Here is a 72,089-nt window from a genome sequence, read left to right on the forward strand (position 1 = left end):
AGAACTGTATGTGATTATTTGAGAGGTGGTGGGTTTGTACGGGTGAGATGAGAGTGCGGAGATATGAAAATGGAGGAAAAGAGGGAGTGTGGATGAGGCGGCGCCATGAATGGAGTAAAACAAATTGGTTTCATTCTTGATTTAAGTATTGCGAGAAAGGGGGAATGAAGTCATGAGCTGAGCTTTTTTTTTTTTAGATCTCAACCCATTTTTGTAATTTTCTCTTTTAATTTTGAATTGCTGGCACAATCACACTTCATGCCGAGGATAATTTATCTGTCTCTTGTGAACCAACCGGGTGATTAGGGGTAATTATATTGTCCATCACCCCTTATCAACCAGCCAAAAGAGGCCTAAGAATATATATCATATATGGAACACAATACATTAATATAAAGTAGTGTAATTCACCCTGCCTGCATATACTTTAATCACATTGATATATGTGATATTTCAGTATTGTTTACAAGAAGTCCTTATACAAATAGATACATACAAAACAAGTACTTTTTTTTTTTCAATAAAAAAACAAGTACTTAACTAGAATGAAAAGTCACATAGTACAATCTTCAACCTCTAGCTATACTAGTAATTAAGTAATAACCACCACAATTACTTGGATGAAACTAAGGAAACAAAAAACAAAAACCAAAAAAAAAAAAAAAGAAAAAAAAATTCAATTCTTGGTCGGAAGAAACTCGATAAACTCATGATTAGGTGTAAATCGGGTTGAAGTATCGCGAAATCTCACTTCCTCGCAGGTGCCGAAATCGGTGCTCCGAGTCGGAAACAGCTGCAAAAGAGTCCGAGTTTCTCTCGTCGTCTCCGTCAACGATGATGATTTCTCATCTTCAAGAAAATTGATGTCGTCAATCTTGGGGGACAGCAATATGCTGAGATTTAGTGATGAATTAGTAGTAGTAGTAGTAGTAGCAAAGGGTGGTTTGTTATTATTATTTTCTCTCTCTAGAGCTGGATTTTGGGCAGCAGTATGAAGAATTGTGTCTAATTTCCAGCAGGAGCTTTCATTCTTTGCTGTAGTAACATTAATCTTGTTCTGACGCAACTGTGTCCACTCATCTTTCTTACATTCTGCTATCGCTGTTCCATATTGCAATGCTGCGGAATCCTGTAACAAAATAAAATTAAATATATTGCAATAAATTAAATTAAATGAAATTAAATAAATAAAAGAGGTGAGAGAGTGCACGTTGCCCGAGAAATTCTAATTAACACTTTTCAAATAGCAACAGCCCCAACAGAAAGTAGATGAGAATTGGCAGCTTTTTAGCCTCAAACAATTCTCTTTTCCATCATACATACAAACACAAACACACCTTTTTCTTTTCTCTTATTTGCATTCAATTTTTTGACCTTCATATATATCATATTATTGGGCCATAATTTTTCGTATCGTTATATGTCTTATAAGTTGTGACTCGGATTCCGAGTTTTGTGCAAACAGCGAATATTCGGTTTCTTTTTTCAATTTCCACTTAATATAAATCATTACAAAATTATTGGTCAATCGACCTGCTTTTATTGGCCGATGATTTTTTCGACTAATACTTTTGTTGCCGGACATGTAATTTTAACCGACACATATATAAATGAGTCGGTCGATAGTTTTCAATTTACTCAAAAGTTCGTTGGTTGGGTAAGATAATATCGGTCAACCAATTTTTTTAATATTTTTTTATTATAAATATTTAATTGTAATTTTTATTTTTTTAACGTGAAATAATATATAAAAGAAGTTCAAACCCAAAAACTCGAAACACAAATTTATCGAACCTCTGCGTATTATTATTTTATAATTCTTATTTAATATTATTTATTATATATTTACTTCTTAAAGTTTAATAAAAAAACCTCTTAATTTTAAAGTTTAGATTTTTGCAATATAAGTTTTCTCAAAATTTAAATTCCTTCTAACTTTTTTAAAAAAAACATCTTACTATAATAATTTTTTTAATTTTTAAAATGAATAAATAAATGGCCGACAATACAATACCTCTAACAGACTCATAATAGAGTCGGACCGATAATAATTTTTAATATTCAACCAAACCGGATGGTTGGGTCGGGTAATAATTACCCGACCCATGCCCAATTACCAAGCCTACTTCATCCTATCGTCAAAGTTAAAAGTGGATTTTTTTATTTTAACTTGGACGTTTAAAATCTAAAATAACAAGTAATAAATGAAATAATTATATCGCTAAAGTAACAGTGCCAGCACAAATTTAATCTTTATTTATTATTTTACACAAAATTGGTATATATAAATAAATGTTACCTCTGAATTAGGTGCGCTGCAGTTTGAGAATGTAGACAATTTCTTATGATGTTCGATTTCGAAATATCTCCTGCTCATTAGTCCTGCTAAATCAAACCACAGGTTTTGAAATTATGAATAAAAAAAAAATTAAAAAATAAATGTAAGGTTCACTAGTAAAAAATTTGCTTATTACTACAAATTTTTTTGCTACGGTAAAAGACCATAATAAAAGGTACTTCTTACAATGGAACAATTTTGAAGTCATAGTAAATACTAAAATTTACCGTAGCAAAAAAGTATCTGGTACGGTCATTGACCGTGGCAAAACTTTTGTCACGCTCATATATGCTACGGGGCAAATTCGTAATAAATGCGTAGCAAAAGCTCTTTTGGTACGAGTTTCATACATTTTACTACGGCTAATAATCGTGGTAAAAAGCTATTTTTCTTCTACTAGTGGTTACAGTATAAAAAATTGTCTGTAAATCATGAAAGAAGACAAGACGTACAGTTTGTTTAAAAAAAAAAAAGACAAGACGTACAGTATTAAATATTAATTTATTAAAACATAAAAAAAAATTGATCCGTTAGATCCTGATCTAGTCTGCAGTAATTTTGACTTTTTTGTTCTTATAAGTATGCATAATACAAAATGAAAGTAATATATATATATATATATATATATATAAGAAAGAAAAATCATGAATTAATATGTATTATTTTTTATAATATGTGAATTAATTACCTGTTTGGTTTTTCCGGGCAGGGTGGAGTTGTAGGTCAAGCTGACGGCGTTTTTTCTGCCTCTCTCTAGCTTTGTGGTTCTGGAACCAGTAAAACACGTTTTTGCCTTCAATTTTACCAAACCTTCTTAGTTTGGCAGCTATTTGTTGAATTTGTTCGGCAGAAGGTGTTCTCGTTCCACGCTTATACATTTCTTCAAGTGCCTGCAGTTGTTCTGGTGTAGGGTTCCATCTCGTGCTCACCAACGGCATCGTCTGTATCTCTCTCTTCACTCCGTATTCACTCCCCCCACCTACAAAACAATATATCTATGTTATTTTATTTTTTTTTATTACAACCTCGTACAATTCAAATAATTAAAAAAAAATTGAAATATGTATATACTTATTTGATGGTTCCATGGGAGGATATTAGGGTTGTGAATGCAACAGCAAGAAGGATTTGATATTGTAGAAAAATGGCTGCAGCTACTAATCGGCCTCGGCATCAACGGCCGGAGCTTCCGATCGGCTTCCGCCATCCACATTTTCTCTGTGTGTGTTTTGAGTTGGGATAAATTGAAATTGAGTGTACTAGTAAGGTTATATATATATCAGATTAAAAAGATGTGCATGGTACAGGTAAAAAATGCATGGAAGTGCATATATGTATATATATATATATATATAAATATAAATATATATAGTTGTAAAAAAGCTATAATATAGCAATCAATAAAGTGAAATTTCTCCAATCTCAAGAAATTGTAGACAATAGGGTTTCTCAGTTTCAGAGAAAAAGACTTGACAATGAAAACAAAGGAGAAAAATACAGATTGTTGAGAGAGAAAGATTTACAAAAGAGAGAAATGAATAAAAGTAGAGAGAGAGTACTGGGATATATATATATATATATATTTATATCATAATGTTTGGTTTTACAACAACAAGGAACAATGCACTGATCAGTTATAGGTTGACCCATGCTATATATATATGTTAATTTTAATTGTTTTTATCTGGTTACGCTTATATGTATGTATGTATGTAATGAGAGACACATGATACACACACTAAAGCACACAAAACATACACACAGTCCACAGAGACGACAGAAAGGTGAAAAAAAGGACAAAAGGGGGACAAAGGATTAATTGCCAAAAAAAAAAAAGAAAGAAAAAAAAAAGAAAAAGAAGGGAGGCGTGAAATTCTGGGAGAAATAATTTAAGGGTGGATAGATAGATACATAAAAGCGACGTGACAATGATGATGAGATTATGAGAAGTGTGTCATTGGGAATTCAATGTCTTGTTGCCTACCTTTTTACACTTACCTTCTATGCCTACACATTCTCTTCCCTACTACTCCATTATATATATATATATATATATATATATATATATATATATATATATATATGCATGGTCGGCCCCCACCCCCACCCTCCTTGCCTCGTTCCTTTCATATTCTCTCTCTAGATCTCTCTCTTTCTATAAATATAAATGATCTTGATTTTCTAGTAGATCCGTTAGCAATTAATTATATATGTATTTACACGTCAATTTGAGCAACCACACCAATAACAGAATTATGACATGTTCATCCTAAAAGTTTATGAAATGTAAGGGGGTCATTTGCTTATTATGTTGAAAGTTTAAGGCATGATGTGCACAAAGTTTATGATTACTATCTCCATTTTCATATTAAGTGTCACTTTGAGTATATAACTTTTTCTCATATTGAGGGTCACTGTGCTTTATAATTTCAAGGTAGGATAGTTTTTTTTTTTTTTTTCTTTTCCACGTTACCATAACATTATGAAGCGAAAAACAGAAGACGAAAAGGTACAAATGGGTAAATTTGTGAAATTAATAAAGGCTAATGAGTAACATACTTAATTAGTGTCCAACAACCTTAAACGACACTTAATATAATATGAAATGGAGGTAGTAGTTTTTTGGCGTTCGAATATTAAAACCAACTTTTGTTTTTGTTTCTATAAAAGTAAATTGTTTTCAACTATAATCTTCAAAACATGTATGAGTTAGGTGGTGTTTTTAACCAGGGGCGGAACTAGGATTAGAATGTAGGGGGGGCGGAATAAAATTTCGGGGTTCGGGGCAGCGCCCCGAAAAAAATTTTAGGTTCACCAGACATTAAAAAAATAGGTTTATACTGCGAATTTTTAATTAAAATGATATATATATATATATATATATATATATATGTATATATATATATATATATATATATATATATATATATATATATATATATATATATATATATATATATATATATATATATATATATTTATATATATATATATATATATATATATATATATATATATATATATATATATATATATATATATATATATATATATATATATATAATTTTATCATATTTCAAGTATGACAAAAAAATCTAAATTATTCTAATAATATATTGCACTTAATGGGATTTATGGCACTTCTCGTATTATTTTTTAGAGACATTGATATAAAAAATTAAAGATCGATAAGTAAATATTCATAAATTTTATTTAAAATAGTACAAGTTTTAACCATTTTATTTTATATTTTTATATTAAATATAATATATATCTATAATTTATATAAAATTGTGGAGAATAAACAAAAAAATTAAGGGTTAAAATGCATATTTACAAAACCTTTGGGGGGGCCAAAGGTAATATTATAAAAATATTATGCCAAAACAGCAAAAAAATTTTTTTTTTTTTTTCTTGGGGGGTCAACTGCCCCCCCCCCCCCCCCCCCCGCCCCTATGTAGTACCGCCAGTGTTTTTAACAACTTTTAAAAAGTGATTATGAGTTAATTTTTGGTTCATAATCACTTTTGAAGTGTTTGCAATACCAACTTTTGCTTCTACTTTTCTTAAAATAAGTTGGTTTAAGTCCATATATCAAAGCACCAACTTCTCCAAAATAAGTTGATGGGAATTATTTTTTCATGAAATTTGCAAACACTCCTAACATTTTGAAATAAACACTTTTATCAACTTAACTTATAATCATCAACTTTTATTTTTTGAAAAAACTTTTGCAAACACGACTTTAGTTCCGATGGTCTGAAAGCACTTATAAAAGCAACTACCAGTAATATATTTGACACTTTGGCACCCTTATTTTGTTTCTATCTATTTTTTATAGGGATAATTAGCAAGACCCTCCTCATGTAGGAAATGTAGTCAAGGAAAACCCTCCTCCAAAAAATAATTAGAGAAACCCATTTACTATTAATATAAGCCTCATCACAATTTTAATTACCCAATATACCCTTCCATAAACCTAGTCTTGTTATTATTTTCTCTCTCCTTTTCAAGTGTCGACCGCATCGTGAGCAGATCCCATCCTCCCGTCGTTTTCTGCTCTCATTCATGCCGCTCTCACACACCTCCAAAACTAGAAAATCCTCGACCAAAATTCGACCGCAAAAAAAGATATTGCCGGAGAAGAAGATCGGACTCTTCACCGGCTCCGTTCGCATCTAGAAACATATTGACCATCCTAGATCTATCGTTGGATAATCTTTGTAGATCCATCGTCGTTAGTTTGTAGATTCATTCTCGGACAATCATCGTCAGACGTTCAACAGGTATGAAAAACTCTTGTGTTTTAGTGACAAGATTTTTTTCAGAGTGGATTGATTTTAATTATGTTTTTCGTTTTTTTTTTAATTATGTTTTTCGGTTGTGTGCGAGGCCATCATCAAGGAGGAGATTGTGAAGAATGTGCTCAAGATTGATTTTGCTTCATTAGTGGAGCTTTCATTGGTGGAGCTGAACATGCTCTAGAACCTAACGGGTTCGGCCATGGCTGGAACTCTGGATGGTGTTGTGACGATGGGGAGGCTGATTTTGAGTTTTTTTTTTGGAACGGACGGAGGACGGCACGTGTAGAGAATTCCGCGCAGGCTGAAACCTTAATCGACTATGTACATGTTCATAGTCGATTAAGCTATTCGACTATGTTCTGGTAGTCGATTAAGGTTGATTGACTCCAGTTTTTTTTTTTTTTTTTTTTGATTTTTTGTTTATTGATTTCAATTGTATAAATCATTTATAATTTTTGTATATTTTTTGTTTTTGTACTATGTAGTTGATTTTGCATTTTTTTGCTGTTGTGATTTGTTATTTTTAGTAGCAGATTCTTAATCGACTATGCTTCACATCATAGTCGATTAATATGCTTCATTGACTCCAATTTTTATTTATTTTTTTGGATTGTTTGTTTATTGATTCCAATTGATAAATCAATTATAATGTTTGTATATTGTTTGTTTTTGTAAAATATAGTTGAATTTGCATCTTTGTAGTTGTGATTTGTTATTTTTAGTAGTTTGTTCCTTAATCGACTATAGTTCATCATAGTCAATTTAATATGCTTCATAGTCGATTAACATCCCTGATAGAGAAAAAAATTTAAAAAATTAAAAAAAATTAATAATAATAATAATAATAATAATAATAATAATAATAATAATAATAATAATAATAATAATAATAATAATAATAATAATAATAATAATAATAATAATAATAATAATAATAATAATAATAATAATAATAATAATAATAATAATAATAATAATAATAATAATAATAATAATAATAATAATAATAATAATAATAATAATAAAGAGAGAGAGAGAGAGAGAAAGACACGGTCATGGGAATAGTGGGCTGATGGGTCATGGAGATGTGTAAGGTGGAGGGACATAAATGGAAAAATTGGTGGCTGAAATTTGGTGTGGGTTTTTCTCAACTGGTGCAAAAAAATTTGGGTATTTCTTTATAAAAAGAAATATTAAGAGGGTTATATCAAAGAGCCCCATTTTTATATGAATATTTTAGACATTTCATCAAATAAACAAAAAACTTAAATTGATTCCCAAACACTTAAAACTTATAAATTGCATGTTTAAAGTTGATTTTTTTAAGGATTAATCTGCAAACATCACAACTTTGGAAGTAATTAAGCATTTATTTTCAATTTTACTCACCATCACCAACTTTTATTTATCCAAAAACTTTTGCAAAAACCTCTTATAGTAAAATTAAGAGACCTGTTATAGGCCGCATGTGTATAACTTAACTGGTTCCCAAAAGATAAATTGGTACAAGTTCTAAAATCGAGTATTAACAACTGTAGCGTGAAAATTACAATTCTAATGAGAATTGGTTTCTTGTGGCCAACAGGCTAAAATCCGCTACTTTAATAGACTGGTAAGTAACCATGATTTATATTCATCCATCAAATTAGCCTATCAAGTTATAGCATGGGCCTGGGAGCGAGATATTTCGCCATTTTTAAAGCAAAAAAGACCTGCTTATAAACTGTAATATATATGGGCTACTTATTATTCATATAGAGGACCAGACCATATATCTTTTACAAAAAAATCCAGACAAAATTCAGAACTGTGCCAAAAACTAAAATACTCCATCACATTTTAATATGTTTCAGTTTCATCTCTTTAATCTAATTTAATCTCAATTGGACCCTAAATTTCTCCAATTATTCAATTTTGACCCCTAATCCAATTTTGACCGTCGCCGCTGGCCAGCCGCTGTTGACCGCCCTTAAATTTTTTTTCTTTTCTTTCTGCTACTGCCGCCGCTGACCGACAGTAAACACCGGTCTCCGTTGAAGTTGACTTTTTTTTTCCTTTTCCTGAACATTTTTTGGCCCTCGTAATAAACATTAATATTATTGTGGTTGAAAACATATTAACTATATTACTATTTAACACAGTCATATTGCTATATTACTATCTAGCATAATAATATTAACACAACAAAATCACTATGATACATAATAAATTATTCTATGATGCAATAATATTATTATGCTGGCCAATCAACAAAAACAAACATAATAAAAAATTCAAAAAAACTAATATTGTTGTAGTTAACAGTAGTATTAGTAATATTATTGTAACGACAGTAATATTATTTTTTAACAGTAATTTTACTGAACGACAGTAATATTGCTGTCATCGATTAGCGGCGGGCGAGATAAAACATTTTTTTTCTAAAAAAAAATAGTCGACGCCGGAGATCGACGCTGACCGCCGGCCAATGCCGTAAACCGCAAAAAAAAAACAGGAAAAGAAAAAAAAAATTCAACGCCGAAGATCGGCATTGACCGCCGGTCAACGTTGAAAATCCACGGCAGAAAAAAGAAAATAAAAATGAGAAGGTCAAAATTGAATTTTTTTTTTTTTATCAAAATTGATGAATTTAAAGTTAAATTGGAATTATGAATTATGTTTAAATTATTGATGATAATTTTGTCATATACCTTAAGTTTACCTCTATTTATAGGACACATTAAAAAGATAACTTATTCGCAAAAGATATATAAAACCTAAACCTAGAATAATAAAAATGATTTATCCGTGACCTCCTCACAAAACCCCAATATATATTGTCCCTCTTCTAACTGATTATAAGATGACAACCCAATTATTACCTATGTTGGATGAGGTGTTAACACACACACAACACACAACACACAACACGTACATTTATCATAATTTTCCAACCAACCAAAATTTAGTTATTCAATCAATCGTCTATCCAAAAACTTAAATTTCAAAATAACTCAATTTAAGGCCTTTAATTTTCAACACTCTTTTGACTCCATCTACTCCCTACTTATAAGCTTTTTAATTTGTGCTACATATATCACACTATACATCTCGAAGAATTATTGAAGAAATTATGGCGCCTCCCGGCCTTAAATTAAATAACACTTGTTCTTCATTCATAATTCGAACTCGTGCGTGCGTGCGTGCGTGCGTGCGAGTCAAATACATTATTCCTTGTGACACCTTTATTGCTACTGATATATTTTTCCAACTACTAACTAACTATATGCATTATTATTTGCTTCAATGCTGTTTCTATATTAGTTGCAGCAAAATTTACTTCTTCATCAACCCTTCCTCTCTAGTGTTTTCTTTGAAAACATTTATTGTTCAAGATCTAATTCATTATTTTTCCTATATTATTGTGGGATTATCGCTTACGAGCCACTCCATATCTAATATATGCATGTAGATATAAATCATTCATCTCATTAACAACTCAGACTTTTAGATTATAATTTGAATTCTACGTGTAAGCAGTGGCGAGTCCAGGAATGTGACACAGGTTGGGCTTAAATTTTTGGGGTACAGAGGCAGCGCCTCCGAAACAAATTTAGGATTTTTTTGTGACAAAATCAGAAAATAGAAACATAAAAAGAAAAAAAGAAAAAAAAATTGAGCTTTTTTGCATTAATTTGAATTTGAATTTTGTGTGGGCTAATTAATAATAAACTGTCTCTTTTTTTTTTCTTTTTTTCATTAATTTGAATTTTAGACGGGCTAATTTATAAAAACGGGAGGGAGGGTGGATATATAGGTATAATATTGGGGAAAATTGCAAATTAAGGGTTGGGCTTGAGTCCACCCTCCCAAATCTGCTGTGTAAGGCTTAAAAATAATATAACATGTGAAGGGATGCGCATCGGAAAATATGGATAAATTATGAAAATCTCTTATACTTAGACTTAATTATGAAAACACCCCTATCCTATTCGTAATTATCAGAAACCTCGATGTTTGTTTCCTTCTTACACCGACCCCCTTACGATGTGATTTTTCTCGGAATCTATTTTATTTCAGTGAATATTTGTCAAAAAATACCGATTCTACCTATAAGAACAATCTCTTAAGTATAGGTGACCTTGGTATACCATCTGCAGCAACCTCGTTTTCTGCAACATCACATTGCAATGCCATTGCACTTTCTGGATTGCTCGTATGAACCATCAATCAAACATAAACATTTTTTAAACATGTGTGCATGACTACTTCCATATGTTCTACGTTTTGTGTAAGGGTGCAATTGATATTTTTTTGCAGAATATTTTCTGGAATAAAAAAATTTCATATAAAATCACACCGTAGGGGGCCGGTGTAAGACGAAAATAAATATCGAGGGGATTTTGATAATTATGGATAGGTGGAGGCATTTTTTGTAATTCAGCCTAAATTGACAAATTGACAAATAATTCACCTCACAAGTACCAAAGCATAAGTTTTTAGATTGAATATACGATCACATGCTTCATCATTCACATGATTAGACTGATCATTCAATTGTTGGAAGAAGTTCATAAATGAAACAAAATACATTAAATCAATCTCAAACAATTATATATACAATTAATCATCGGTTCAATAGTTAAGACTTTAAATATTTTTTTGTGTGTTACTCATCATCTCATCAGTACACTTTTTTTTTTTAATTGTATATAGTAAACATAGACACGTATTTAATTTATAAGGTGTGTGACATTGCAAAGCATGAAACTGAAAACAAACCAGTGTACATTACATTACCCAAAGTGAAAGAGGGAACCCCAAAATGTTGTTATGACAATAGAATTATATGTTTATGATAAAGGAATGATTTGATTGATGAAGTGCACGCAAACCGATTCTAACTGTACTACGTACTGGGATGCCATGATATAAATGCACACTGCTCTTACGTACGTACGTGCATTTGCTACATTGTATATTAAAAAACCAACTGCTTATTAGAATGACCTATTATATATTGATCTCAATGTAGAGTAGGTTATTAGTTCATCGCATTGTCAATATTAAAATGCATCACAAAAATATAAATGAAACCTGATTTGAAAATTTGGATGTGGGGAAAAGAAATACTATTATCCTTTGGATTCAGAAGAATAATGTAATTATATATCAAACATAATGTTAGGCGCAATTAATTACTTCGGAAAAGATGTTGCAAGGTTATAATATATGGAAAATTAGCGAGACCACCCTCATCTAAGAAATGCAGTTAAGGAAAACCCCCTCCAAAATATAATTAGAGAAAATTCCCATAACTAATAGGGATTTTTGTGCATAAGTTCATAATCAAACATCTTTATTATTCTAGGTTTAGGGGTTATATCTCTTTCACCAATAAGTCCATCACTTTACTATTTATTATAAAATAAAGGAAAAATTCATGTAAATGACAAAATTACCCCCGACCCTTTACACCCAATTCCCAATTTAATCAATTTTGACAAAAATCCAATTTTGACCTTTTCTTTCAAAAACTTTTTATTTTCAAGAATTTTGTTTTTGCCGCCGGATTCCGGCGTTGACTTTTTCGATTTTTTTTTCTTCCTGATTTTTTCGACGGTTTCCGGCGTTGATTTTTTCGAATTTTTTTTCTTCCTGATTTTTCCGTCACTGGCATTGTCTTTTTTTAGAGTTTTTTTTTTTTTTTTTTACACCTGCCGCTAAATGTTGACCGTAATTGTGCTGTCATTACCGGTAATTATACTGTCAGTGACAGTAAATTAACGTAATTATACTGTCACTGACAGTACATTAACGTAATTGTACTGCCGTTGACAATACATTTATGTAATTGTACTGTCGTTGACAGTACAATTAGAGTCAATGACAATATTATTAATTTTTTTTTGTTATTTTTTTTTTAAATTTTGTTTGATTTCTTGAAAGTCAACGTAATTATACTACTGTCGTTGACAGTAAAATAACTGTAAACACAATAATATTACTGCCAACCACATCAATATTATTATTTTTTTTGGGTTTTTTTGTTTTGTTTGAGTTATTCACGGAGTAACGTAATAATATTACTGTCTATTATTGTAACATTACTGTAAACACAATAATATTACTGTGGTTGACGGTAATATTACTGTTGTTATTAGGGGTGGTTTCGGTACAGTTGCCAAATATTTTGATCAATACCGTATACCTACCGAATTATATGGTATTGAAAAATTCGATACCGTTACCGTACCCAAAATGTGCGGTATACCGTTACTTTCGGTACGGTATACCGGTACATGATACTCTACCATTAATTTTAATTTGTTAGACTTTGAAGACGATATTTATAAAAACACAACACTTTAAACAAGAACATTGGCTATTTATATGATCTTATTCAATTTTTCAGTGCTCCTCGAGTATTTATCAAACTTCAACTTCATTGATTTAGCCACACCTTGCAAAATAAGATTATTAGAGTCGTGATTTTTTTTAAATCTCAATTTGCAGCCCTATTTCAGTGAAAACCAAATGGGATGTACTTTTTTTTGTTGCACTAAGCTTCAATGTTGTCTTGTAAATTTTTAAGAATTGTATTTTAACTTTTTAAGTTTTGACCTATTTATTTTATGTAGTAATTTTAATTTTAGTTAATTACTAACCAATATAAAATAAATATATATTAATTAAATTATAAAATTCAAATTTGCGGTACGGTACGGTATATCCATGGTACTAAAAATTCAATACCGCTACCGTACCGTATTATAGTGGTGGTACCAATACCGTACCAAATGTAGTGGTAACTAAAGTTTCGGTAATTTTTCGATATTGTTTGGTAGGTAGTATTCGGTAGGCGGTAATTATTTTCCAGCCCTAGTTGTTTTAGTAAGCACATCAATATTATTATTTTTTTGAGTTTTTTTTTTGTTTTGTTTGAGTTATTCACGGAGTAACGTAATAATATTACTATCTATTATTGCAATATTACTGTGGTTGACGGTAATATTACTGTTGTTATAATAATATTATTGTCACTCACAGTAATATTAATTCTTTTGACTTTTTATTATGGTTACATTTGTTGAACGGTCAACATATTACTATTACTCTATCATACAATATTAATGAGTTTTATTGTGTTAATATTACTGTGCTAGAGATTAATATAGCAATATTACTGTGTTAAACTGTAGTATAGTTAATTTTACCGTGTTTAACAGTAATATAGTTAATATTACTGTCTTACAGAAAGAAAAAAAATTGAAAAAGTCAATGCCGGAAACCAGTGATGGAAAAATCAGAAAAAAAGGTCAACGCCTGAAACCGGCGGAAAAATCAGGAAGAAAAAGGAAAATAAAATAAAATAAATAAAAAATAAAAAATAAAATAAATCAACGCCGAAGACGAAATTGTCCACAAAAATGTGTTTTGGGTCAAAATTGAATAATTTGTGAAATTTGGGGTAAAATTGAGGTTATATTAAAGTAAATGATGAAATTTGAGCATATTAAAGTATGAGGGGCTATTTTAGTTTTTTACAAATCCCTGGACCATATGTGGACTTTTTTTGTAAAATAGTCTATTGTCTTGATCTATTTATGAATAAGTAAATACCCATTCATGGGCTTATTTGTAAATAGCTCTAACTAATATTCCACTAAAATACTATTTTTATAAATCCAAATCTACTCTTAATTGTCCAATATACTTTTTCAAAAGTCTAATTTTTTTTTACCTTAGTTCTGCCTTTTTCCCCCTCTTTTCTTGTCTTCCCAGTCTCTTGTCTTTATCTCTCTTCTTTTTTCCTTTTTACAAGATTCGATCTGAGTGTTTGGTGGTGGTCCGACGATGGGGCGATGGTAGAAGGCGGCGCCGAGGCAGCGTGGGCAAAGGTTAGCAACTAAGGCTTCGAGTGGAGGCAACGGGCCGGGGGCTGCAAAATACGCACTCAAGGTAGTTTTGCTTCATTCTACTTATTCGTTATTGATTTTTAATTTAATTTTTCAGCATATTTTTTGATATGGGTGGCTTTGTTTTGATGATTTTGAAGGTGGTGGTTTTGTTTTGATTGGTGGTTTGTGTTGTGATTTACTTTATTTGAATAGAAAATCGTTAGAATATAGAAGCGGAGTAGTGATGGTGTGGTGTGGCGGCGACGTGGTGACGATGAAGAGTAGATGTAGAGTTTTTTGGTAGATTGGGCGGAAGACGCCGCATAAAGGGAAATTAGCGCAGACTGCCCCGGCCTTAATCGACCACGTGTGATTTAATTGACTATGTTCAATAATCGATTAAGGCTTAATCGACTATATATGTTCAGTAGTTGATTAAGGTTAATCGACTCCAATTTTTTATTTTTTTTTGGATTTTTTGTTAATTGATTCCAATTGTATAAATAAATTATAATTTATGTATATTTTTTATTTTTGTAAAATATAGTTGATTTTCTTTTTTGTTTTTTTGTATTTTTTAATAATTGTGATTTGTTATTTTTAGCAGTCAGATTCTGAATCGACTAGCTTCATAGGCGATTAATATAACTGATAGAGAAAAAAAATAAAAAAAAATGATTTTTTTAAAAGAATTTCCTTGATCGACTATGTTACATAAGCATAGTCGATTAATAGAACTGATACATAAAAAAAAACGTAAAAAAAATAACGGCTGATGTAGCACGACGCAATGATGATGTGGCGGGCGGGGGTAAAATTGGAAAAGCTAATGGCTGGAAATGAGTGCGGGCTTTTTCCAAATGGAGCAACATATTTTGGGCCTCTGATATCATGTTGAATGACCACCTTAACCAAAAGCTTAAGTTTTTATTGAAATATATCATTTAACATTAATATCTCCAATGCGTGATGACAAAAGATATTAGAACTAAATAATAACACCAACTAAACATTTGCTTTACATATTTTATTAAATTCATTCCAAAATTGCTCTCGATAGAAAAACAAATGAAATTTCCACCAAGTAATAATTAAAGTGCAAATTTTATTTCTTATTCTGCATTTAATATTTTTTTCTTACATAGAACACTTTTTGTTGTTTATTTTAGAATAATTTTTCACTACTATAACCAATGTTCTAAAAATTGGCTGTGGCGGTCCTTAACTTTTACGATTTTGGTGTACAGATTAGAAAAATGGGTTTTTGGCATGTGAGGCGGTTTTAGGGCGGGCTGAGATGGTCCGAGGCGGTCAAACCTATGCCCCGAATGTTCAAGATAAATTTAAATTCAAAAAACATGTCTCTATATTTATATTTTATAAGGATTTTTATTGTATTATAGTCTTATTATTAATAAAATTTTACTAGTTATTAGGACATATTTATGATGGATATATAACTATGGTTAAATACATTATATAGATATATATGTTTTGAGTATTTATAAATAATATCTAGAAATATATTATATTAAATTTTAAAAATTGATTTATTTATGATTTTTCGTTGATTAATCACCGCAACACCGATTAATCACTACAACATAAAACGTCATCCAAGCCCTTGAAAAACGCTATCATAGGCTATCATAGCGTTTTTACAAACGCTATGTCTGTCGGGGCTATAATAGATATCCGATTTTTAATAGCGTTTTTGAAGCACTACGGTATAAAAACCTACAATAGCGTCTGCCTTGCACTATTGTAACTTCTATGTTAGCGTTCATTATACGCTGTCGTACATTATTTTATAGCTGTTTTGTTTCGCTATGATTAGTTTTATTATGGCAACTGTTAAACGCTATGCTTTATCATGTAGTGCTATTGTTTCATCTATTATTACATTTTCTTTGAGCTATGGTAAACCATTCATAGTAGTAGTTTTTACTCTCACTGCATCAATTAAACGTCGTGGTTGATATTTTTTTAATTCTTTGCAGATAATATATTTATCGCTATGATATTATTACTGAACCCTATAATATATCACAACAATAAACACACAATGTTATTTTGTAAAATTCACGAGTAATTAATAATACATGGTTTAGTAATTCAACAACTTTTACCTCATACATAGAACATCCGAAACATTGAATTAGATAGCTATTTAAAAAACAAATAGTAAGAGACATGTTTAATTTAGGGGAAACTACAGATAAATCCATAATCCAAAACACAAAATACAGATCACTCCCTAGGTAGTCTCCTCAAGCAAATCAGTCCCTACTCACGCGTCTGACATGCAAATCAGTCCCTAATGTGAATTTAATATATTTTATTATATTTTTTTTTCACTCTCACCATTTTCTCTCTATTCCTTTTCTCTCTCTTCATTTTCTCTCTCTTTATCTTCTCTTTCTTTCTTCTATTTCTTCCTTTCTATCTGCTCTCTTTCTTCTCTCTTACTCTCCTTGGGTTTCCTCTTTTTCCGACGAAAAAATCACTGTAAAACCCACCCACCCGACAATTCACCTTTATTTTTCGAACCATGGCCATAAAAGGAAGAAAAAGCGGCCACTAATCTCCCGTGACCATCTCGGATTATTCCTCCACCCGCACACAACCCCTCCTTAGACGACCCGTCCACATTCAACTTATAAAGACCTAACGGAGGCTTCTCCCACCGGAACCACCGGCGAACCGGTTCGCGCACAGGAGCACTCGGCAGCCTCAAACTTTGAAGAATGTTATCTTGGAGCGGGGAGTTGTTCTTTTTTGGTTTTAGCTGCATCGCCACCAATCCCAATTGATGCATAATTCTCCGAATAATCGATAAAGGATTTATAATTTCTTCGTCAAACCGAGCGCTACACCGGGCTTTCCATGATCCCATGCATAATTAATACGCACGTCGACGATTTAATTGCCGCAAACGAGTTATAGTCCTTCGTTTGGTAAGACCATAACAGCAAGCTGAGCACAATAGAGTTCTTGTTCCAAGGAGTGTGAAAAATATGCGAGAAGTGACTCCACACCTTAGTGGCACAATCTGAGGAAAGTAACAAATGTTGTATGGATTCCGAACGAGGCACTAGACAACAGTTACATTTCGAAGCAATGGGGATTCCTTTTTGAATTATGCGGTCATCCACTGGGAGAGCGTGGTGGGATCCTTTCCATAAGAAGGCCGACGAATTAAAAGGGATATATGGCTGCCACAACCTCTCTGCCCACTGGTGACGCCCTCTTGTAACTGCAAGAAGTTCCCAATAATCTTTCGCATAAAACTCCCCAGAACTGGAAAGAGTACAAATCAACTCGTCATCCTTGTCTGGGCGAAGAACCACATGTTGTACACCTATTTGAAGGCTCGGAGGAATGTACTGTAAGAGTTCCTCTAGCCGATCTAAGCCTTCTCGGACCGTTATCTCGTGGTTTAAAAATGTTGGACAGTTGAGCCGTTCCCCAAGCCAATTCTCCCGCCAGAATTTGATATTTCCTTTCCCTATAATCCACCGAGAAATATTCTCAATCAATGGGCCGTGAAGACTTATAGTTTTCCAAATCGCCGATGTAAAATATTTATGAACCCGCTCGCCATTTTGAAAATATTTTTCCTTTGCAAACTTCGACCTAGAGTGCCCCCCTTATAAACCATCCACATGAGTTTCCCGTGCATGCACCTCTGTACTTGGGCCAAATTTCGAATTCCCAATCCACCTTCTTCAACTGGTTTGCATATCTTGCCCCACTTGACCCAATGAAATCGCGCAGCTCCACGAGAGCTCCATAAGAACATGGCCATGAGCTGTTCAATACGGTTAAGAACGGATTTTGGAACGTAAGAGCATGCGAGTGTGTATACTGGAACACTAGCTAAGACGGATTTAATCAATGTAATTTTCCCGCCAAAAGAGAGTAATCGTGCTTTCCAACCCTCAAGTTTCATATGGATCTTACTAACTAAAAATTCATAATCAACCGCCTTGTTACGTCCCACCGAAACTGGAACTCCCAAATAGATGATCGGAAAATCCTTGGTTTTGATTCCCAAAACGCCTTCCACTTGAACTTTAAAAGCAGTCGCCCCTTTGCCCAGATAGAGTCCACTTTTTGTCGTATTTGTCTTCTGTCCTGATGACCGCTCATATTTATTGATAATCTCCTTAAGAGAGGTAACCGATTGTGGGTGCCCATTTGTAAAAATAAGCACATCGTCGGCATAAAAAAGATGCGAAATCCCAAGCTCATTCCTCCCCATCTTGTATGGACGAATCTGACCTCCCATGATTCCTTTCTTTAAGTTGGCAGTTAATATTTGTTGCCCCATAATAAAAAGCATGGGAGATAAAGGGTCCCCTTGCCGAACCCCTCGCGACGAGCGAAAATGCCCCACAATCTCTCCATTGATTCGAAAACCATATCCTATATTGCAAATATTACGATATATAAGATCACAAGCTTGGTGGGTAAATCCAAATGTCCTCATGGCTCGAAGTAAAAATCTCCATTCTAAGCGATCGTAAGCTTTGGCCATATCCAATTTAATCACCATATTACCTCCGTTCGAGGATCTATTTAAGTTACCCATTAGCTCTTGGGCAAGCACTGTATGAGTAGTTATGCTCCAGCCTTTAACAAAGCCATCTTGCTCCTCCTCAATTATACCAGGAAGAATTCCAGCCATTCTATTAGCCATAATTTTAGATATAATTTTTCCGGAAAAATTTCCAAGGCTGATAGGTCGATATTCGCCAATCTCTGCAACAGACGGAGTTTTTGGAATAAGCACTAATAGAGTTTTAGTGAACCCCGATGGAAGATAACCTCCGCTGTAGAAGTCTTTGATCACCGCCATTAGATCACCTTTGATAATGCTCCAACACGATCGATAAAAATAGCTCGTAAATCCATCCTCACCCGGAGAGCTATTCGGATTGAGTTAAATGCAAAAACCCCCCCTGTGTTAATCCTAAAGACCAAAAACCCCCCCGGGATAAAAAAAGTGACAAAAACCCCCCTGTAATCAATAGTCAAAGCCATACACCCCCCTAACTTTTGTGCGTGTCATTCACTCGCCCAATATGCGACTACTTGTGCGATTTTTATACATTTTGTGCGTGAAAAGACAAATTTACCCCTCTGATTCTACACTCATAAAACAATTAAACTATTTATGAATTTGTAATAATATTTAAATTCAAAAACAAAATGAAAAAATATAAATTAAAATATTTATATACCATGAACGGAGCCGGCGACGCCAGTGGTGGGGTGGGGTGAGGTGCCCGGAGAAATTAAAATCAATTCCGGCCGAGAAACTCTTCGTCTTCGTTAAATTTAATCGCCGATATGCGAAACAGCGACGTCAACTATTGGATCTCTCTCCGCAATTGCTATTGCATCACCGACGATCTCCTCAAACAGGTAACTGAACACACGCACTCTTCTATTTTTGTTTTGGTTAATGATATCGGAACGTGTATGATTCTTCCTGTTAATGCAAAAAAATCGTCGAAGGAGCAAATTGCTTAGGGTTTAATCTATGGGCTTCTGAGGTTTTTGTAATTTTATTTCACCAAATTATTTTGGTTGGGTGTTCGATCCACTTCAGTTCTCAATCTGTTTAAGCATTTTTTTGTATGCATTGGCTTAAAAAATTGCACTCTCTATGTATATGTGTGTATGTGTGTGCTTTTTCCCTCTTAATTTTAGATTTTAGACACCGGTGTTGAAATCTGTGGGTAGCCTTTTCTGACCGGAATTACCATGTAGCTGTGTTTGATGTTAGTGTTGAAGGGTTGTGGTTTTTGATATTCCATAACTTGGCATTAAACCTTTTATTTTCTGAGATATAATTGAGTCTTAAATCGTTTTATGTGCAGGCATATATTTATAGAGAAGAGAAAAAAAAATTTCATTTGGGGAAGATGGCTTAATTGAAACTATTAGGGACTGAATTGAAAATTTTATAAACTTCATTTGGGTCGTAAAATTTTAGATGTTGGACAGATTTATCTGAGGGTGTATTTGTCTTTTCACGAACAGTCAACGAATAAAAATAAAATGGGTCGAGTGTGCATGTTTGAACACTTATTAGGGGGGTTTTTGTCACTTTTTTTATCCCGGGGGGGTTTTTGGTCTTTAGGATTAACACAGGGGGGGTTTTTGCATTTAACTCTATTCGGATTAAGTCCTTCCATTGCCTCTTTAACCTCCAACTCCGTTGGTAAAACACAAAATCCAGCATTCATCTCCCTAGTCACAGTCGGAATAATATGAGCAAATAACTCCTCGTCAATACAATATGCAGAAGCCCGGAAAAGCTCTGAATAAAATTCCGCTGCCACCTCCGCCACTTCCTTGCCAGATTGGGTCCTAGTGCCATCACGCTTCGTTAATGTAATATGTTGTTTCCGGCGTCGATCTTTTATAGTTGCATGATAGAATTTCGTGTTTCTATCACCATCTTTAGACCAAGCAATCCTCGCTTTCTGGCAAAGAAGTTCCGCTTCCCATTCTTCTAGTTGGAGGAGCTCTCTTTTGGCCGCCAGGGAATTCTGAAATGTCTGCTCATCCCATGCTCCTTGCAGCTGATTTTCCAAACTTTGAACTTGATCTTGCAGAGCCTTAATCTTGAGTTGAAGATCTCCAAAATCCGACCAAGATCTCACACAAAGTAACTGTACATCCTATTTTCCACATTATCCAAATGTATCTATTGTCTTCCCCACCATGCAAAGACGATTGAAAACCAAGTTGCCATGCCAATCGTTGAAGCTTATTGTGACTAACCTTTGGTTCCAGCAAAACAAGCACCTGTGCATTATTATTTCTAACCATAAGTTTAAGATGATCAACCGTAGGTTTCTGACAAACCCCACGAACGTTCCATATAATGCAAGACATATCAACCGTTATGAGGGAAGTCGGTTATTCTGGCCAGAGATCGAGTTAAACGATCACTCGGGGCTACCACTTTTTTATTATACTTTCGCTTGGATTTTGCTGGGACCAAAGCCATACCTCCAGGGTCCGATTTAGGTGATAACGATAACTCTTCTCCGTTTTCATAGTGCCCGTCAGACTGTATGCCTTCGTTTTCCGATGCATTGTTTATATCAACTCGCTCATCTACGGCAAGCAGTTGGAATGTATTACTAGTGTGTAAAATCTCTGTGGTCTCCAAATTAGTTACCTTGTTTTCTAGTACGCCTCCTCCCTTTTTTGTCGACATAATCTGGTCAAGCAGAATTTCCGACGTGCATGCTATATTCTGATGCGTGTTAATATGCGGGAGGACCCTCCGACCAGTGACGTCCGCCTCCTGAGATAAGGCGTCCTCCGATACAATTTCCACAGGCAGATTTGAAGTTAAACCTGATTCACCACCAGTAGCTTCCACTTCATTTGTGTTGTTGCCATCGAAATTAAAGCCATCGGTTTTATCGATTGACGGTGGCTGCTGTTCCTTGTTATTGTTATTCTTGACTAAACCCATTTGTTGAAACCTTTGCCGATCCTCCTTTGTTTTATTTCTCTCCTCCCCAGTTCGTTTCAGAATAGTTGGGATTTTCTCCGGGTGTTTTTCCTTCGTACCTTGTAAATGGTTTTCTCTTTTCTTTCTACATAAACCAACCATATGCCCAAGTAGACCACAATGAGAGCAATACGCATGATTCCCTTCTGCCTGCAATGTCTGCCACCATCCCTTCTCTTTAGACGCCCCTATCCAAATGCGAGAAGGCAGCGGTTAAGAGACATCAACTTCCACACAAATCCGAGCAAACATCGGATGAGTGAGTGTGAGCGTTCTATCATCAATTCGAAGCATCGTACCGAAGGAAGATCCCAGCCGATGTAGTGCCGATTTATTAAATAATGGAAGAGGTAATTGCGGCATCCTAAACCATACCGCCATTAGCGCACAATCTTTTCCGATTTCAAAATTTGGGGTCCAGCGAAAGAGCCGGAAAAGGCTAGCCTAGATCATATTTGAACTGCGAGATAAAGGCCTATTAGTATCTTCCACAGACATGAGGTGAATAGTAACGTGACGAGGGTCAAGCAATCCCACTGCCGGAGGGTATTCCAGTCTCCATTCCGTCTCTATGTGGGAACGTATGTCAAACAAACTTGGGCGGCCCGCCGAAAATTTCATAATAAGTGTATTTTCGCATTGCTTATTTAACTGCTCCATCTCCACCGAGGAGAACAAAACTGCTGGCGCCTCATCAATAACTAAAGCTTGACGATTCGCCAAAGGGACCGTTTGCAACCTAGGTTTAATAGGCTCCGCTTGTTTGGACACCAATGCTGCAAATGACTGCTTCTGCGGCTGTGAGTTTGGTAAGGATTGCGAATCCGGCAAGGGCGGATCTCCCTTTGCCAGAAAACCGTCCGGCGGCATGCCAAATACTTGACCGGCGGTGATACTAACGATATTAGGGTTAGGGTTTTCTCTCTAATTGTTGAAACTCTTTCTACAAAATCCTAGATCTGATATTTACACATGGTATTAGATATGATATAGGATGATATGTCTGTTGTTGGTTGATGGTTTATCATTTTCAGTCTAATGGTACTATTTTTATTTAAACATGGTATCAGATATGCGATATGATGGTATGCCTATTGTTGCTTGATGGTTTATCATTTTCAGTATAAAGGTGCTGATTTTATTTACGCATGGTAATAAATAATGGGATATGATGGTATGTCTTATGTTGGTTGATGGTTTATCATTGTCGGTATAAATGTACTGATTTTATTTACCCATGGTATTATCTATGAGATAGGATGGTATGCCTTACTCAATTTATGACCGTTACAAAGTAATATAGCCGTTGCTTATTGTCAGAAGTAATCAAGTCGTAATATGAGCATAAATGACACATAGCCTCATTTGTTTCTCATTCATGGCTTCTTCGAGTAGCACCACTCAAATAAGTCGGTTAAAATACAAAAAAGGGAAATGCAAGCGTCTTGATTGTGGGAAGAAAACAATAATCATGGTTTCAGAAACTATTTTGAATCCCGGAAGGTTATTTTACTGTTGCCCTCACCATGGCTACTCCCATTGGTGTGAAACATTTGAAGTTGGGCAAACTTTTTCCCACAACAACTCAAATCGTGAAGAAAATGAAGCTACAAGTGCGTCGATGAACCAAGTCCATCAAGAAAGTGAAGTGAAGAATTGCAATTCTGAAGGTGGAGTAGTTTATAGTTTGATAGTGTTGAATCTAGTAATATTTGTAGTCTACATGTTATGTAAAACCTATGTACTGTTGTTTAATTAGTGAACATAAGAGTACGGTAAAGTTAGGGTTATTCGTGAATATAGTACCCTTAGTTCACCAAATAAGTACAATGTATAAGCTGGTAAAGTTCGGGTTATTCGTGAATATAGTACGCTTTGTTCACCAAATAAGTACAATGCATTGGCTGGTAAAGTTCGGGTTATTCGTGAATATAGTACGCTTTGTTCACCAAATAAGTACAATGTACAAGCTGGTAAAGTTCGGGTTATTCGTCAATATAGTACGCTTTGTTCACCAAATAAGTACAATGTATAAGCTGGTAAAGTTCGGGTTATTCGTCAATATAGTACACTTTGTTCATCAAATAAGTATAATGTAAAAATCGGTAAAGTTCGGGTTATTCCTGAATATAGTACGCTTTGTTCACCAAGTAAGTTTAATGTATATACTGGTAAAGTTCGGGTTGTTTGTGCGTATAGTACGCTTAGTTCATCAAGTAAGTAAAATATATAAACTGGTAAAGTTATGGTTATTCATGAATAACACGCTTTGTTCATCAAGTAAGTACAATGAATACACATGTGAAGTACAAGTTATTCGTGAATATAGTACACTTTGTTCATTGATAAAGTATATGTTTGCCATTCATATAGTATTGTTACACTTTATATATTGTTGTGGGGCCAATGCATCCATATAATCACATTTCAAGACACAATCCTTCATTTTAAGACTATTAGAAGTGAATAGAGACAATGTGGGAGTCGATCAATATCGATCATGGTAGCATTTGAGGAAAATATAAGCTTTACACTTGAGCATTGTACACTTATATGAGCATCTTGTATAGTATATGAGTATCATGTATGAAATTCAACATATTTATGGGATCTTGCATTCCAAACGCAACAATAATGTTCACCTACCTTAGAATAATCATCTAAACATAATTTATGCATCTCCCATACTTAATGATCATTAAAGTGTCAATGAAATTTGTACAATTCAATTCCTCACAAAATATGGTACGCTTTGTTCATCAAGTAAGTACGGTGAATACACATGTGAAGTACAAGTTATTTGAATATAGTACGCTTTGTTGACTGATAAAGTATATGTTTTCTATTTATATAGTATTGTTACACTCTATATATTATTGTGGAGCCAATCCATCCATATAATCGCATTTTAATACACAATTCTCCATTTTAAGACTATTAAAAATGAATAGAGACAATGCGAGAGTCGATCAATATCGATTATGGTAGCATTTGAGGAAAATATTAGTTTTACACTTGAGCATCGTACACTTATATGAGTATCTTGTATAGTATATGAGTATCATGTATGAAATTCAACATATTTATGGGATCTTGTATTCCAAACACAATAATAATGCTCACCTACCTTAGAATAATCATCTAAAACATAATTTATGCATCTCCCATACTTATTGATCATTAAAGTGTCAATGAAATTTGTACAATTCAATTCATCACAAAATATGGTACGCTTTGTTCATCAGGTAAGTACAGTGAATACACATGTGAAGTACAAGTTATTCGTGAATATAGTACGCTTTGTTCACTGATAAAGTATATGTTTGCCATTCATATAGTATTGTTACACTATATATTATTGTGGGGCCAATGCATCCATATAATCGTATTTTAAGACACAATTCTTCATTTTAAGACTATTAAAAATGAATAGAGACAATGTGGGAGTCGATCAACATCGATTATGGTAACATTTGAGGAAAATGTAAGTTTTTCGTGAATACACATTTGAAGTACATGTTATTCGTGAATATAGTACGCTTTGTTCATCAAGTAAGTACAAGTCTAGTCTTGACAAGGTATCTTCGAATAGACTAGAAAGTATTTGTTGCTCATTTTTATGGTACGTTTATATTCTTCATACAAACTCAATTCATCGCAAAATAAAGTACCATGTGTTCAAAAGGTAAGTACAATTCATCGAAACATATAGTACGATGTATACAATGGAAAAGTACGAGTAGAGCTAACCAATAGTATTATTAGCTTTACAACAAAATGACAGATTGTTTATGGCACAAAAACACATTCATCTGTTTATGAAAAAGAAAAAAACACAAAAACCCCAAAACACTTCCACTCCAGATTTTTCACAATAAAGCTACATCTCTTTCATCTTTAGCTTCCACTTCTACTCCCCGATGCCTCATAAAGATAATTGCTAGTTTAGGGCGAAGTATTTTGATATCGCAAGTTTTTGCCTTAAACCAAATATATGTATTGTCTACAACATGAAAATATGCCTACAAGCAGACAAAAAAGCCGTAATTCATACACATAAAAGTACAGTTATAACAAATACAACGTACTATAAAGTTCCACTACTAGTACTTCCAGTAATTTCGTTCAATACCATTGTTGCATATGACACATACTACATTACAATCAAACATTATACTTCCAGTACCCTTTGTCAATACCACTCAAATGCACTAGCAATACCATTCAAAGGCACTAGCAATACTATTGGGGCATATGACACATACTACAGAACCATCAAACATTATACTTCAAGTACAATGTGTCAATACCATCCAAAGTCACTAGCAATACCATTCAAAGGCACTAGCAATACTATTGTGGAAAATGACACATACTATAGAACCATCAAACATTATACTTCCAGTACCATGTGTCAATACCATCCAAAGTCATTAGCAATACCATTCAAAGCCACTAGCAATACTATTGTGGCATATGACATATACTACAGAACCATCAAACATTATACTTCCAGTACCTTGTGTTCATACCGTCCGAAGTCAAGAGCAATACCATTATTAGGACTAAATGCTTTTGGGACAGTACTTCGAGTACCCTGTGTCAATACCATCTAAATGCATTATTAATACCATTATTGCGCATGACACATACTATAGAACCAGTACGAAAAATACAGTAAGCCTCTTTTCCATATCCTATATGAAACCCTTGTTAGGACTCAAAATGCTTTGGGGACATGCTAATGTCACCGAAGAATAATACCCAGGAGAAAAGTGTTACAAAATCATGAAATTCGACAACAAACAAATCATCTTTGCAAACCCAAACAACAAAACAACAGATATTGGAACTAGGGTTGTTCATGGGTCGGGTCGGTTGAATATCGGCCGATTATCGGCCCGACCCAACCAACCGACTATTGCAAATACGCAAAACTATTATCGGCCCGACTATTGTGGGTCGGGTAACGGTTGGCAATCGACTTTGTCGGTTGCCGAAATAGTTCGGTTGCAAATTATCGGCCAATATCGGCCACATTAAAAAAAATATCAGATTTTCAATTTATGAGGAAAAAAAAGACTATACTCATTAAATAATTCTCGAGAAAAGCTTACAAAAAAAATTAATTCATAAATTAGTATTCTAACAAATATAAAGAATCCCACATATTTATGTTATAGATAAATTCTTCCTTGTTTCTCCTGGTTTGGCTTCTTTGATCTTTATTTAATGTGAGATATAAAAAAAAAAAACGCGAGTTCTTCGTGGAAAATTAATGAAATTCTAGTATTTGAAAAAAAAAGAGGTCCGATTCAACTACTTCAAATACCGAAACACATTATGAACAGTAGCATCTCCCAAAAACTCATACATTAGTGCCAAAAATTAAATGTAGGGTCAATGAGGCTGAAAAAAAATAATATTAAAATAAAAAGTCGGTTGGTCGGGTAATATCGGCCAACCGACTTTTCAATATTTCAGAAACCATAACCGACCTGACTACGCATGGGTCGGTTGATATTATCTGCCCGACCAGAACGGGTCGGTTGATGGGTAATTATCGGCCGCAATAGTCGGGCCGATAATGGGTTGGTTGTCGGGTAAAACCGACCCATGAACAACCCTAATTGGAACCGATTTAATGATTAGGGGAAACACCGAATAAAGTCGAGGCATAATACCCATGAGTGGATATGTTCAAAATCATGCAATTCTACAACAAATATTTTTTTTTGCAAGCTTAAGAAACACCCAAATGGGTCTGTTTCCAAGAAAATGAAAAAAAAAAAATCAAACCTTGTTGTTTACCCTTCTTTACCATTGTATAGAAATGGGTTTGTTTATTTTTATTTTTCCTTTCGCTTTATTAGTTTTCTGCGTCTTTCTTGATTCTTCATTCTTTGTTGTTTCTTCCTTCTTTGTTGTTTCTTTGTTCTTTGTTTCTTCTATGTTGCTTCTTTGTCTGGAAATGGGTATAAACTGATAATAGTGGTTTTTTCCGTGCCTTTTTAGCTTCCTTCTTGTTGTTTGATTTTTGAAATATAACGGGCAAAGAGCGTGTATCACAAACGGCGCGTTGGAGGTTGAAAATAAATTATGTAAAATTAGTATAAAGTAAATGGTATTTTAGTATTTGCACATTTCATTAGGGACTGATCTGCATGTTAGGCGCGTGAGTAGGGCTGATTTGCTTGAGTAAACTACCTAGGGACTGATCTGTATTTTGTGTTTTGGATTATGGATTTATTTGTAGTTTCCCCTTTAATTTAACACTTCAGCAGCCAAAACAAACTTCTGTTAGAATTCCACTTCCACGCTTCCTCCAATTTATTCCTATATTTTTTGTCAAGAAAAGTTAAGAAAAATTAATATAATGTACTTCAAAACTACAACAAAAAGATATAATGGTCTATTTGGATGGAGGGATTTGGAGGAGGGATTTGAAATCCATAATAACAAATCTTAGTTATAACATAACAATAAAAATTATGAAAAAAAATCATTTTTTTTTCTGTAGCTATCGATAAATACACATAGTAATACCTAGTCATCCATATTTATTCATAGTCAAACAATTTGAATATCCTAACTTCCCGTTTGAACCCTAGCAATCAGTCATCCTTAGACACTGAGAATAATCCATAGTCATCCTTAGACACTCAGAGTAATCCATGGTCATCTATGCTCATACGAAAATAGAACCCTAGATCTACATTCACATCTACCGCCATCATCACAACCATCACTTCCCCTAATATAACCACCTCCATCGTAACTGCGATCATGATCGCCCTAACCACTTCCATAACCACCCCCATACCCCCCGACTCCATAGCTACCGTCAGATCAACCACCCACCATATCCACCACCGCCATAACCGCATCCATACCCACCATAAAAGACTGTAAAAGCTTAATTGTATGAAACATGAGTGAAATTGAGTGAAGACCATATTTGAGTGATACACATGAGGGAGTGATGAGGAAAATCTTGTTTTATTTAACAATATTTTGCAGTTCGAACACCATGTCAAGGAAGGTGTAGTGGTGATGAAAGGGACATAGCAACGAAGCAACACTTCCTACGTCTACATATAACCCTTCGAAGGATTCAAAATCAAATCGATGAGTTGAATAGGGTAAGATCTGCACCGGCGCCACAAATGCGGCAACCTATTCGTCAACCCGTTGTACGCCAACGTGGCGAATTGGAGTTCGATGAAGAAGTCATCGATGAAGAATATGAGGCAGGGTCTAATACTTCTAGGCGATGGCGTAGAGGACGAGGAAACATAGGTGACAGATTTGACAGACTGAGGCGAGGTAATGTGGGACAAGAAAGAGACGAAGTTGATCGAAACCTCAGCTCGATCAAATTGAATATACCGTCTTTCCAAGGGAAGAGTGATCCCGATGCATACATAGAATGAGAAAGAAATGTTGAGCTCGTTTTCAATTGCCACAATTATTCTGAGGAAAAGAAGGTTAAGCTTGCAGCTGTAGAATTCACCGATTATGCTATCATTTGGTGGGATCAATTGGTAGTGACCTGACGAAGAACTGGCGAACCCCCAATTGTTGATTGGGAGTCTATGAAGGAACTTATGAGATGGAGGTTCGTGCCCTCACATTATTATAGAGACTTATGAAATTGCAAATCTTAAAGCAAGGTACTAAATCAGTCGACGAGTACCATAATGGCTCGTTTGGTTTGAGTGATGGGATTACATAGATTGATAATTAATCCAAGGATTATACTGTTCACAATAACTCCTAACCAGCTAATCCTATGTTTGGTATGGGTGATTGTATTGTTCAATTAAAAATACCATTTTGTTTCTTGTGGATGAAATTTATATCAAAAAATCCGAAAATACCCCTAATTTAAAGAAAAAAGATATTAAACATTTAAAAAAATAAACCCAAACATTTCAAAATTGACTCTCTCTCTCTCTCCCCTTATTTGGTCTAGGGTTCCGGCTCTTCAACTTCTACAACAGAGCTGCACGAATTTGAAGTTCCGAAGGTAAAGTAAAACTATTTTCGAATCACCCATTCAATTATCCTTTTGATTCATATACTTCGCACATTGCTCATGAGTTTTTTATTTATTAATTTTCCAGTATGAGATCGAATTCGAACTATATGCGAAATAGGGCAGTCGTTCCAGTGACAGTGGTGAGTCCAATACATATTGTTCTGGGTTACGTTTTCATTGTCATTGCGGTTTGGAAACGACAATTAAAACCTCGAGAACGGAAAGAAATCCAGGAAGACGATTTTATTGTTGTTCATTGAAAGAGGCAAGTAATTTATAATTTAAATTATCTAATTATTTCGTTAACTATTTTACTGATTTTGAGTTGTTCTTTCGGAAAAAAATCCACGAAGACGATATTATTGCTATGAAGTTATCTAATTATTTTTTATTTGAAAAAATATTTGTAGGAACATCGTTGTAATTTCTTTAGATGGTGTGGCGAGTCAACTCGCGAACCGTCGGTTGAGGTTATATCTGGGCTATTGACCAAGTTTAATCTTTACGAACAAGAGAATTCTAACTTAAAAGCCCAGGCATTATTGTATAAACGTAAAGTCCAAACGATGAAAGTACTTTGTTGGACTGCTATAATTGGTATGTTGTTCTTAATGTTAGTTGTTCATTATGTGTTACATGGTGTATGTCCAAATTAGAAGATTTTTTTTCAAATGTTGTTGTGTAGCCTTTAACTATTAATTCAGGTTTCGAAATTAATTATTGTATGATATCTGATTTTGAGTAGTATTGTTCTTTGCAAGATCTCCATATTCCATTGTGGTAATAAATTTACTCTGACTTGTCATGTCAAAGGGCAATTTTTTTTAATGCATTTATAAGTAATTAATGTTTTTATTGACATATTAATAGGTAATTAATGTAATGTAGTTGGCCAGAACTTATGCGTATGAACTTTTGGTGTGTATTAAATTTCTTGCTTTTCCAAGAAAAATACTAATCATTTCACTTATGCAAGCATTAAGTGAAAAATAACCTACCACCCCTTCCATCTGTTCTATAAATTGACCCCCGTTTATTCTTCAAAGGACACTAGTTACATTTAAATTTCCTCAATTGAAATAAAAACCTCAAAAAATGCCCCCTGTCCCAAGAATCAAACAAGATGCCTTCTTCTATGATGGAGAATGGACTTGGCGTGTTGATCGGCGTTTCATTGAAGTTGTGGTGGATGATGCAAAGAAATGTAAATTTTGGTGGGGTTCAAACAACAGCACTACGATTCTTCGCGGACTTGGAACCATCAACAAAGAGTTTGGAAATTCCTTTACCTACGAGCAGTGTGAAAACAAGCTGAAGTTAATGGAAATGAGGTATCACACGTTCAAAGCCATCATTTCGTCTACGGGTGTTCAGTATGATGAATAAACTAAGTTCGTGCATGCAAATGAGACCACATGGGATGCCATCTTCTATGTAAAGTCCACTGTTTTATTCAAAAATTTTATAACTTGTTTTGTAATTGTTAAGCTAACTTGCGGTTTTTGTTTTCTCATAGCGTTTCAAACTAGGCCGTGCATACAACCCGTGGGGTGAACCAGAATGGAAAAAGTTATCATTCATCTTCAGCAACAAACACACCTTCGGTTGGAAGAATACCGAGGTCATTGACATTGACTTCGCATCCTAGGACATATTTGAAGAAAAACCATCTGTTGAGCGCGATAATGCGCCACCACCAATGCCTCCTGATTACATTAACATTTCAAGCGATCACGATGATTCTATTGACAGTGAGATGTGGACCTATTTGCTTGAAGGGTACCAGCCTGCCGTGATGCAGATAGACGAGGAGCAAGAGGACAATGACGGTGAACAGTATGAGGAGCCACTGGAAGTTAGTGAGACCGAGTCTTCGGACATGGACGTTGGTGGTGGGGCAGTGAATGATGGTGACATTGGTTCACTGAATATGGAGTTTCGCAGCTCGTCTGGATCAAATTCACCGATTTACAAATGAATTTTCTTCATTGGGGTCTTGGTTTGTGGTTGTCTTTTGTTGGTTGTAGTCTTTTAAGTTTCAATGGTGTTGTTGTTTATTTCCTTGTTTGTTAAGTACTTTTAGTTGTGGTTTTTTTTAATTATGTTTTTTAAACTTTTTTTTTATGAACTGTGTGGGTAATGTGTAAGGACCAGATTTTCCCAATGACAATTTTATGGTTCTTCATGGATTAACTAAGTTTGGTCGTATTACTAATTACAAATACACATTCTAGTTACAACAATGTCATTTCGAATTTGACTTCCAAAATTTGGAAAAATTGTATAAAATACTAATTATATTTATATAAAATAAGTAAGTACAAGATTATATTTTAGTATATAATATAAGCTATATACGTATATGATGATGCTAAAAATAGATCACCTTAAGTAGTTGAGATCGAGGGAGATGGATAGCAAAGTGGATCATTGCTCACGTGCTAGATGGCCCTGAGATACATGCGAACAAAGAACACGTGAACTAGGCCGGGGGTTGATCCGGCGGAAACCCCTCCGACGCTCAAGTCAGACGTGCGGATAGTTGGTAATTGTAGAGAGAATTCGAATAGAAGAATTGATTGAACAATAATAGCGTACCTTCATTAAACGAACTTAAGTTGTATTTATACTTTATTGATTGGGCCGAGATCAATTTATCGGGCTCAACCTTATTCGGATGTGATTGGACTTCCGTAGAAATAGCTATTAAATTGGGCATGTGGCCCAATAAATATGGGTCTATTGGGCTGGGGCAATAGACATATCAGTATATAATTTATAAATTATAACCATAATAAATTAATTACATAGTAATAAAATAATTAATTGATATACCCTAATAAAAATTAATTATAAAAATCTTAAAAATATTATACATCGTAATAATTTTAGAATTCCAACAAATTTAAAATTTTACATTACACAAGTCTTCTAAAACTTTAATAAGTTCATAGTCTGGGAAAATAAAAGTTGTAAGCATAATTCAGAAACAAGCCTTAAAAACAAATTACAAGTTTACTAAACAACAAATTTTAAATTTCCTTCTCAGCAATCATGCGAGCATATATGCTTCTTTCTGCATCAGGTAAACTGAAGAACAAGTCTAGCTCTTCCGTGTTCTTTACAAGCAATTTCGCAACACGTATTTTTTCCTCAACCCCAAGAAAATTCATGTTTTTTAGTGCATCGTAAACTTCTTTGCGAGCTTTTGCCGTACGGTCCTGCTCGAAACCTATCATCTTCGCAATTTCCCCCAAACGCCCTTCGGTTTGTTCGGAGAAAGTAGACATTACTGCGAAGAATTTTTCATCAAAGCTGTCATATTCAAATTTGCGCTTGTTCGAGGACTTCGTTTTTGAGCCAGTGGAACTTTGACTCAAATTCTTGGATTCAAACTCGGTAGCTTCTTCTTGTAAATTTAATGGCATCTCTGGCACATAATCACCACCACCCTCGTTATCTATGCCCTCTTTATCTCCCATGGTTTGTACCATATCAACAAAATCTTCCGCGTTGTCTCTAGTTGCTCTGTCCTTACTAAAGATCTCGAGCCAATCCTTATAAAAAGGAAACGATTTGTGACGCATGGTACGAGCATTTGTGTCTGTCTGTAATAATTAAGAATACATATGAATCCAATATTATTGATCCCAACTCATTAAATTATATGCAACAACATGACAAAATAGTTCGAATTTACCTTGACATAGGTATCCCAAACATCATCACTCTCAACGTCGATGGTATTAGTAGCATCACACCATCCAAAGCCACTACGGGTCATCATAGTTGACAAAGAGCCATAGGTCTTCTTCCAAACGTGTATCTTGGAGTTAATATGAGTATCCGCTCTAATATCGGTGCCCGGAAATGCGCTCAACATATGATGTTGTAGAATCCCAAGAAACCCCGTCTTAATTCCATTGGCACACTTCCAACCCGTGAGAACCAGGTCTTTCAAACCGTTAATCAAAGCTTGTTCCTTGGCAACGGACCACGATCTTCTAGTTTTGTCGGTCTTCCGAACACCCAAAGTTTTTTTATTCCCACTTAGATTCATCTTAACTTGTACTAGAACCCCAAATATTACATTACATCAAAGAAATCCAATCAAGTAAAAAATAGACTCAGTAAATTATAATAAACATGGTAAGAAATATGAATACATTGCCAACAAATAACATTAAACTACAAATTAAGTTCAATAATAATTGAATACATAGTGATGCAAATAACAAAGTAACTAAAATTGTCGTCTGGTCCTGCACTCATCGTACATAGCTCTAGCTATATCGTCCCTCCACGACACCTATTGTTGTGAGGTTTCCACACTTTCAATAAACCTAAGTGCGGTTATGGATTGGCCAGAGACTTGCTTCCAATGGGTCTACGGGCATCTCTTTACGAATGAAATTTTGTAACAAGCAAGAAGCCATAATAATACGGTTGTGGACTTTGATAGGATAATGGGAACTAGTACGCAATATGCCCCAACGCGACTTCAATAACGCAAGAAGCCATAATAATACGGTTGTGGACTTGGCATGCTTCATATTGAAATATTATTTATAATCTTTAGGAGCATTATTACCATCCCATTCATCCAAGTGATACCTAACACCTCTATACGGGGCTAAAAACCCCTCTCCATTTGTGTAGCCATTATCGCAAATGTACTAATTTCCTCAAATCCACAAAATGACAAATATTTATAAATCGCATATATGTTCAACAATATTGAAAGAGGTTTGGAAATGATCAGTACCATCGGGAATTCTCAAACCATTAGGTCTACAAACGGCATCTCGAAGGACTCTACTATCAGCAGCGGAACCCTCCCATCCAGTTAAAATATAACTATAACACAAGGTTGCATCACATACACCTAGTACATTGACTGAGATATCTCCCTTGCGATTTCTATAGCGCGCATTTTCTAGTTGAGCAACCCTAACTTTTATATAAGTACCATCTAATGCTCCTAAACATCCCTACACATTGAAACCAACAAGTTTCACAACACTTTGTTTGCAGATTACTAAACATATATAAAGTTAAACTACATGTCTTTATTACCTTAAACGGTTTCCACCGAACGTCTGTACACCCCTCATCAATAGGTGTTGGCTTCACAATCAACAACGGGTATAGCTTAATTACAACATTTAGAACACTGTTGAAGTGCTTACTAACCGTATACCCGGATCTGTTGAAATTATACCCTACAATTTTATTTTTTGTATGATGTCCCAATATATGCAAGAAAATGGCCAATTGTTCATTAACTTTTTTATTCCGTGCATCAATTAAGCTAGGGGTGAGATCGGCTCGGATCGGCTCGGTTTTAGCCTCAAACCGAACCTGGAACCGAAATGGTCGGTTCACAAAGAACCAAAAACCAAACCGGTCGGTTCATGTCGGTTCGGTTCTAGTCGGTTTTTCGGGTTTTTTTTTTTCGGTTTCGGTTTTTTTTCGGTTCCTAAATTTTCGGTTCGGTTTCTTAACGGTTCCGGTTTTCGGGTCGGTTTTCAACCCTTTTTTCTCTAAAATAAATCTAAATAAGCCCAAAATATGCTAAAAATAATTCAGCCCATTTTGAACCAACAAAGCCCAAAAGATTAAAAAAAAACCCAAAACTTAGGACAAAATCAGCCCATACACAAAAAAATCACATCACAGCATTAAAAAAAAAATTAAAAAAAGAAACAACAATTAACAGTTCAGTAGCACAACATCACAACAGAAGAAGAAAAAAAAAAAAAAAGCAGCATTTCATCATCCAAAAAATAAAGAAAAAACGCGCAGAAAGTAACCAAATCACCAAAAGATTCATTACACCAAGAATTGAGTTTAAAACATAAATCCAAAGACCAAAGTTGTAATATTACTTAAGATCGTTTAGGACTTAGGAGAGTTAACAAAAACAGCAAAAAAACAAAGATATATTATCACCAAGACACCAACTCCCCCACGACTCCATCAAAGTTGAAAGATCTTCTGATTGTTTATACCAATCTGCAAAATACATAAATCTATATATATAATGTATGTATATTGTATTCTATAGAACAGAGAAATTATATTTAAATAAAAAAAGAACTTACCGTTGCAGACTTTGGAAGGAGAAGACTCTCAGACTCAAAGTATTTCTATGTGTGACGGCGGAAGACGGAAGTGAATCGATTGACAGAGGAGAAGCTAGGGTTTTATTTGGGAGTGGGAGATGTGCTAATTTCAGAGAGAAAAAGAAGCGGGCTGGGGCGGGTTATTGGGCTGGGGCGGGTGATTGGGCTCTAGGGCACTCCAAAATTCAGAGAAAAAAAATAATCAGGAATATATATTAGGCCCTATCAAAACGACGTCGTTTCGGGTCGGTTCGGTACATCGGCTCGGTTAACCACTTGAAAAACCGAGTGTGAACCGAAAATTTTGGTTCGGCGGAAATAAAAAACCGTATATGCGGTTCTTGCTTCGGGACGGCATATTTCGGGTCGGTTTTTCGGTTTTCGGCTCGGTTTTTCGGTTTTCGGATTTTTTTTCCTCACCCCTAAATTAAGCCACCAAATCTGAATTAGAAAACACTGTCGGACAAATGCATTTTTAGATATACGCAGATTATCAAAACAATGTACATCAGTACCGTGTATCAATCTATTAATTTTTTCTAATTGGTCGGGCACTCGAGCATTTAAACTATAAGACATATAAGAACGCACTAAATGATTACGAATTGCACGACGTTCTTTTAACTTACGATAAGCCCCATAACATGCCATAAGGAATAACTTGGAAATGTTAATTATTTCTTCCAAAATCAACAAGATCTCTTCATGCTCCTCTCTAATATCCATTTCAAACAAAAACTGTACGAAACTGCAATAACAAAATCAATAACAAGTTTTATACGTATAATATAATTTAAAATACCATACCCAACACATTAGAACCACAATATCATAATAATAAGTAAAAAATGTAGAAAAAATGTTAATTAAAAAGGAAGATTTACCTCACCGATCCTGCGTTTGAGTTACTAGGAGCACCGACGCCGGAACGAGCACCTTCCTGTGTTCGATTCTCGAATAAATTCAATAAAGATAATGAAGGCGGAATGAAGATGTAATAAATCCACGCACAAAAAGGTATACGATTTACCTCAGCGATTGTTCTTCTGAACACTTGTGACACGAAAATGAAAAAAAAGAAATGGATTTGAATTGAGGATCTGCTGTTTTTAATAAAAGTGTGTGCGTAGTAGTGGGTGGGAAAGTCAGATATTTAGATAAGTGAATTTATTGATGAGTGTATTTGTGTAAACTACACAATGCCACCTACTTTCTTTTGTTTGGGATTATGTAATCCACCCAATATTGGGTGGACAAGTTATCACCCAAGTGGGGGATTAAAAACCGGGCCTCCTATCACTCATGGGCTTTAGTCACTCTAACCAAATGTTTGATTCAGTTGGATTAATTAGTCAATCACCCATTATCACTCAAACCAAACGAGCCATAAGGAGATGGAGATTGCAATGATTCGATCCAATATTGAGTAGGATCGAGAGGCCATGATGACAAGATTTATTTGCGGGCCGAACCGGGAGATTGATAATGCAGTGGAGTTGCAGTACTACGTTGAGATTGAGAAGGTCGTTCATATGGCCTTGAAAGTTGAGAGGCAACTTAAGCAAGGAGGGAGAACTACAGCTCAGGCCGATGCATCAAGGTTCGAACCGCGATGGAATCCTACTTCGAAACCCGAGGAGAAATCGACAACGAAACCTTCCAATGAAAATCCAATCAACCGAGCACCACCTGAGAGAGGTAATACTTCGTCACAACCACAACGGACACGTGATATTAAATGCTATAGATGTCATGGATCAGTTTATATCGCCACGGAGTTCCCTAGCCGGTGAGCTATGATTTTATTAGAGAATGGCGAGCTAGAGTCCGAGGAGGAGGCAATGTCAAATTCGAAATTAGCACCTAAGGAAGGTAACGTGGTACAAGCTGTTCATGGACTCGCACTTGTTGTACTTCGAACTATCCACGTGCAAGCTGAAGAAGATGGTGACGTAATACAACGAGAGAACATCTTCTACACACAATCCCACGTTCAAAATCGAGTATGTGGATTGATAATTGATGGAGGAAGTTGCGTGAATGTGACAAGCAAGCTAATGGTAGACAAGCTAGGGCTGTAAGTCACCAAACATCCGGGACCAACAAGCTTCAGTGGTTGAATGAAAGTGGCGAGTTGAGAGTGACGAAACAAGTCTTGGTTTCCTTTAGTATTGGACAATACAGAGATGAGGTGAGGTTTGATGTTGTGCCCATGCAAGCAAGTCATATCTTACTTGGGCGACCTTTGCAGTTTAATCGACGAACAGTTCATGATGGTTACAAAAATCTCTACACTTTTACTAAGGATGGCATGCGAATCACACTTTACACCTTTACCACCTCGTCAGGTGTTTGATGAGCAAAATCAGATCAAGAAGTCCATTGCTGCAAATTCAAAACAAATTGAGTTTGAACGTGTTAGTTGTAGTGGAGAGGTAAAACAAGAGAGTTTAGCCGAAGTGAGAAAAGAAAAAGAAGAGAATGCAAACTTAATAAACAGAGATGAGAGAAAAATGAGTTTTTATGCAAAAGAAAGAGAGATTAAGAGTGCATGTAAGGGTGAGAGAACAATGATGTTGTTAGTGTTTAGGGAGTCCTATTTTGCTAATGATAACCTTAATTCTTCTTTGCCTAGTATTGTTATTTCTCTTTTGCATGAGTTCGATGATGTCTTTCCGAACGAGATGCCAACGGGGTGGCCACCAATACTAGGGATTGAGCACCAACTTGATTTTATTCCAGGGTTCCAAATTTTGAATAGACCTGATTACCGAAGTAGTCCCGAGGAGACGAAGGAGTTATAATGGCAAGTGGACGACCTGTTAGCTAAAGAACATGTTCGAGAAAGCATTTTTATGAGTGAGTCCTTGTGTAGTGCCTGTTTTACTAGTACCGAAGACGAATGGGAGTTGGATAATGTGTGTTGATTATCGAGCCATCAACAAAATTACGGTAAAATATCGACAATTTATTCCTCGATTACATGATATGCTTGACGAACTACATGGTTCCATTATCTTCTCTAAAATTGATTTGAAAAGTGGTTATCACCAAATTCGCATGAAAGAGGGAGATGAGTGGAAAACTGCATTTAAAACTAAGGATGGATTGTATGAATGATTAGTAATGCATTTTGGTTTGACTAATGCACCTAGTACGTTTATGCGTTTTATGAATCATGTTCTGCGAGCTTATATAGGAAAATTTTGTTGTTGTTTACTTTGATGATAAGGTATATAGAAAAAAATTGCATGACCATATTGAGCATTTAAGGTGTGTATTGGAGTCATTAAGGTGGGAACAACAATATGCCAATTCGAGGAAGTGTGATTTCTGCCTAGATAGGATTGTTTTCCTTGGTTTTGTAGTGAGTTCAAGGGGTGTTGAAGTGGATGAGGATAAGGTTAAAGTTGTTTGAGAATGTCCAATACCAAAGAACGCATCCGAGGCCCGAATCTTCCATGGCCTAGCTGGAATCTATAGGAGATTTGTGCCAACTTCAGCACAATTACAACGCCTTTAACTGAGATTTCCAGCCTAGATGGAAAGCATAAGGCTGAGTTAGTGAAGAAAATCCATGAAGAAGCACGCGAGAACATTGTGAAGAGGAATAAGCAAGTTGCGAACCGAGCTAATAAGGGGCGAAAACACCTTACATTTGAGCATGGCGATTGGATTTGTGCACACTTCCGCAAGGATATATTTCCTAACCACCGGAGTTTGAAAGTTAAGCCGCGAGGAGATGGACCATTCTAAGTGCTGGAAAATATCAACGACAATGCCTATTGATCGACCTTCCAAGTGAGTATTAAGTCAGTTCGACTTTTAATTTTTCAGCCCTATCTCCGTTTGATGTAGGTTCAGATTCGAGGACGAATCAGTTTCAAGAGGGGGAGAATGATACGAACCAGCCAAGTACGCAAGCTAGTACTGAGCTGGATAAAGGAGTTAATGTTTCAGACGAGTTGCATGTGCCAAGAGGACCGATTACACGAGCTCAGGCCAAGAGGATTGAAGCAGCTATGCTTAACTTAGTAAAAGACGAGCTCCGAAAGGAAGAATTAATGAATCCTAGTTTGATCCTAGCTGGACTTAATTGGAGTAGAATTATCGGAGCAGATCGTGAAGCAAAGCGAGCTCAAATACTTGAGCCCATTTAGTCATCCAGCCGAGAAGACGTGACTTGGAGAAGAAGAATTGTTAATTTTCATATTTAATTTTGAGACAGTTTGTTCTTGCGATTTAGAGTCCGTTCTAGACTCAATTTAGTTTATTTGGTTATTTTCTTATTATATATAAGTTAGGAGTTATTTTTCTTGCTAGATTAGGTCTTTTGAGACTTATAAGTAGGTTGTTTTAGGGTCGTTACTTTTTGGACGTTTTTAAGCATTATTTGAGAGATTTAAATTCTCCTTTGTTGTTCTTCAACAACTCTTCGGGATATTTTGCGAGTGGATTCTTGTGAATTATTCTTAGCAATATAGTATTGGATTATGATTCATTATAATCACGGGGTCAATACTTTCACCTTGATAATATTGGTTTCTAGCTCTCTATAGCTGCGGGGTCAATATTCCGAATTCCGCCAATCGAATCATTTGTTTTTGGACGTTCCGTTCTTGCTTCCGCATAAGATTATTGTGTCTTGTAACAAGTTTTACGGGATTCGTATAAGTTGGTAACCAGACCTAATTTCCAAAAAAAAGTTTCACCAATCTTTTTTTTCGTGTCTTTGTTTTGTTTTCATTCTTCGATTTGTTCGTATCTTTTCTTGTTGTGTCTTCTACTCTATCTCATATTTTCTTGAATTTTGTTGTCTATAGTGTTCGTAAAAAAATAAAGTTTCTGAAAAACCTTAGAAAAACCGGATACATAAAAAAGAAAAAAACAAAGAAAGAAAGAAAGAAAAAAGAAAAAAAAAAGTAAGAAAAAAAAAGAAGAAGCAGCAAAATTTAAAATTCAACCAATGAAAATTTCTTGTGAGGAGTTTTAATAGATTTGGGCAAAACAAATAATTTAATAGACTTGGGCAACTCCTTGAATATCTTGTTTCCTTGTCTACTTTTTTTCCAATTGAATTTCACGTTGTTTCTTTGTTTCCTATCTCTTTTGTTTCCTTTTACCATTAAATTCAAAATTCCTTCTATTTGCCTCCAAATAATTTCTGGATTGATAAAATACTATTTAGCTTTGAATAAAAAAAATGAAAAATTCACTTAATATTTTCTCAATTAGTTTCTTTAGAACTTTGAAGAGAATTTACGAGTGGAAAAAAGGCAAGTGAGTGTGAGATCAAAAGAGGGTAAAAGGCAAATTGTGTGAAACACTAGTGAAGAGCATATCGAGTGATACACATGAGGGATTGGTGAGAAAATCTTGTTTCCTTTAACAATATTTTGCGTTTGAACACCATGAAAGGGACGGAGCAACGAAGCAGCACTTCCAACTTCTGCATATAACATATAACCCTTTAAATGATGCAAAATCAAATTGATGAGTTGAATAGGCTAAGACCTGCACCAGTGCCACAAATGCGGCAACCTATTTGTCAACCCGTTGTATGCTAATGTGACGAATTGTAGTTCGATGAAGAATCTGTGTGACACCCCTTTTCTAATTACACTTACTTAGTAATTTAAAATATGCTAGCGGAAGACTTATAGAAAATAATGAGTGTGGAATGCTCGTTTTAAAAATCACCTTATACAAATAAAAAGTTACGCATAAATTTTTCTTTTAAAATCAGAGGAAGAGTGTCCACATATTACCGTATCATATATACTTAACCAACTATCACAAATGAGGCATGCATGACTAGATTATTTAAATTATCAAGAGTAAAGATTAGGAATTCCACACAGATTAGGTAGATCAACTTAGAAAATTAATTTGTCTTAAACCATTCTTGAAAAGACCTTGAAATTTTAACCACATACTCTAATATGGGTCTAAATTATTTATGTAAAACAATTTTCAAATATCATTAGCCAGTTAACAGAAATAATTAAATACATGCAACTGTACAGTTTGAAAATCCAGAACAGAAGAGGGAGCTTTGAGAATTATTTATAAATTCTCCACTGTTCTAAACACTACTAAATTTTATACCAAAACAGAAAATTGAGTTAGGAACATACTAAAATTTAAATAGATTGATTTGAGTAAGAAAAACTTCACATATTGATGCATGTCCTAAAATGACTATGCATGTGTACAGTTATGGAAATTAATTCATAATAAATTCATAGCTTATCGAAATGATGCAAAAGACCTACCAAAATAACCCTAACAGAAAGACCTATGACTCTGTAAAATTACATGCAATTCTAAATAGAAAGTATATTTAATACGGATTATCGAACAACAGAGCATAACACAACATATAATTAACCGATAAGCATTATATAGAAGTTTGGCAAAAAGAGGAAATCAAAATCCTAATTGTTATTAGATGCAATGTTCTTACTAATAAGATCCCCCGAGAGGTGGAAGAGTACGATAACAAATATCTAAGACGGTATTGAAAGTCTTTAAAATTAAACTATATAAGTAGAACAATATGGCTAAATTAAGAGCACACAAGATCCATACGCCAGCTTCCATATAAACACATCCCTCGATCCTCGAACTCGACTCCAACTTTACGACTCATGCTCGGGATTTAAAGTACCTTCAAGCATTTCAACACCTATATGAGTCTTTTGGACTCAATGATAATTTCCGAAGGAATACCGAATACACATAGGCAAACAAGCATATATTTATGATATGTATATATGTATATATCCCATCTCAAATCACACATATACACAATATAAACATTTCCATTTTACCTCAATCATCATTTCATTGAGGAACTTTACCAATTTACCTTTACCTTCTCGGTTTACCTCTTAGAACTTTTCGATTCACCTCGTAGACCTTCCTTTCATCATTTCATAAGGAATAAGAGGAAATCCCTCACAAGGGAGTCGTCATTCTTTTACACACACATTCATTCAAGTGCTCATATAATGTGTGAGAAAGAAAAAAAACATTTTTGTGCGGATATCCTTTGGAAAAATCAAGTAAAACCATGACAATAAGCCTTCATTTATTTGGAACCCGTTTCATAAGTGGAATCAAACCACACACTCTTCATCTAATTTTTGGGGTACCGGTCCCTCATACCCCGTGCTTATTCGATCTATGTTTTTCAAGACTTTCCAATTTTAAAAACGTGCAAGTGAGGTTACTACATACTTTCATTCATTTCAAGCAATTTGATTAGGTGTGTGAGAAAACATTTTCGTTCGGATATCCTTTGAAAAATCAAGTAAAACCATAGACAATAAGCCTTCATTTATTTGGAACCCGTTTCATAAGTGGAATCAAATCACACACTCTTTATCTCATTTTTGGGGTACCGGTCCCTCATACCCCGTGCTTATTCGATCTATGTTTTACAAGATTTTTCAACTTAAAAAACGTGCAAGTGAAGTTAGTATATATTCTTCATTTCACATATTCAAAGTTAGCTTTCACATAAGCACACATATTTCCACATATTTCACAAAGGCACATAGTTTAGTCACAAAATCACAAAAGCAAGTAAGACACATAACAACTCAAGCAAAGAACATAGATCACATATTTACACATATAGCAAAACAACTCAATGCATTTGGTTATTTACTATCTCCAAGTTTCATTAATTAAAGTTCAAGCCATCTTTCTCAAGAGACTTGATGTTTTCTTTCAAGTATCACCAAATTTTCATTTATTTCATTTCCTTTCCAAAATATTCGAACCATCAACAATTCAATCACACAAAATTCCATTTTTATTAATCTTGTTCTCCGTTTTTATCTTCGTATATTATCTTATTATTCATAATTCATAAACCATGGATTGCAAGCTTCTTCAACCCGAAGGGAGTACACTTACAACCATGTAGGTCGATATATATACACATAGAAACATATACTTATATATAGCACGTATAGATTTTATAAATAAACCATGGATCAAGTACTTTCTTCGACCACGCAGGTTTACGAAAACCATGGATCGAAGTTTTCTTAAGATCACGCAGGTCTAGTATATATATATAAATACATAAAAATAAAATTACAATATTATTCTTAATTCTTCAAGATTATATCATTTAAAGCTTAGATTCTTACATGCATGGATGATCAAAGCATAAATTCAACACAAAATTTTATTTTCTTTCTCCTTCAGTTTTCGGTCACCACAAGAACATTAACAAGAAATTAAAGAGAAGAAATTACTATTGGTGTTGAAGCACTTGTAGCAAGAATTCGAAAATTCTCACCTTAATCTTCTTAGAAATTTGGAAGGGTGTTCTTTCCTTTCTACAAGGGGAAGAAGAAGAAATTTTAGAGAGAGAGGAAGATGAAGCTTAGCTTCTTGAAATTTTCGAAAATGAAGAAAAGAAAGAAGAGGAAGAAGACTTACTCCTTTGGCCAAGAATTTTACTCTTGTAAGAAAAATTTTGGGGCTTTCCTACACTACTAATTTCGAAAATGGAGAAGAAGAGAAAGAGATTTTGATCTTTGATTTTTAGAATGTGTGTTGAGAAGATGAGAAAATAGATGAAGGTTTGGGTTCTATTTATAGAGTAGTGGGGGACTTGCAACCTAAAAGATTAAGAATTGGAGAGTGACCTTTTTGCAATTTAAGAAAATTTAGGAATTAACTAGAGGGACTTCTTTGCAATTTCATTTAACTATTCAAAAAGAAATTCAAAAAGAAAAATCTTAATGTACATGGGCTCACCTAGAGAAGGGTTGTACTCAAGGAAATTTTTTGTCTTGTGTTGTACCATGGTCAAAATTGAGGGATGAATAGGAGGAATTTTCTATTTTTATTTAAGAAAATATGTGATTTGAAATTCTCCTAACAAATAAGTTCTAGCAAACAAATGAGTATAATTAATCTCTAGACTAATAATTAACTAAGATGATCAATTCAAATACGTCCAAAATTATTTCGGACTAATGCATTCTATATGAAATTTCACCGGTTATCACCTAAATAAAAACTTAAACTAATAAACACACATAAGAGATAAAATCACGTTAAGTAAATAGATGCTAATTAATGAATAATTAATTTATCGGAGACGCGGGGTGTTACAATCTGAGGCAGAGTCTAATACTTCTAGGCGATGGCGTAAAGGACAAGGAAACAGAGGTGACATATTTGACAGACCGAAGCAAGGTAATGTGGGACGAGAATGAGATGAAGTTGATCGAAATTTCAGCTCGATCAAATTGAGTATACCATCTTTCCAAGGGAAGAGTGATCCCGAGGCATACATATAATGAGAAAAAAAGGTTTAGCTCGTTTTCAATTGCCACAATTATTCCGAGGAAAAGAAGGTGAAGCTTGCAGCTGTACGTGTTCACTGATTTTGCTATTATTTGGTGGAATCAATTGGTAGTGACTAAACACAAAACTGGCGAACCACCAATTGTTGATTGGGAGTCTATGAATACACTTATTAGATGGCGGTTCGTGCCCTCACATTATTATAGAGACTTGCATCTGAAATTGCAAAGCTTGAAGCAAGGTAGTAAGCCAGTCGAGGAGTGCCATAAGGAGATGGAGATTGCTATGATTCTAGCCAATATTGAGGGCTGAAACCGGGAGATTGCTAATGTAGTGGAGTTGCAGCACTACATTGAGATTGAGGAGGCCGTTCATATGGCCATGAAAGTTGAGAGGCAGCTTAAGCGAGGAGGGATAACTACAACCCGGGCCGAGGCATCAAGCAGAAAACCCCGATGGAATCCTACTTCAAAACCCGAAGAGAAATCGACAAGAAAACCTTCCAATGAGATAAAAAACCAGATTCATAAGCGCATTTTGCCAAACATTTCTTCATATCCGGAGCCACCCTTCAAAAAATTGCCCCACTTAATAAATCAACTGGATCCCATTTATAATTCGACAACACTTTTGGCTTGCTTGAGCTGCATGATTCATTAGCAATATTCCCCCCATTCTGCTCAAACGATGCAACAATCATTGCATTTGTTGAACTAATCACATTATAACTTGACTCAACATCAACATATTCATTTGTTTCACTATAACTTCTAACCATTTAAGTGAACACTGACCATGTAAGTCAAACATAACAGACACGTCATTAACATCATCGAGTAAACAATGCCCACTTCAGGCAAATTGTAACTAGAAACCAATGTGCTTAGTGAAGCCCATGTTTTAACCACAAAATCAACCAAGCTCTGATAGTTTATTCCAAAACTAAAATTCTTCCCAGCATAACAGCTAACAAACTTGAAAAATAAAATAACATAACTTGCCATCCTGAAAAAAAAAAAAACATTAACATACCTTAGGGGTGTGAACGAGCCGAGCTCGCCTCTTTTGGCTGAAATAGACTCGAGCTCGAGCTCCTGTCAATTTTGTCGAGCTCGAGCCCAAGCTCTTTTTTTTTTTTTAACTTATTATTTTATTATTAAAAATTATTTTTTAAAAATACAAAATAAAAACTAAATTGTAATTATATATATTTTTAATATTTGTATTTATTTCTATAATATTTTATATTATTATACATTATTTAAATAAAAATAACATATAAAAAATAAAAAAATAATAATAAATAAGGCTCGCGAGCTCATGAACAACTAAAAACCGGCTCGAGCTCGACTCGTCAGAAAGCTCGAGCTCGCGAGCTCGAAAACCTCTAGTCCGAGTTCGAGCTTTTTACGAGCCGGCTCGTCGAGCTCACGAGTCGGCTCGTTTACCACCCCTAAGTCATACCTACTATTTATAGACATACAATTACATAAAATCATTAGCATCTAAAGTTTAACTAATAAACACATGAAGATAACTATGCTCCATGCATGCCACTACAAACATAAGAGATACACAGCAAAACACAAGACAAATAAGTAAAAAAGAAGAAAAATAAGTAAATTATGTTAACTAAGCTCTTTAATTATCAATATAACATGTGCATAAACGTAAGACATACAACTATACAAGAACACATTAATTTATCTCAACTCCAATATTTAATGTAACTAAGCTATGGCTAAACCATTCTGAGAAAAAAAACTATGTATCAACAACATCAACGACACAAAAATATACAAAAAAAATCCTTAAAGAAACAGAATAAAACATACACAAACAAACTATATTCTTGTCATATCAACACAAAAACATAAAGATAAAACAAACGACGAACTTAAACCTAAGATCTCACTAACATAACAAATGTATCTTAGAATAATAGTATACGCATGTGCGAATCGTACTGTGTTCCTATCATCGCACCACAAACGAAAAAAATACATAAACGACTAATATCGATAAATTAAACAGCATATCGGCCAAAGAAACTAAGATCACTTCAGTCTCGCTAAGATCACTTCAGTCTCGCTAAGATCACCATAAAAACAAATGATCGATAACCAGTAACAAACGATCACACGCATGAACTTGTGTTCAATTTACATAAAATTCAAATTACTTACACGACTCGCACCGTCCGTTCCTATCTTCGCACTACAAACGACCAAAAACGAACAGAAGCTCACAAAATCAACAAGGAATTGAGCGATAATACTCAGAAACGAAGCACATAGTAGAACAAAACCGGAGTAATTTAAGCGAGAGATCTTTTCTAGGGAAATGCGTGAGACAGATTTGTTTATTATCGCCTTTAATACCGAAAGGGTATTTTTGTAACTTCATCTTATGATAATGTGCTAGGTTAAAACACACTGAGAACTTTTAGTAAATAACATAAATCAACATGCATGTTGGCTGTAATTTTTTTTTTTTTTAGGGAGCAGCAACCAATTTCCCCTTATATTAAAAAGGAGAAATTACTATAGGAAGAATGGAATATGAGAAAGAGAGAAATAATAATACGTAATAGAATAGAAACCCCCATTGTGTTATGGGTTGATTACATGGAATAGATATAGAGAAATAATGCAAGGTAATAGAGTTTGACTAGGTAACTAAATCCTAACTAATCTAGGTAACCGAATCATACTAGAATCCTACTATTAGGAGAATTCTATAATATAATATTCTCTAACACGCCCCCTCAGTCGAAACGTGACGAACGTGAAGACTGGACAATCCCTTGATAACACGCTCCCGCAGTCGGAACGAATAAACTCCAAAAGTGAAGACTGGAAAGAAAACCCGCAAAATCCAGTCATTGGTGAAAATATCTGCCAAATTAATAGAAAGAAGAAAATACATGGAGTTTTTTTTTTTTTTTTTTTTTTTTTTTTTTTTTTTTTTTTTTTTTTTTTATGAATCGAGAGGGATAGAAGATATGAGGGAGGGAAGAAGAATAATTAAAAGAAGATAGAGATTAAAGAGAGAGAAATTACATTAACCGACTAAGAAGAAGAAGATGTCGGATAATAAGAAGAACTGATAAAGATAGAGATGATGCACCACCACCGGGGGAGGGAAGAAATTGGGGTGGTGGTCGCCGGCCATGTAGAAGAAGAGAGGCGGCGGCTAGGTTTTAGGCCATAGGCCATGGAGAAGAAGAGGAACAGGAAAGATAGAGAACCACCGGGGGAGGGAGAAAATTCGGGTTCATGTAAAAGATAGAAAAAGAAAAAATATTAGAGTACCACCACCGGGGGAGGGAGAAAATTGGGTGGTCACCGCCATGGAGAAGAAAGGCGGCTAGGTTTTCACCGCCATGGAGAAGGAAGGCGGCTAGGTTAAATAAACTTGGTCACCGCCATGGAGAAGAAAGGCGGCTAGGTTTTCACCGCCATGGAGAAGGAAGGCGGCTAGTTTAAAAAAACCTAAACCTGGTGCTCTGATACCATATAGGAAGAATGGAATATGAGAAAGAGAGAAATAATAATACGTAATAGAATAGAAACCCCAATTGTGTTATGGGTTGATTACATGGAATATATATAGAGAAATAATGTAAGGTAATAGAGTTTGACTAGGTAACTAAATCCTAACTAATCTAGGTAACCGAATCATACTAGAATCCTACTATTAGGAGAATTCTATAATATAATATTCTCTAACAATTACTAAGCCAAGAGTGACTCTTGAAAGAAAAATAAATAAAAGATATAAGACATGAATGTTAAAAGTACATTCTTAATTTCTTGACTGACGATTACCAAAATGTTCGTACTTGTGACAAGACATGGAAATTAAATCTACGAGGGAGCTAGACACAGGTTTTATCGACAAATTAGTGATATAGAATGAGTTCGGAATAATAGTACTCCGATCCAAATAGCTATTGCAAAAGTTTGTTGCAAGTGCTAACTCCGAGAGCAGCCGCAAGGTGCCATCCAGCATGTAGAAACGGAGTCTGAGGGAGAAGGTCATCCGCAATGAAAAGCGCACCACCTAATAGTGACGACACCTTATGCACATTATGTGCTGTCCTAAGATTCGGATCTTGAAATGCTCTCTTAGCAAATGCAACCTGATTTATCATCGCGTAAATATAGAATAAGTAACACAAATATAGTAATAAATTTTTTTGAGTATTTATATTTCAATTTCGAAATGATTTTTGCTACCTCCATCATTCCCGTGTGAACTGCGGAAACCATAAGTGGTTGTATCGGCAGAAAGAAAGCAGATGCTGCCATCAGCAACTTCGGGTTTTCACTCCTGATTGCTCTTGACAGGCACTGCATAAAGAAATAAATCGAAGTACAGTCAAACCTCTATAAATTAATAGAGTGGGGGCTAGCAAAATTCTATTAATTTAGCCAAATATTAAATTATCGAACTAATAATTTAGTAGGCTTTAACTGAGTCCGGACCAGAAGAAACTATTATTTTAAGCGAGGTTATTAATTTATCGAGTATTAATTTATTGAGGTTCTACTGTAATTAATCTTTCATTTGTACGTAATAGCCGGAAAAAAAAAATGATCCGTATTTCGTAATAAAAAATTCTGCGGATAGTGAAATTATGGAATAACTAAATGATTTGACTAACCACTGTAGTTGTGGCTATCATAGTGTAGTCAGCCCATCTGAGATACTTCCTCAGTTTCCCTCTCGAAGCGTGATAAAAACTCGACGCAACTCCTACTCCAATTAATGAATTCGCATATATTCTACAATTAAGATTTTTCCTGCATAGCAACCATAGAAAAATATAACAAGTGTGACAGAAAACAAATAGATCTTTTACAATTATGATTCAATTTTGAGGAGATATACAGTAGAACCTCGATAAATCAATAACCTCGTTTAAATAATAATTTCTTACGGTCCCGGGTCGGTAAAAACGTACTAAATTATTAGCTCGATAATTTAATATTTTACTAACTTAATAGAATTTTGTTGGTACCAACTGTATTAATTTATAGAGGTTTAACTGTATAAAGGACCACCTCGGGGCATGGAGTCCAAGGGCGATAAAAGGAAGTGAAGTAAGCACATTAACAACTGTTTCCGCAAAGTTTTTATCGCCTGCAATTAAACAGCAACTAATTCATCGTGACATAAACGAAAAAAAATTAATTACTTCGTTAAGACAATGAGATATGAATTTATGTTTGCAATATACCGGTATGACAACAATGGATGGGCCTCAGACAAGCAGGTCTTTGATGCCAAACTTTCCTGATTAATAAAAATATTATAGTAGTTAGTGACCGATTATCAACCCTTCGATTTTTTATTTTTAATTTTTTGTACAGACTATAGAAACAAGTATTAGGCAATATGAATTTCTTTACTCACATTGGCCGTTTGTTGATCCCGATATTTACGATTCCAGTACAGGATGATGACTCGTTAGAATCGTGATTTTGTTTTATATCTTGGAACGAAAAGGAGGAGTGAGAAACTAAATGCACTCCATGTAATCCAGTTAAGGATTTACTTGGCTGAAATGCACTCTCTGGAGTCATGTGTTAAATTCAGCGGCAATCACTCAATTGAAACGGAAAAACGTTGTGCAGCTGAAATTTATTCCGTTGCAATATATCAGAACTTCATTAAGACATAAAAAAGGAATAGTACTTATGCATGACATGCAAATAAAAGCTACAATTTTTTCCATGGAATTAATTCTCAAATTTTTCCATACAGCATTTTAATATCACTGATAGAGTCGTCGTACAAACACCGATCAAAATCAAGCTCGAGCCCAATTCGTTTTTTGCTTATCCTTTTTTTCTTTTTTCCTTTACACTTTTCTTGGATAGATGGGAACAAGGATTAAGAATAGGGTAAATTATGAAAACCCCCGAACTTAGGCTAAATTACGAAAAACACCCCCATTTATTCGTAATTACTAAATCCCCCGACATTTGTTTCCATCTTACACCGACCATCTTACAGTGTGATTTTCAACGGAATCTTTTTTAGTCTAGAGATATTTAGGTGAAAAATGTCAATTGTACCCCCGAAGACGTGGAATTTCCTACATGCTACTTTTTAAAAGTAAAAATTACTTTCAAAGATGTAATGGTAATACTAAAAAGTTGTCAATTTGTCCTTATAAGAAGAATAAAGATTGTGTTTGAAGGCCCCCATAGGGTAACTTTTATCACTCAAAATTAGCATAAATATATGTACGTCTGCAAGGGTAGAATCGAAATTTTTCGGGGAATATTCCCCGTAATAAAAAAAAATCGTGAAAAGTCAAACCGTAAGGGGATTGTTGTAATATTGGATCAAATGTCGGGAATTTTGATAATTAAGGATAGATCGGGGTATTCTTCTTAAGTTAGCCTAAGTTCAGAGGGATTTTCGAAATTTACCCATAAGAATAAAAGAGAATTAAACTTCTCCTTTTTTTTTTTCCTTTTCAATTTCATTTCTGGAAGCTAAGTTCGCTGCAGAAGTAGTCCAACAATCAAGTAAAAAGACTCTAAAACCAAATGATAACTTACAGAAACTTAGCCATGCATCAGAAATCTAATTATCAAAGAATGCAATGAAAAATGAAAAAGTAATAAGGTTACAAAGAAAATGAGTATTTAACTGATGATGACATAAAGCAAAAAAAAAATACCTGGAAATATGAAAGCTGTGGCAAATTGAGGTGCAAGAGGGAATTAAACTAATTGGCAGATTACGTTGAATTCTGAGGAAAAATATTAGAGGGAAATTAATTGGCCCAATTTATTTGGAAAAAAAGATGCGAATGTGGAATAGCGAATCTTCCTTTAAAATGTGAATTTTGAAGCATATTCTAAGTTGGTTCCCGGTAGGGCTCTATAACATGTGTTCAATTTTGTTTTCTTCTTTTCTTGTTATTTTTAGGGTAACATTCATTTTGCACTCCTGTACTACGCAAAACGTACCATTTACCTCCTTGGAGTATAAAAAACATCAAACATCTCCCTGTCGATAGCCTTTTTCCTAATTTCCGTTAGTCAAACCCTCTGACCGACTTTGCAAAGAAATGTTGGTTTTTTTTTTTTTGACGAAAATACCCCAAAAAATTTATAAATATAGGTTGGTTAATTTTGACAAATGTTCATCAGATTTTTCACTTTTTTCCAGCCATTTTCTCATTTTCAGTCATTTTTTTCTTTAATTATTTTCAGCCATTTTTCTTATACAAAAACTGAAAAGCCGAATAAAATAAGAAAGAAGCATTGTAGATTATGAATGTAAAACAAATAAAAAAGAAAACTAAAAGCCCTGAAATCCAAAAGAAACCTTAAAATTGGAATAAAACCATGAAAGAATTGCAAATTAAAAACAAAGTTTTTCATATTATAATGGGAAAATGCTCCGAAAAAAAAAACTGAAAATCCCTAAATCAAATACTAAAATCGACAAAAAAGCCATAATTTTAACGAACGCTGAAAATCGTCAACAATCCATAAAAAATACGCCTAAAGAACTTAGGGGTTATATCATACATATAGTGGGGTAAAAGAGTCTTTGCACACTCAAATTTAACACCGTTAAAAGTTCGATCATTGACCGTTAAAAATTGGGGGGTGTTTGATGTTTTCTATACATCAGGGGGGAAATAATTACCTTTCAAATAGTATAGGGGTGCAAAATGAATTTTACCCTTCTATTTATAATTTATATATTATATATAATTGATAATATAAAGCTTTTCAAATGCCATCTTACGTAAATTAGATAAAATCATAAAATATTGAATTGCAAAACGAAAAAAATTGTACATTAACTACCAAATTATTCTATATTCGCACAATAAAAAAACTACGGATATCGACCCCCCTCTTGTCCAAGAACGAATAAATACAGACGGGTCGCATGATTGTCGACATAGGCGGTACTACAAAGGGGCAGGGGGGGCAGTTGACCCCCCAAGAATTTTTTTTTTTTTTTATCTATTTTGGCATTATATTTTTTGAATATTACTTTTGGCCCCCTAAAATGTTTTGTAAATATGTGTCTTAATCCTTAATTGTTTTGTTTATTCTTCATAATTTTATATAAATTATAGATACATAATTTGGTCGGCAGCTATAGTTGGTGAACGACTAGGTTTTTGCAGGTAGGGTTTAGCAGTGGCTGAAATTTATTGGTTGCTATGATTTAACGGTGGCTGGAAGTTGTTGGAAGTTAGGGTTTGAAGTTGGTGAATGATAGAGTTCGGAATAGTACACTGCACCACAGTATACCGTAGTATACCATATTGTACCATAGCATACTATAGTATTTTTTAAAACAAGTTGTATTGTTTGACAAAAACGAAATTACGGGAGTTTCTAGATGACTACGACCGGAATTTAAAAAAAAATCATAATTTTCAATATTATGCAGAAAAAAAGAAAAAAAAATAGTAATGAAAAAAAAACAAAAACAAAAACGTATTCCGCGTAAAAAATAAAATAACAAAAATGCCAAATGCAAATTAAAAATGTTAAATAATTCCATAGTACATCATAGAATATTTACATGATGTAATTTCGAATTTGTGAGTGGAGGGGTATTTTTGGAATGAATTTTGATAGAGGATGTGAAGCAAATTTTAATTAGGCTTGTCATTTAGTTCTAATAAGGTTTGTCAACAGGGACTTATATTTTAAGACCCATAAATTTTATTATAATTATTATTATCATATATTAAACTAGTCATCATTTTCATTTGAAATTTTATCCAGTGTATCGCACGGGGAAAAATGCTAGTAAAATAAAATAATGAATTGCAAAACGAAAAAAAATTGTACATTAACTACTAAATTACTTTATATTCGCACAATAAAAAAATTACCAATCTCGACACCCCTCTTATCCAAGAACGAATAAATGCTGACGGGTCGTATGATTGTCCGTCATCAAATCTATTTATTCGCCGGGGAACATCATCATCAACATCATTCCGGCAATATTTGGAGCTAATGGGCATGTGACACCATCCTCTTATACACCTTCGGTCCAACATGTGGCTTAAGGGAAGGCCAGAAACATCATACAAATAATACCGTAAAAGTTCGTTCCAGTACGCTTGCGTGTATAGAATATCGTTAAAGTTTTGTCAAATGTGTGACATAACTTACCCAAGTGTTCATATGGATAATATCATAAAATTCCAGTTGCGGCGTTGATGTATATAGGATGCCATCGTTAAAAATCACTATTATTACCATTCCATGTAATCCTCTAACACGGACGATAGCATCCTGGATTGTAAGGCTCGGCTACGGCCATGTACTGGATCGAGCCATGAAACTTTCGTCATCGGCACGCAGATATGCATATCTCTCCCATATGGCGTCCAACACACTACAAAATTACATTTATATTAATTATAAAAATGTTCATACATTACAAAAATGTGCATATATTATATCAAATTACATGTTCATGGTGCAATATTTGCACCATCAAGACCTCCTTCTAAATCCAACTCCTGAGTTTGTCGGAAAGTATGTCCGGCGCCGGTATTTAGCCGGCGAAGACGAACTAATCGACCGGGAACATATAAAGACAAGAGCGAAAGAGAGAATTCGGAAAAAAAGGAATGTATATATTATAGATGTTAAATTATTGTGATTGTGTTTTTGATATGGTTTGGTACATTCATTTACATAGAAAATTTATAATTACACATTTCCTCATTTAGAATCTTTTTATTGGTCCAATTACATTGATTTCTCAATTACTTATGCTAATTTATATATTTTTCTTATTTATTTAACGAGAATATCTTCAAATCTTCTTTTTCCATCAAAATTCTCCTTCAGCTTGCTACACACTCCAATCTACCGTGTCTATAATTAGACATTTCCTAATTTACCCATTTGCCTTTAATAAAAGCCCTTACATCAATCTCCCATTTTTTTTTCTTGGGATTATTAGTGAGAACCCCCCAATACATTAGGATATATTATGATGGATCCGCTCCCTTTTTCAATAATAGTGAAACCCCCTTAATTGCTTAATTAAATTAATATTTATATAATTATTAGGTGTTAGTTATACCTATATTATCCCTAATTAACACATAAAACCCTAGCCACATCTTTTTTACCCAACAGCCGTTGTATCGTCAAATATTATCTCCATCTCTTCTTCTCTTTTTCTCTACCTAGAAATCTGCAGCGTCGGAGGCGGGGGCAAGGAGAGGAAGAAGGCGGCACCACATCTCGACAACGATGAGGGAACCCCACAACCGCACTGCCGCCGCCACTCCTCCATTACACCTCCGCCTGCCTTCCACTCCTCCAATTCAGTTATGCACCGCCGCCGTCATCTCATATCTTCCATGCCAGCGATTTTAGGGTTTCGTTTGGTTGAAGATTGGATTAACAGGTTGTGGCAATCTATATTTTATTTTTTTATTCGTTGTAGGATTTCTCTCCATTGTCGAGTTGCAGGGATGATGTGAGGAGGGCCATTCTAATTGACTTTGCGGCAATGATTTGTCTTCCTCTAATGCTTGGATCTTGTTAATTGAGAAGCAATTTTCAGAATTTTGTATTTGACGATTTTTTATGACGGGTATGTTACACAACAATATAGTTGTTTTTCGTTATTCTGCTATTTTGCTTATAGTTGTTTTTGAGAGTTTTTAGTTGTTTTCGACATTTTTAGTTGATTTTTGGTTTTTTTGGCAGCTGATTTTAATTTTTTTATAGTTTTTTTCAATAATATGATCTGCTCGAATAAAAAAATCGATAAAAATTGAATTAAAAAAATGAAAAAGAAATTGTACTTTATTTATTTTTAGTTGTTTTCGACGTTTTTTAGTTGATTTCAATTTTTTATAGTTGTTTTCAATAATATGTAGTAATTTGTCGATTTGAAAAATCAGCTGGAAAAAAAAACCGAAAAAATGAATTAGAAAAAATTGAAAAAATAATAGTTGATTTTGCAAATAATGTAGTTGTTTACGGAAATATTATATTTGAGTAGGGAAATAAACGAACAAAAAAATTATTTTTTTCAGTAATTTATAGTTGATTATGGAAATAGTTGATTTCGAAAATAGTTGATTTAAAAAAAAAATTCAGAAATTTTTATAATCGATTTCAAATAAAAAACTGAAAAAAGTTCAAAATTAAAATCGAAAATAAATATGTTTAAATAAATATACGAATATTATAATTAAAAAAATTAAATAGGCATTAAAGTAGTTGAGAGTGAATAATAAGGAATGAATGGTAAATTTGACAATAAAAAAAAGTTGGATCTATCACTAATAAAAGAAAAGGGGTTGGACCCACCTTTATTAAAAAAATGATAGATGGGGTTCTCACTTCTCACTAATAGTCCATTTTTTCTTATTTAGAAAACCAAAATAGATTCTTTCAAACTTATGTTTTAAATTCTACATGACATATTGTAAATTCTATATTAATTATTTTTTTAAATAATATATCTGACTTTATAATATTTTATATTTTTTCAATAAATTTATGTGCAATTAGTTGTACTTTTAGCCTTTTTATTTTTAAATTAAAAGTATATAAAAAATAAATTAAAAAGTTACCTATGGAAATTTAAAATAGGGTTTACTTGGGATGAGCCTTCACTAGCTTACATAATGTATTGTAGGACAAGCCCAACCATTTTTTTATTTTTGAGTAAAACCCATTAGTTTAAAGTTTCATTTGATATGAACTCAAATAATTAGTATATACCATTTTTACCCTTTCAAACTCTAATTAAGGTTTGTTTTATAGTATTTTATTTTAATAATAATAATAATAATAATAATAATAATAATAATAATAATAATAATAATAATAATAATAATTATTATTATTATTATTATTATTATTATTATTATTATTATTATTATTATTATTATTATTATTATTATTATTATTATTATTATTATTATTATTATTATTATTATTATTATTATTATTATTATTATTATTATTATTATTATTATTATTATTATTATTATTATTATTATTATTATTATTTCATTTTTTTTAATAAATATTCTTTTTTTTTTACGGCGGTAGCCTGGGAAGTCGGAGCCCTGGTTAGTTGACTCAACATTAATTAACTTCAACTTTAGTTGACAATCCATTTTTTTTTCTGGCGGCGTGTGTTCGAAGCTCCAGTTAGCCGACTCAGCATTATTTAACTTCAACATTAGTTGACAATCCAATTTTTTATTATTATTTTTTCTTTTTCAAGCTGCGGGTAGTCGGAGCTTCGGTTAACTGAATCAACAGTAGTTAACTTCAATATTAGTTTTCATTTGTCATCATATTTTTTTTCCTTTAATTTGTTTCCGGTGGTGGGTTATCGGAGCTCCGGTTAGCTGACTCAATGTTAGTTAACTTCAAACATTAACTGACCTATCATTTTTTTACTTGTTCTTTTATCTTTTTAATTTATTTCAAGCGGCGGGTTGTCGAAGCTTTGATTATTTGACATGCATTAGCTGACAACGTATTAGCTGATGTCCAAAATTTTTTTCTTTTAACTTTTTTTTTTCCCGTCAACGGGACGTCGAAGTTCTTAGTAGCTGACTATGAATTAGTTCTTTGCATTAGCTAACATCCGAACATTTTTTTATTTTTTTTCCTTTTAACTCTGCGGCGCGGGTATTTAGGATTCCAATTAGCTGACTAAGCATTCGCTGACCCGATAGTTTTAGTGTTGAAGTCAGCTAATCGTTGCTCCGACGATCTGCCATCAGAGGAAAAAAAAGTCGAATCTCAACTAATGTTTAAGTTAATTAATATTGAGTGAGCTAACTAACCGAAGATTCGACGACCCGCCACTGAAAAACAAATGTCTACTAATGTTGAAGTTAAGTGATGTTGAAGTTAACTAATGTTGAGTCACATAACAGAAGCTCCAAACGGCCCACCACCGGAAAAAAAAAGTTATGAGAAAAAAATGAAAAGAGTAAAAAATTTCGAATGTCAAATGTCAACTAATGTGAAAGTTAATTAATGTAAAGTCAGCTAACCGGAGCTCCGATGACCAGCCGCTAGGGAAAAAAATATATTTTAATTTTTTTTTCAAAAAAAATAAAATGAATCTGACCGGGTCAGACCAAACCTGGTCGGGTTAGACTGTAGACTGGACTGTACCGGGTCGGACCGGCCTGGGTGGGCGGGTGACATGGGATGAAGTGGGTGGACTTATCTAAAATAGAAATATGTAGTGCTGCTATATTGGAAATTCATGTTTTTTTGGATTTATTTAAAATGAAAGTTAAAGAGTAGGTTGATTTGTACAGAAAGTTCATTCTTTGGGCCTAACTCAAATTCAACCATTAAAATATTTGTACAGAAAGTTCATTCTTTGGGCCTAACTCAAATTCAACCATTAAAATAAGGACTTATTGAGGGTTGAATGGCTTATCCACTCAAATATAAAACCCAAAAAAAAATTTCTATTAACGAAACAACCCTCATTCTTTTTTCTAATAGAACTTGATCCACTTTATTATTTGCATTTGAAAGACCACCCCAACTTCTCATTACTTCATTTTGCCATTATATAATTTCAATTCTCCTGACCCTCTTACCTAGACACAGCCACGGGTCGATCGGGTCCGGGTCTGGGTCAAAACCGAATTTTTTTATTTTTTATTTTTTAAAAATAAATTATGAAAAAAACACATTAAAATTTGAAATCACTTGAGCATAACTTTATATTAAAAAATACAATATATATGTTAGATTTGATTTTTAATAAAATTCAATTTAAGAAATATTACTTAACATAAAAATAGTTAATTTGATTAAGACGTCATTTTCAATAGTTGAGCTTAATCAATTTAAATCCTTGAATAAATCTTACCGATTGGAAGAACTTGAGCTTAACCGATTCAAATCCTACGATTAAAAGATTAATCCTCACAATTTTTACGAATTATATTTTACTATTTTTATGATAAAGTTCAATTAAAAAGATAAAAAGATACTTTAATTATAAATAGTCAATTCGATTAATATGTACATGTCAATACTATCTCCCTTTAAATTATTATTAAACCAATTATTAAAAGAAAAATCACATCATAATATTTTGATTCTACTATTTTTTTTAAAGCAATATGGATCTTTATTACGCAAGAACACCGAGTTCTGAAGGAATGAAAGGTCCCTCATTACACTGTAGACTAATCATAGTAGCAAGCCTATGAGCGAGATGGTTGCCGAACCGGCGAATAAACTGAAAATTACAAGATGCGAAGAAAGGAATAATAGAAAAAATGTTATCAATAAATATACCAAAAGAGGCCGAGCTTGATGTGCCCTCTTAAAGTCTGGAAATCACTTGAAAATTATCTGCATCAAGAAGAATAGATGTCCATCCATGATACGAGCTCTTCCATCAATAACTCGAGCTCCTCCATAAAAACTTTGGGTCTTCCACCATCGACACTCTCCATTATGATCACGCGCCACTACCACTACTCTGTAAAAGTCTTCCCCATTCAGAAAAGAAGCATCAAAATTAATTTTTATAGTTCCCATAGGCGAAGGGATCCAAGTGGAAGGATGGGGCGACAAGCTTCCAGGAGACTGTGGCAATTGAGCACTGTTGAACTCTTGAAGGAACTGACTTCCCCATGCAAGAAGATCATTGGGTTTCTAATAACATAAGTGAGTTTGTATTAACTCATGCCTTTGTTTATATATTGAATTGATTCAATACTTTATATTTTTCAGTAGTGGAGATTATGTTGAATATTGTAATTAATAACAGATGTTTGGAACTTGAAAGTATTGAAAAACGATTGTTTATATTTTTTAGTACTTATTATATTACATTCGTTAAGAATTTAATTAAAATTGTTTAATAATAATGCATATGGAAATTAATAATTTATTTAACATTATTTGTACATCAATTAAATCATTTTATTATATACATTTGTTACTATATAAATTTTAAACATCTTCTTTGGCCCAGTGGTTAGTACTATCAAAACCACATGAGAGACCTGAGTTTGAGATTTACTTGAAGCATTTTTGGACAAAAATCTTTAATTAAAATCGGGTCCTCGGGTCCAGTTCTTCGGGTGGGTTCCGGGTCCATAAAAACAAGACACGAAACAGAACCGTGCAAACTCGAGTCCGGGTCCAAGGGGGTAGGGTCCGAGGCGGGGCCGGTTCATTTTTGGGTCGGGTCCGACCCGACCCGACCGGTGGCCATGTCTATTCATTCTATTTTCTACCTTTTTTTCTTTTTTTTTTGTTCTTTTTAATAAAAGTCATTTTTAATAAAATCGTCTTTTTTTCCCGGTAAATTTACCACTCGTAAAAACTACAAACTAATCAACTACATAAAAATTAAACCAACTACAAATTCGTCCAGCACTGTCAGATCTTGGATATCAACCAGATACCAAACCCTAGCCTCACCGTGTGAAAACCTCGCACCATCAAACTCTAATGCAACAAAACCTAGATCGCCATCTAAAACCGAATCCTAGAGCCATCTGCCCCATAAGTTTATCATCGAACTCGCCATTCATAGCAACAGTTGTGCGAGACCTAGCCTCCAACCCACCACATAGGCTAAGATTTCGTCATTTTCTTCTTCACGTGATTCTGATACGTCGTTTCTCATCAATCGTCGCTCAAGCCTCTCTGTGAGGAACGATGATAAGGGCATCGGCGTCGGAGGAGGCGACGGTGGAAGAGAGAAAAAAGAAAGAGGAGGGAAAGAGGTAGAGAAAGATCGAGAGTGAGAGAATGAGAGATGGTGAAACCACTATTTTGCGTTTTCGTTTTTCTCTCAATTTCTCTAGTGTGAAACCAAAAATCGTTAACTTTTTACCTCTGTAACTTTGCTCCAACCTTAACACGTCCTCTTGCAAATCGTAATAGACCACGTACTTTAGGATCATCTTCATTTAAATTTGATTCTACAGCTTGCAAAAACAAATAAAATATGAGTGAAAAATGAAGACTATATTATAGATAAATCGAAAGTTTTATATACGTTTATACATGATTTTGAAACTACGATGCAAATGATTCGCTATGAATGCGCTTGATTTCATGTTCTCTGGAGCGAGGCCTCTTCCGCTTAACTTCGGCCTCATGTTGCCTACACAATGCCATAAAAATCAGATTTTATTATTATTATTACTATAATATATATATATATATATATATATATATATATATATATGTGTGTGTGTGTGTGTGTGTGTGTGTGTGTGTGTGTAACAAAAAGTTTTATTGAACTGACTCCCAATATGATCTAATGTTATCGCAATTGAACAAAACATATCGATGAGATTTTGCCAATATGTCATTTTCCGAAATGATTGGTTTCTCCTTCCATAATGGACATTCAGGCATAGAAAATATATGTAAGCTTGATGTATTTTCTTCATTTCCAGCATTATTTCGACTAATTCGATTGAGGCTGGTTTCAACATTTTCATCGAAGTATAAGGAGTAAAAGGCTAAATATTCTTCTGCCAAGTATCGTTCACCAATTGAGCCTTCTGGTCGACTTCTATTGCGTACATAAGACTTTAAAGTACTCAGGTACGTAAACAACCAAATTATTAAACATAAACATTAAATAAAAAGATAGTAAAGAATGAGTACACGATAATCATGAAAATATTTCCCTTTCAATAGGTTACATCCAACGATAGTGCACAAGCCCTGCTAACTTTGCTTCGGTGACCAAATGAACAGTTAAATGTACCATGATATCAAAAATGCTGGAGGAAATATCTTTTCAAGCTGGCATAATATGAGTGCAATATCATTTTCCATTCGAAACAAATCAGTATGATAGAGTGTTTGAGAGCACAATTTTCTAAAATAACGACTTAAGTGAATAAAAGGCGAACTCATTGACTTTGGTAAAAGTGTAAGTAGAGAAAGTAGTAGTAATTGTTGGATTAGTATGTGACTATCATGACTCTTAAGACCAAATATTCTGGTTGGTTTAACATGCACACATTTTGACACATTTGCAGCACCTTGATTTTTTCAAAACCCTACAAAATCTCTCATTCTCGCTTTTATTAAGTGTAAAAGATGATGTTTGCATCCATCTTTTCCAAACTCGTCGACGAAAGGATAAAAACCAGGGCTTATGCCCATCTTTTCTAGATCAAGTCGCGCTTTATAATTGTCTTTTGATTTGTCAGAATTCATTAATGTGTACAAAACTTTATCACAAACATTCTTCTCGATTTACATAACATCAAGATTATGGCCAACCAAAATATCTTTCCAATAAGGCAAATCAAATAGAATGCTTTTCTTTTTCCAGCTATATGGTAAACTTCGATTACCTAGATTCTTCCCGGACTTGTTTACAATGTTCTTTATATTATCTAATATCATAGATCCTTTCAAATATAGAGGTGCATTTTGATGCTCTTGTGTGCCATCAAATGATCATTTTTATTTCGATATGGATGATCAGAATGTAAGAACATACAATGGCACATGTAATAATATTTGTGAGAGTTATCCAAACATTTAGAGTTAGTGAATTTGTAGCATACTGGACATGCATATTCTTCTTTAGTACTCCACCTAGATATAGATGCAAGGCCAGGAAAATCACTAATTGTTCATAATATGGTTGCACGCATTTGAAAATTTTCTTTTGTTGAAGCATCATAGGTGTTCACTCCAAACTCAAAGAGTTCCTTTAACTCAGCAATTAATGGCTGCAAATATATATCAAGATTATTCCTCGGTTCTGTGAGTCCAGGTTTAAGCACATACAACATAAAATACGGCTTTTTCATACAATCTACAGGTGGCAAGTTGTACGGCATTAAGATTATTGCCATGTACTATGAGAAACATTTGTATTTTTAAAAGGATTAATACTATCAGTTGCCAAATCTAATCTTAGATTTCAAAAGTCCTTGGCAATGTCTGGATGATGGTAATTAAAAGTACGCCAAGCAAGAGAATCTACCGGTGTCTCATGAAACCATCTTTTGTTTGTTTTTCATCATGCCACTTTATAAGAGAAACAATTTTAGAATTCATAAATAATCTTTGTAACCTTGGATTTAACGGAAAGTGCCACATTACTTTTGCCGAGACCTTATCCTTATTAGTTTTTTTAAGTAAGACCATTTTCTGCATGAATGTGATTTTGTGTTATCCATCGTGGCTCATTATAAGTTTCGCACCTTGTCTTATTGTCATTAACACCCCAATATAGCATGCAGTCATTCTTGCATGCATCAATTTTTTTATAACTCAATTTCAACATTTTCAGTATTTTTTGGTCTCGTAGTAATTCTTGGGCAATTGGACACCTTCTGGAAATGACCCTCTTTATAAATTAAGAATCAAGGTAAAAGAACTATCACTCCAGTTATGTTTGGTAGTGTTTTTATTTTGTTTTCATTGATTCCCTAAAACAAAATTATATTTATTACACTTCTCAAATAATTTTCTCAAAACAATCTCAAAAGTTTCCCTCTCCTTCAGACATGATGTGACTGCTACAGTAAAATGATTTGACTGCTACAGTAAAAAATGTCTTCACTAAAACACAAATAAATATCACTTCATTTTTCAATGTTTTTCTTCTAAAATACTTTTTTTCTAACACTTTTAAACATGATGTGACTTCTACAGTGTATTTTGTCCCCTCACAAAATATAAACAAACATTACTTTCATTCTCAAATTCTTCCCCTAAACATATTTCCTCAAAATGAAATCAAACTAAGTTCCAACACGCTTCCAAAGATGGCCCAAGACACTTGATTTGGAGCAATCGAACTATAAAAGAGAGTTTAGAATTTTTTTTGACATCCTTGATAAAGTTATTTTTCTGCATCTTGCATAAGTTTATAAAATTGCTCAACTTCTTTACAAGGTCTTTCTGTCTCTTCTACTGGTGGCACTCCTTTAACATTATTAAATTCCTCATGCATCCCAAATCTATCATGTAGCATTTCATGCATGTTATCAGATATATGTACGTCGTCACAATTTTGTGGTAGATGTGTTTGATCAGTGATCAATTCTCCATGAAGTACCCATTTACCGTATCCATTTAAGAAACCATTTCAAAGAAGATGTTCTACCACTACATCCGGCGCTTTGCAGATGGCGTTTTTACATTTTTTGTAGTGGGGCACAAGATTATCCCGTCAGTAGAATATAAGAAGGCAAAGTCAAGAAAATAGTGCAGCCCTATATGATATTCTGTGCTTGACCTTGGAAAATCCATCCACTTTTTGTCGATACAAATATTTCATTAAAATATAAACAATTATGAAAAATACAAGAAAAAATAATGTTGTGGCTATATGCGAGACTAATTTCACTTGTGCAAGACCAATTTTTTTTTTTCAATGTATAAATTATAATACCCTTCATTGTTAAAAATATAGAAAATTCCAAATGTGCAATATATACCAAAAACTCAAAAACACAAAAAACCCTACCACAAAATCACAAGACGAACTCTCATCTTCTCCATCTTCCAAAATCCACAAAACCTTTCTCCTTCCTACTCCATAGACCCACAAAACCTAAACATTCAAAATCATCAAAACTCAACAAATCGTAAAGATGACAAGTATGGAGTCAGAAGACATCAAAATAGAAGATTTTACGGTGGCAGAACCCAATAATGTATGCATTTATGTGTTTTTTTAGCTAGAATATGGTTTTTCCAAAAACAATCCCGCAGACGCGGTCCACATGTACATGTCGAATTTTATAGGTAAAAATCGACATTGAGATGTCGATTTTGGAGTATAAAATTTGACATTTTACAATGTCGAATTTGTGCTATGAATTCGACATCTCAATTTCGATTTTTATCTATAAAATTCGACATGTACATGTCGAGTTTTACCTATGAAATTCGACATACTTAGCATAGTTTTTTGACACGTTTGTGTCGATTTTTACCAGTTTCAATTTTTTTTCCTCTTTTTTTTGAAGGTTGAACAAAATGAGGGATTAACAATTGAGTAGTCTAGCGGCGACGGCGGCTGTCGGTGAGGAGCTTGCGGCAGCGGAGTTTGGGTGGCGCTGACGGGAAGGGTTTCACGGTGGGCTAGGTTTTCTCTTTTTTAAATCATACGTTTTTTTTTTTCTTTTTGTGCATTATTTGTTATTTGGTCTTGTATGAGCAAACAAAAGTCAATTTAATTTATGAGTATATTTGTCATTTCATCTTAATAAAATAGAATATTTTGGTATATTTCTTTAATTTGGTCTTGCACGAGTGAAACTAGTACTGCATATAGCCGCAGCCAAAAAACATATGAAAGTAAAAAAAAAATCTTCAAAGAGCTGCAAAGTCATTTTAAGTAATGTGACAAAAGAAATACTTGAAGTACCTAATTTTAAGTATATTTCAACATATCTCATTGTACGGCAACTTAAAACCAAATATTTTCATAGCTAATTAAAAGGGGGAAAAAAAAAAAAAGAAAGAGTATTCAACATTCATAGAATCATACAGTAACTACACAAAGTTGTCAAAATGTTCATAAATATTTAAGGCTATTTCATCAACAGGATAGGTGCAATTTATATTTGATACAGGAAACCCAAGAAATCACAGATTCATTATTTACTACAAAAAAGAAGAATCAGATCAACACTCGGATTAAAAAAAAAAAAAATGAGCCCTGTTTCTAATTTCATCGACAACAAGAACCCAAAAAATAATATCAAAACAAAACTTAATCTTGAATCAAATAACTGAAAATAAATCGAATTAAATTGAATAAATCATACTGAAATTTGAAGTTTATGAAATTGGAGTGGAATTGGAATTATAACTGGAAGTGGCTGTCTACTCCAAAATATTTCGAAATTTTCCGAGAAGACCGATTACGATCCATTATATATTCCACGCGACTTGCACCCTAATTATATTATTAATTAATGCAAGGTCCGAACTACCGACGCCCAAACATATACAAATTAACACACATGTAACACTAGTTCCTATTTGTCTTAAACTCCAAAGGTACAATTGAAAGAAACAAGTTGGTGCAAACAGTATTAATAATAGTGAATTAGCACATTTCATAATTAAATAGCCCTCCAATTTCATATATTCATAGAATAAATAAATAAATAAATAAAAGTCCGCAGACAACGGCTATTAATAATACTGGGAAGACAGTCCCCACTCTCCCATATTTCCTTCTCCGACCACAAAACTACATTTGTATATAAATAATTAAATACATACAATTAATTAAATAAATAAATAAAATAAATAAAAAAGATCCCCCCAATACCAATTATATACCCTGCACGCACATTTAATTCAAAAAACCCTTCTCATATTTTTTATATCAACACAGGTGAAAGCAAAAAAAAATTAAATTCCCAGCGTTCCTCCAACTTTCAGAAATTCGGAGGGGTAGGGGCTTTTTCGTAATTACGACGACAGTTTTTATGGAAGGTGAAAGAGGGAAAAGATCAAAGAGAAAAAGATGGCCTTCTCCTTCAAGAATAGCATTTTATTCTCTTAGTTTCCTCTTGTTATTTTCAGGTGTCTGTTTACTATCCTCCGCCCAGAAGATCGGCGGCGGCGGCGGCGGCGCACGGTGGTCCCCGGCGAGAAAAACGCGGTTTCATGGCCATGCAGTAGCTAGAGCGAATTCAACTTCAGTTTCGGACAAGTTTTATGATGAAGACAACAAGAGATTAGTGCACACAGGCCCGAACCCTCTGCACAACTAATTAATTAAATTAGCGGTGATCGAATTCGCATTTGCTACAATGGATTCTAATTTTTTTTTTTTTTGAAAAAAAAAAAGAAAAAAAAAAGACTGTAAGTTCATTCTGCTATTCTTTATTTTATGTTCTTTATTATTTTTTTTTATGGCATGTGAATTAGAATTGATTGTAGCAAAGGCATTGTTTTAGCTTTTTCAGTGATTAGAATTTAAATGATCTGTTATGGGCAGTTCTGCAAAAAAAAAAAAAGAGAGGATGGAAATAATTAAGGGGTGTTAAATGCTCTTGCTTCCTTTTGCCAGTGTTTTCTTTTTATTTGTTTATTTTTTTTTTATTTTTGCTGTACCTTCTGTTATACATTAATGTTTTTTGTATTGATTGCTGTTTGTAATTACTGTTGTTCATCTACTCAACCATCTTTTTTTTTCTTTTCAATTACGAATATAGAATTCTTCCCACCCCCCAAAAACAAATGAAGATGGGGGCAACAAAAAAAGTGATCAATTTTTTTTTAAAATTTATGTGTTTTTCATTTTTATTGAATATTCATAACAATTGAATGGAATTTCAGTAGTCGTAGTTGTTAAATTTTAATTTTGGGGACATTCTACCAAGGTTCTTGATTATATATATATATATATATATATATATATATATAAAGAGTTAGTTGTACGGTAATCTTTTTTCAATGGATTCTGCAAAGAACATCAGCGAAGCCATGATTTTAAGCTAGAGCTAGAGCTTTATGACGAGCTCAAGTTCGAGCTTATTTGTAGTCGTTCATGAGCTCACAAATAGCACACGAGTTTTAATTTTTTGATTGTTATTTTTTATTTTCTATTGTAAATTTAAAATATAATAATATAATAATAAATACATATACAAATTTAAAAACCTGATATTTTTTTTTGTGTTTTTTTTATATAAAAAATAATTTATGATAAAAATCAAAATATGAATTAAAAAAAAATACCCAAAAATAGAATCACATGAGCTTGAGCTCGCCAAACTCGAGTCGTGTTGAATGACCATCTCAACCAAAAGCGAGCTCAGAAAATGAAACTTAAATGAGCTCGAGTACAAGGTTGTTAAATTGGTCAAGCTCGAACTCAAAAAAAAATTTGGTGAGCTCAGCTCATTTGTACCGTGACATAAGGATATGTGACTTATTTACCTCATGAGATTTTTTATCTCTTTTGCTTTTAGGCAAATAACAAATAATATAATCCCTTGAAGCATGTCGTAAATTACGAACAAAATCCCTCTTATTTTCGAAATTACCCTCCCATAAGGTATATCACCATTTAACAGTCTCCTCACGACGTTAGTTTTAATAAAAATCTTTTAGGTTAATAAAAATACCCATTCAAATATTTCAATTTTACCCTTGGAAATTTAAAAGGATGTAATAGTAATATTTTTTTATTTATGAGGGTTAATTGTATTATTTTTTTGTGAAAACATGAAATATATTTATTTTACTTTGTTTTTATAAATATTAAGCAGTTGTTTTACTTTCTCACTTCATTTATTTATCTTCTATAAAATTTAAATAATATCCCCAAGCGACACATTTAAATTAGTCATTATAACTTTTTTTAGGAACGAACAAAACGTATTATATTTGTCTAACGTTGTTGCTCAATTTTGGTTTTTGTCTAATATTTGTCTAAAAATATATGCGAAAAATAGTAACCGATTAAGATTATTTTATATGCAAAAAGGTCTTTATAATTTCTTCAATAAACATAAATAGTTATGCCGTTCGATTGTTTGTAAGAAATGAATGGATTGAGAGTTGAGACCCGATGACATTTTCCATAATATTGGAGTCTCGTTGCCCCCGCTCAAGTATGTTTAATGAACAACGGATTAACTCGACACACTAGAATCGTCATAAAATTGGGGTCGTATTAAGTGTGAGGCAAATAAACTTATGAGTCATATTCGAAATGATCGTACGAGACTAATTTCTAGATTATCGTTATTATCGTGGTTGATTGATACAAATCTGGACCATTAAGCCTAATAAGAAAATAAGATTTTTTTTCTCCACAAAATGTGTATGAGTTTCGATAACATTAGTGGAATATATATTAATAAGGAAAAATCATATTTTTGCAATAACTTCATATTAAAAATGGGGCAATTAAAGTTTTCATCCCTTAAGTTTGCACTGATTTCATAATTGGTCCCCATATTAACAAAAAAACCATATTCGGTCCCTTATGTTACAATAACTTAATATTTTTGGTCATTTTCATCAATTTACTGTTAGTTCGTCAGTTATGGCAATGATAGTCACATGCTCGATTCCGTTAGTATTAACAGAAAATTGACGAAAATGGCGAAAACTATTGAATGTTTAAAACACGAGAGACCAAATGTGGTTTTTCTGAATACGAGGGACTAAATGTGTAATCAATACAAACTTGAGGGATGGAAACGGTATTTCTCACATTAGAAAACTATGGGGTGACGCGCGAGTGACGAGGAAGGTCCCGCAGTAATTCAAATCACATAGGCTGAAAGAATGAAGAATTAATTAATTTAATGAAAATACCAACAACCCAAAACGCGCTTTATATTAATGATAATGAATGAAGGTCCCCCTTCATCCTACTTGGCACGATTTTATTTTATATACACATCTTAGGTAGTGTTTGGTTTGCATATTTAAATAACTGAATTTCAAGAGGGATATTGCTTTAATTTACCAGGTTACTAGTGGTCCTCAATGAGAATGTTCTCATAAGTGCTACTAAAAACTACCTCAGTTCTGAAAGTGTAAGTTTTAGTTCTACTTGCATATTTACATCCAAACGTGTCATTGTATGTGTTTTCCAACACTCTCTTTCAGCATACTTAAAAGAGTATACAAAAATTATCAAAAAAAAAAAAAAAAAAAGAGTATACAAAATTCAATTTGCGTCTTTAAAAAGAAACGACTAATGTAGGTGTTATATACAGTAGAATCTCGAGAAATTAATATGAAGATAAATTAATAACTTTTATTAAATAATATTGTTTCCCCAGTCCCGACTCGTGGACAACGTGCTAAATGAATAATTTAATAAATTTATAAGATTATAAACATTCAAAAATTTTAAGAAGCCCCCATATAATATATAAATTAATAATGCCTAAAAATAATTCTTAAATTACTTAGTACAATAAATATTTTATAGATCGATGAAGGCTTAATAAAATATAATTTAATTGTCTCTTGTTTCTTGTTGAAGTTCACATCACCATTAATCTCGTCCCTTATTTTTCTTAACATGCATTGGTTAGAACTTGTAGTATAGTTTTCTCTAACTCAACATAAAATTGTTCAATACCATTGCTACTTTAAGAGTTTTCGTTCGAGAGACAGGCTCTATAGTACATTGAACTAATGTTACAATGAATAATGGATAATATATATACGTAAAAAAATAAAAAATAAAATGTATTTGTTGAAAATAATGATAAAAAATAATTTTATAAATTAATAAGTTATTAATTAATGTATAAATTAATAATTATTAATTTATCGATCAATTAATATTTCGCTTAAGTAATAGGATTTTGATGATCTTATAGATGTTTAACTATAGATTGTAAATTGTAATCACTTAGGTGAATTTGTGACTGCTTTTGCTAAGAATTTTGGAACTGCTTCGAATAATAAAGCTAAAGTTTGGGCTTGTTATACGGGATTAAAAATCACAAAAGACATGCATATTGAAAACCTCGTTATTGAAACAGACTCATTTTATCTCTTATCTTCTCTTAACATAAGGAGAATCATCACAGCAAAATGCTTACACTGATCCAGGACGCAACGGAAATGCGTCAGCATAAAGTTCTGCTATAAGGAAGTTAATGGTGTTGCTGACACACTTGCTAAACTAGGTGCATCTTTAGATCCAAACAAAACTGTGTTTTTTGATAATGTTACAACTTCTTTTTTGGACCCTTGTTTAAGGATTGTTTTTGCTCTTTTGATCATGTATCATCAGAAAATGTAACTCTTCCCTCCTTTTGAAGTAGTCTAATGAAAGTTGGTTTTTCCGCGCCAAAGAAAAGAAAAAGAAAGAAAGAAACAAAACTTACACGAAGGAGGAAGGGAAGGAAGATTGTGCACCTATTTTTTGTAAATGTTTCTAATTCATGACACAGTCGAAAAATTACGTTCATGTTTTTGTAGTTTCCAAGGACTTAGAAAGGTGTGAACTAATAGTAAAGGGATATTGTTGGATAGTGAAGATGAGCTTACAGACAGTGAAACAATCACTTAAATCATCTGGAGCAATCTTGGATGGCTATCTTCATCTAGTGATTGGGCCAAAATTAACCCAAAGGGCCCAAGAAGGACAATATAGCACTAGGAAGCCCATCAAGAGGTAAAGCCCATGGAACAGGCGAGTCATTCGGCCTTAGCCGAGATGAAGTCTGACCAACCTCCACAAGGAGTGACCAACCCCTTCTCGCCTCATCTCTCGTTTCATTCTCACTGCATCACTTGCTGAAATCACATTGCAGCATTGAATGTGTATCCAATCGTTTGATAAGGTGCAGGGAATGTTTGTTGTTTTTTACATGTGCAAGCCTTCTTACTAGTGATTGAAATGACAGACTAAATTTAATTCGAGGTAATTTAAAATCCATAATATTTTATTACGGTCATTAGACTGGTTAAAATTGAATGAAGAAAAGGTTGGCGTCCATTTATTCATCTATAAACACGGGCAGTGCCAGCATAGGA

General features: G+C 33.8%; 2 protein-coding genes, 1 long non-coding RNA gene and 1 pseudogene across 3 annotated transcripts; 1 reads left to right on the forward strand and 3 right to left on the reverse strand.

The window, feature by feature from the left end:
* Window positions 1–676: 676 nt before the first annotated feature.
* On the reverse strand, window positions 677–3,560 carry LOC105964135 (uncharacterized). The gene is made up of 4 exons (XM_012988646.2): window positions 3,410–3,560; window positions 3,027–3,317; window positions 2,300–2,382; window positions 677–1,129 (listed from the first exon to the last, which is right to left on the reverse strand). The coding sequence occupies exons 1-4, from the start codon at window positions 3,549–3,551 to the stop codon at window positions 677–679; spliced, it is 969 nt and encodes a 322-aa protein (XP_012844100.2). The 5' UTR covers window positions 3,552–3,560.
* Window positions 3,561–35,825: 32,265 nt separating this feature from the next.
* On the reverse strand, window positions 35,826–36,645 carry LOC148766531 (uncharacterized). Its single transcript, XR_016034841.1, has 2 exons — window positions 36,211–36,645; window positions 35,826–36,121 (listed from the first exon to the last, which is right to left on the reverse strand). It is a non-coding gene; the product is annotated as an uncharacterized LOC148766531 (long non-coding RNA).
* A 1,031-nt stretch (window positions 36,646–37,676) lies between these two features.
* LOC148766532 (uncharacterized) lies at window positions 37,677–40,391 on the forward strand (annotated as a pseudogene).
* Window positions 40,392–49,462: 9,071 nt separating this feature from the next.
* LOC105970219 (uncharacterized) lies at window positions 49,463–51,223 on the reverse strand. Its single transcript, XM_088826466.1, has 6 exons — window positions 50,989–51,223; window positions 50,813–50,868; window positions 50,637–50,715; window positions 50,237–50,375; window positions 49,809–49,922; window positions 49,463–49,711 (listed from the first exon to the last, which is right to left on the reverse strand). Exons 1-6 carry the CDS (start codon window positions 51,156–51,158, stop codon window positions 49,520–49,522), a joined length of 750 nt encoding a protein of 249 aa, XP_088682592.1. The 5' UTR covers window positions 51,159–51,223; the 3' UTR covers window positions 49,463–49,519.
* Window positions 51,224–72,089: the final 20,866 nt, after the last annotated feature.

The sequence above is a fragment of the Erythranthe guttata genome, chromosome 12 (assembly GCF_056151865.1).
Source record: "Erythranthe guttata isolate IM_541 chromosome 12, IM_541, whole genome shotgun sequence".
NCBI lineage: Eukaryota > Viridiplantae > Streptophyta > Magnoliopsida > Lamiales > Phrymaceae > Erythranthe > Erythranthe guttata.

Bases quoted from the DNA above. Each gene is read 5' to 3' on its own strand.
- LOC105964135 (XM_012988646.2), bottom strand. From the start codon at position 3,551: ATGTGGATGGCGGAAGCCGATCGGAAGCTCCGGCCGTTGATGCCGAGG. The intron at 2,383-3,026 runs GTAATTAATTCA...TTGATTTAGCAG, and splicing joins TGCCCGGAAAAACCAAACAG to GACTAATGAGCAGGAGATAT. The intron at 1,130-2,299 runs GTAACATTTATT...ATTTTGTTACAG, and splicing joins GCAGCGCACCTAATTCAGAG to GATTCCGCAGCATTGCAATA.
- LOC105970219 (XM_088826466.1), bottom strand. From the start codon at position 51,158: ATGACTCCAGAGAGTGCATTTCAGCCAAGTAAATCCTTAACTGGATTA. The intron at 50,716-50,812 runs GTATATTGCAAA...GTTTAATTGCAG, and splicing joins CATCCATTGTTGTCATACCG to GCGATAAAAACTTTGCGGAA. The intron at 49,712-49,808 runs GTAGCAAAAATC...ATGATAAATCAG, and splicing joins TTCACACGGGAATGATGGAG to GTTGCATTTGCTAAGAGAGC.